General features: G+C 38.9%; 1 protein-coding gene and 2 long non-coding RNA genes across 3 annotated transcripts; 1 reads left to right on the top strand and 2 right to left on the bottom strand.

The window, feature by feature from the left end:
- Positions 1 to 5,139: 5,139 nt before the first annotated feature.
- On the bottom strand, positions 5,140 to 12,696 carry LOC147652637 (uncharacterized). The gene is made up of 3 exons (XM_086895154.1): positions 12,652 to 12,696; positions 9,063 to 10,289; positions 5,140 to 8,981 (listed from the first exon to the last, which is right to left on the bottom strand). Exons 1-2 carry the CDS (start codon positions 12,694 to 12,696, stop codon positions 9,294 to 9,296), a joined length of 1,041 nt encoding a protein of 346 aa, XP_086751280.1. The 3' UTR covers positions 5,140 to 8,981; positions 9,063 to 9,293.
- Positions 12,697 to 13,160: 464 nt separating this feature from the next.
- On the bottom strand, positions 13,161 to 15,924 carry LOC147652636 (uncharacterized). The gene is made up of 2 exons (XR_015288344.1): positions 15,838 to 15,924; positions 13,161 to 14,944 (listed from the first exon to the last, which is right to left on the bottom strand). It is a non-coding gene; the product is annotated as an uncharacterized LOC147652636 (long non-coding RNA).
- Positions 15,925 to 53,027: 37,103 nt separating this feature from the next.
- LOC147652635 (uncharacterized) lies at positions 53,028 to 68,185 on the top strand. Its single transcript, XR_015288345.1, has 3 exons — positions 53,028 to 55,176; positions 64,888 to 65,053; positions 66,238 to 68,185. It is a non-coding gene; the product is annotated as an uncharacterized LOC147652635 (long non-coding RNA).
- Positions 68,186 to 72,089: the final 3,904 nt, after the last annotated feature.

The raw sequence follows: 72,089 nt of genomic DNA, 5'->3' as shown, positions 1-72,089 counted from the left end.
ACCAATATGCTCAAAAGAAGCTTGGTTTGAATTCTTCTGAGGGGAAATGCTACTTCAAATTCTCCTGACTCTCCTGCTGCACCTCTTGCTTTTCTGCTTCCACAGCTGTGTTCCACCCACTGCCCGAGCTCTGCATTACTGAACAATGGTAATTCCCACCATCCCCCAAAAATCACCACCTTAGTCTTTCACATTTCTACCTATTTTCTGCTTTGGACACAGACTTGTCTTTTTTCCTTGTTTGCTTTCATAAAGGAGCTTTATTCAGTTGAAATTAAGAGAATCAGTGTGCCAAATATCTTGATTATGATTGCCAAAAATAAGCTTGCTGGAAGCCATTCCTTTCAATGCCATAGACCTTCCATTGTCCAAGTGGAATAAGGAACAGAGATCTCTTGTGGAACATGTCTCTGATTCATCCCCACTTAACTAACACTGCATAGTTGCTTCATATCCCAAATATCCTCTTAGCCATGACACTGTGCCTTGAATCATATTTCATCTTCTAATGATGCCTTTGAAACTAAAGTGTGTCTAAAAACCCCAATATTTTTCAAGATACACAATGTAGGAAATTTTATCATTGCTTGTAGAAACTTTTAACAAGAAAAGACAGCTGAGGAAAGGAAGACATACAAATTAAGCTTTTTCTTCTACATGAGGAGAAGGTCAATCCACCACACTAATTGGTGATGGTGCTATGGGGGGTTTTGGGTTAGGCAAAGAGATGCCCTGGCAGAGAAGAAATAGCTCTAGGAATGCTTAGCACCCTTCTGGGGTAGCATGGAGAAGCTAATAGCCAGCTTTCAAGGTAGTTGAGGTGCGGAAGGAACAAAACAACAACAAAAAGGAGCTTGTTTAAAAAGCAGCCTAAAATTGTGTTCTCTTCTGTATTTGTCCCCTTGGTCACAGACCCCATTTTATTTCTTCCTTATCTTAACAGATGAAGTAAAATTACTTTTTTAAACTAAAATGTTGTGATAAAGCAGGACCACCTAGAAGCACGGGTGCATACTTTTCCAAGGACATGCGCAATGCTCCTGTAAGAACTGAGTCCTGATTTTGCAGAGAAAAAAAATCTGCTGTCCAAGTTTGCAAGGAGCTGCTGGCAAGCATTGGAAAAATTATTTGCAAGTGAGGAACAATATTTTAGTGACTAAAATGTTTCCAGATTCCTCAAGAAGCTCTGTCTAGGATGAAACATTATGAAGCTTTCTTTCAACAGCTTCTTACCTAAAAAAAAGGGAAAATAAACAGTAAGGAGATCTTCCTTGTCCCCCTTCATCATGAATGTCACTCCTATGCACTAGTTGGAATCATAACTAATGTGCTAAGGCCAAGACTAGGGTCTTGTATTCTGGGAATCAATGTAGTCTGCAGAGAAGGAGAAATGTGTGGCAGGTGTGGAGACAAAGGGAGGCACTGCCCTACTACTCTTCTGAGAAACAGGCACAAGTTAACCAAATGTAAAGAAAATAACTATTTTCAGCAACCCTTCAAACCACCATATGAAGTAGAAAATGCAATCATGCTATCACAGAGCAAACAGCAGATGTGATCTCATTAAACCCTGATTTGATATTATGCAAATTTTCCTTTTGTACATTTCCATCCAGACTTCGTTAACACAAGTCTGTGTTAGCTCCCAGTGAGAGACACAAATAGGTGGCATTGAGAAGGACAATGTTTTCTGGTAGTAGTGGTAAGAATGACTCCATCAGAAGAGAGCAGCTCAAAGGCCACAGCAATCTCTAGCAACCAGTGTTTTTAATGAGTCCCTGTTCTAGCCCTTCAGATAGGATGGCCTTGACCCCTGACCCCTGACCCTGAGTTATTGGGAAATACCTAAAGGCCATAGATAGATTTGCAGAGAGAGGGCAAAGAAGCCTGTAGGTCCCTGTGTGCTCTCACACCCTGGTGCTCCAGCAGCTAGGCAGCTAGGCAGCTTTCAGGTCCAAACTCAAAGTACAATAATTAAACCTGTTGCTTTTCCAACCTCTAAACCTTGTTCAGGAACAATGTTTATTCTGTGTTGTACTGGCAATAATATAATCTGTTTTGCTATCACATAATAATGTAAAACCCAGGACATGGCACAGAATGGTAATACTGTCAGCAGTGTCAGATCAACAGTCAAAACTGCTTTTGCTCTGGCAATATGCCATGTATAACTTTGTATTTCACATGACTTTGCCATTTATGGTAGAGGCATTATTTCTTCTCATCTTTTAAGTTGTTTTTTTGTTCTCAAGTTTGATCACTAGCTTGAGATCTGTCAATTTGAGCACTTTTCATCAGCATTAGCAACAGCATGGAAAAACTAAACTTTGGGATAACACCATACTCAGCTTGTTATAACTAAGTTCATGCTATACAGAATCAGCTGGGTAAAATATATGAAAAACAACTAAATAAATCTGTGCATTTCAGCATCTTCAAGACATTCTTTGTGGAAATCTACATAGTAGGTTACTTAAAGGTCTTTCATAAGGACAGTGACATGGACAGCAGACTAGTTATTGTCTAGTGTGTAATATTCAGCCAAGGAGAGCCTTTTTAATGGTTGGAAAAATTTTATTGACTACAAAGGACATTAGAGTTGAGAGAGACAATGATCCTAAACCACAAGAAAAAATTAATATTGTTTCACTCTTATGAAGATGTATAACTGTTGTGAGAAGGATACATGGGTAAGCTCCCACAAAGTATTTGGATAAAACATTGGCATGAAATGCTGGCAATGTTATGTAAATATTGTGATGATTAAATGTCTAATTAATTATTATTATTATTTGCATTACATCCATATTTGAACACTCTAATTAAAGCACAGTTCTGCTGAGTTCAATGCTATACAAATATGTCAGGGGAAAAGCTCCATTTCCCTGGTGAATCTGCAATCCAAATAGCAAATGCAAAGCAGAGAGAGAGAGAAATTTAGAAAGTGACTTACCCAAGAGTATATAGTAGGCCACTGTCAGAACAATAGGAAGAAGAAATTCAAAACAAGCAGGAAGATCCACTAGAACACTGGGATGAGAAAAAGGAACTTGTGTCATTTTTTTTCAATTTCAATGGAAGAATAAAAAGAAACTTTTGTGAAATACTTTTGGCTAAATACAGAAAATTCAGTTTTGGAAATGTTGCCTCTGTGACTTGTGTTACCATTCACCATAGTGGATTAATCTTCCCAAGCTCAGTACAAGGTGGTTTCCTTTTCAACATAGTCATCACTGCCAGCCTTGGTAATGTATGCCCTACAAAAGTCATCCAGGTACTGAAGTCTAGCTCACAGAGAAAATAAACAGACAAACCACAATTTCCAGGTGGAAATTACTGGGTGTATAATTTTGGTAGTAAGCTATGGTTTTTGTTCAACCAAAGCTACAACCTTCTACTTATTTTGGAGTTTCATTCAACTCCAGTTTCAACAACTTTATTCACTTAAAAAGGCACCTCTTTCAAATCCCTCATGTGGGTTAGAAATCTCAATATTGTTAAGGAAAGCCTATATTATGAAAAGGGGGGAGAAAAGATAAATTAATCATTGTCTGCCTTATCTGATGTTGAAGAAATTTTTTAGGCAGAAATTTTCAACCAATCTTATAAAGAAGGTTCTCACTCTTTAATTCACAATTCAAATTTATATTTGCACCCAATTGCAGAATTCATGACCCAACCTCTGCAACTATATTTAGAGATATTTTAAATATAAAACAGAACACCCCAAGAGACAGCATTTTCTTCTTCCATTTCTTCCCCCCTCCTGATGAAACACACCTCAGAAGTCTTTTAAAAGAATGATCATGTAATAATTTGCAATCAATCCCAACACCAGTTTTACTGCAGCTACAGCTAAGCTATACCCAAGACCAGATCAAAGGATAAGAAAAAGGTAATTTTCTGTCACCTTTGTTATCCATTCTCATTTCTCGCACAGTAAAAAGCAATGAGCTAGTTCAGTTATCAGGACAATTTAGAGGAGCCTTTCTGAATTAGTTATCTGCAAGGAGCCTCAGACAGCTGTCCCACCAATGGCAGAGCTCCATGGTGAAGAAGCAGTAAGAAATCACCTCTTCCCACCACACGACACCACACACAGAGGGAAGCTGGGAAGAACAAGACCTATGCAAGGTCACCACATCCAGGATTGGAAATGGTATAAAATCCTGCATAAGGGGTCAAAGATACGCCTAAAACTTCCAAGAAGATCAGACTACTGTGTTAGAAACTCTGTAATAGGCTGTCTGCTATGACTTTTTATCCTCAGACCACTACAATGTTATCTTGAAAATAAACAGTAGGACTTTGCTATTTCTGCAGGAAAATGGATATCTGCTGGGATATCTGAGGTTCCTCCTTGCTGTCCCTGGCAATGGCACCTTCTCCTGCTTATTTGTGACCCCAGCTAGCCATCAAAGCTTCCTACAGCATCCCAGAAAGCAGAAGGGGACAACACCAGAAAGGTGAAGCATTTGCAAAAGAGCTCTGAAGAGCCCAGAAGTATTACAGATCACAGCACGCCACAGAGCTGTCCAAGCTCAGCAAATGACACACAGCTGATTGCCTCCACAGCCAGAAGGAGGACTCAAAGCTGAAGGAAGGCACAATTCAATTATCTTGGAAACATTTTGATGGTCCCATGCACTTTATGACTGTTGATGACACCAGAAACAGCGAAGCTGAATCTATGATAGCCTGTTTGAGATAAATACATTAGCTGTGGTCAGTGTGACAATCTGTCAGGGTAGGAGGAACTAAGCAAGCAGCAGCCAAGATACAGATCCCTTCCTGACTGGCTTCATCACATGCATACAACTGTGAAGAGATAAATATTGTAGCAGCTTTTCTGGTAAAGGGCGATTACCAATCCAGCAGCACCAACTGGCTAATGAGGAACTGAATTAACAGAGATGACAAGTGCTCAGTTCCCCCACATTGCCTGGATTATATTGGCCAGGGAAAGAGAGAAGCATATATCCAATTCATGAAGGTGTGCATTAGATCCACTTAATCTTGCTGCCTAATTTCCATCCCCTCAAACACCACAAGTCCCATGAGTTTTTTCACCTATAAGAGATGGAATTGGTTCTACTATAGGTATGATTTAAATAATTTAAACTTGAATAAAATATATTATCTAGTTCATTTTCTAATTTTAATGCTGAATGTTAACCAAAGGTAAATGAATCAAAAGTACTCCACAAAAAGCTAGATAGAGGAAATGGGAACTTTAAGTATGGTTTTAGGTAATTGATCTTCTTTATCACAATCTGGGATTTTGCAATCATTATTTCATCTTCTTTGTGCCTGAAGCTTTCCTTCTCCATGATGGTTTGATCCTTTTTCCAAGCCTCTTCAGCTGTAGAAAGCTTTGGTTTTCTTTCCAGTTCAGGTTCCCATCTGCCACTTCTAATCCTCATTTTCATTCTTGACAGTTAGTCATCTGATTTCTTTGATCCTTTGTAGCAAACCTTGAACTCTGTTTTTATTCAGATTAGAATCCAGCATTGAGAAGTAATGTTTTCTTGTAGCCTTGTAGCCTCTAGCTTGTTAAATCTTGTTTATTTTTTCCAAAATCTTCAATTGCTGCACTTGAATTTTCTGTGGTTTCAGGCCATATTTCTGATTTACATGCAGCATCTGTGACAAGTTATCAGCCTCTAACAATTGCAAGGGGTGAACATGCCTTCTCTTTCAGTTTCTAAATGCTGTTTAGGCAGTACAGCTGGCGTACAGCACTGGGAGAGCAGTAAGTTACCCAGATGCAACAGGCACTGCTTGGACTCTCACAGCCTTGCAGGTGTGTAGGACAATGAAATCTTTCCAGGTCTTACATTCACTGAGGTGAGGGAAGCACTCTGAGGATCTCCACTGTTGTACGGGAAGTTCCTGAAAACTCTTGAGAACTTAGGGTGCCCAGGCTGGCATCTCAGAGCATCACCACAGCATAAATGACTGCTCCATGTGTGTGCCAGAGTACAGCCTACTTCAGATGACTGACAACACAATTCATCCAGTTCATGCAGAAGAGCATGGTGCTTGGCTTTAGCATAGGTCACCTAGATGAAGATGCTGGCAGACAGGAAGATCCCTTCCTTGGTGCGCTCTAATGATAATGAATTCTTAGTAGGCAGAATGGTCATCTGAAGTATCACTCCAGTGTGATCCAACAAAATTTTCCTGGAGGTTCCTGTACACAAAGAGGAGGGAGGAAGATTTTTCAATTGAAACTAGTGGAAGCAATAAGTTGAATGGGGTAGCTGAGTTATGGTCTTAAGAGGTGAGCCAACTTCTATAAACATCAGTGTTAACTGCTAATTCCTTGTAGAGGACATTGTTGGACAAAGTGTTTAATCCTCTATTTGGATGCACCACTGTTCCTTAATTGGTTTATCAGTATGGCCAGTGCTGTTGGGATTAGAACAAAGGTTCTTCGAATAAATCACCTAGCAGTGTATTCTTCATCTCCATGCATGGGGCAAGAGAGGGCATGGAGTCCTTAGCTTCAGAGAAATACAATGCTCTTAGGCCTCCTGTTGAAGAATCCCATTAGGATTTTTGGAACCAAGTTTGTTTTCCACCAGACGCTTCCTCCTGGAGACTTCAATGTCATAGGAGTCTAGGAATTGTTCAGACATTATTAGTACAGCAGTCCTTACAAGTACATGAGATGGTTAGTGTTAAGGATGTTAAGCCAAAAATACCCAAACCTTTGCATTCTCAGACAGACATAAACATGCTGAACATTTATCTGGGGCCCGACTTTCCCTAAATAGGACAGACCATGCCTGTACATGAATCCCAAAGGTTCAGAATTTGGCACAGAAGACATCATGGATGCAAAACAGTATTGAACAGGGCTAGAAGATATAGACTTTGAAAAATATTAATTTCAAATAAGAAAGGGATAAAATCTCTTCACACCTTTGCAAAAAGGTTTACAGATTTTAAAGTTTGCAAAAAGGGTGAGCTGAGCAGTCACTGGGTTGCATTTGAAGAGTGCTAGAGAAGAGCCATTAATTCTGTGTTTTTTATAGTCATGCATGGAAGCATGAAAGTCAGAGTTTATATACATATTCTTGAAAGATCCTGCTATTCAGATTTCTGATTTCTCACACACATGTACCTCTGGGTCCACACTGATGAGTACTCAAGAAACACAGTATATTGTCAAAACAGAAATATAGACAGGCAGACAACATGAAACAATGCCAAGAAGGCATGAATATGCTGACTTAAAACACTGTTAACAAATTTTAAGGACTGACAAGCTACATAGCTCCCTTAAGCACAGCTAATCAAGAAATTAAAGGTCAAGGGATCACTGTAGAAGTCCTTTGGAACTGACTTTTTCTGTAGGAGGTTTAGTCATCTGTTTGTCCAGTAAGACCCATTATTTGTCCAATAAACACCAGTTCATGTTTTTTGTCCCATACATGTGGGAAAAACTGGTACTGATTCCTTGACCTCTTGCTCTGATGTTCTGACCAGCAATATAACTAAGCACTGATTCTTTACAGTTTTCATGATACACCTGAGACATTGCAGATACAAGCTGAGTGGGAAAGAGATGTTGTGTGAAGTTTTCTCAGTAATTACTCTAAGCAGAGATGATTGTTTGTCTTTTGGTCTTATCTGTCAGGCTTTAATTGCTTCCCTGGTTCCTTACAGCTGCAGACTTTTCTTTTCCTAAGCCTCTTTCTCTTCCAAATACATTTCTTGCATTTCTTACCTGTATAAAGCTACTGAGCCCTTTGTTGCCATGGTTTCCTTAAATGTTCCCATGTTTGTCCTCTCCCATTTTCCACAACATACAATTCAAAAAGTTTTGTCAGCCAGGCTCTTAATTACTGATATAAATCACCTAAGTTAATAAGACCCGTTAAAGAGACCTTTAACACTGTGATATTTTCAGTTTATGTTATTGATTTAGCCATTTGCTAAGACTTAACAGAAAACAATTTTCTGTTTCCTGAAGCTTTACTGCATTGTAATTCATAAACAGTGTGAAATAAGAAAGAATTATTCAAAAAGTAAAACCTACAAATATAAAAGCTAGGTTCACCCAATTCTTAAAATACAGTTTTTCAAACAACTTGCCTAACTATGGTTTTACAGGTCCCAATGCTATATTCACCTTCCCTGGGATCTTCATGCTGCTTAACAAAGAAGGTAAAGCATTTTGTCCAAGATGGTAATTTGTGCCCCAAAAATGCATCATTCATAAGGATAGTCAAAGATGAGACTAAATAAAAAATCTAGGGAGGACAAGTTCATGTTACTTTTCTTCCATCTGCTCACACTACATTCTAGTTTCAAGGCTGGTGGCTGCTGGACAAGCAGGAATAGCCACATTTGTTTGAGTTTCTCTGTCATTGGATTGCACAGATATTTGTGTGTACATACAAGCCAAATAGTTATTCATTCGTAAAAGAAACAAAACCAAAAATATAAAACACCCACAAAACACCAAACAACCTGTGATTTATTTGACTCACACCCAGAAGTTCCTTCTGACGTCTTGTAAAGAGAAAGCATATGAAGCACTAGCAATTCAATAGTAGCATTCTGGGCAGGAAATCTCACCAACAGATAATGATTTCTTTAACAGTGGCTACCAGAAATTTATATTCATTTATTTTCATGGAACTCGTTCAACAAGAAGTACCACATGAGCAATGGGACAGGGGGTGTGTGCAGAGATGCCGCCCGGTGAGCACACCTCACACACCCCCTGCTCCTACATTTCGCGTTGATGTACCACCAGCCACATCGGCAAGCATTCCGTACTTTCGGAACGAAGAGCCGAGCGCCCGGCGGCGGAGGCCGGACGAGTGCCTCTGCTGTAAGGGCCGCTGCGCAGAGCCCGGCGGCGCCGCGCCCGGAGCCGGAGGTGCAGAGCTCAGGAGCTGCTAAGGTCGCGTAGGAAGAACGGAGGGGCTTTACACCGCCAGCCCATCCTGCAGCGGCGGGAACTCCTGCTCCCTCCGGGGACACACCGCTCCCTCAGGGGGCACACCGCTCCCTCCGGGGACACACCGCTCCCTCAGGGGACACACCGCTCCCTCTGGGGACACACCGCTCCATCCAGGGACACACCGCTCCCTCCGGGGACACACCGCTCCCTCCGGGGACACACCGCTCCCTCAGGGGGAACACACCGCTCCCTCCGGGGACACACCGCTCCCTCAGGGGACACACCGCTCCCTCAGGGGGGACACACCGCTCTCTCAGGGGGGACACCGCTGCCTCCGGGGACACACCGCTCCCTCCGGGGACACACCGCTCCCTCAGGGGACACACCGCTCCCTCCGGGGACACACCGCTCCCTCCGGGGACACTCCGCTCCATCCAGGGACACACCGCTCCCTCAGGGGGGACACACCGCTCCCTCCGGGGACACACCGCTCCCTCCGGGGGGACACCGCTCCCTCCGGGGGGATACACCGCTCCCTCAGGGGGGACACACCGCTCCCTCCGGGGGGACACCGCTCCCTCAGGGGGGACACCGCTCCCTCAGGGGGGACACACCGCTCCCTCAGGGGGGACACCGCTCCCTCCGGGGACACCGCTCCCTCCGGGGGGATACACCGCTCCCTCAGGGGGGACACCGCTCCCTCAGGGGGCACACCGCTCCCTCTAGGGTGACACCGCTCCCTCCGGGGGGATACCGCTCCCTCAGGGGGGACACACCGCTCCCTCAGGGGGTACACACCGCTCCCTCCGGGGGGACACCGCTCCCCGCCCGGCCCCGCTCCCGATGCCTCGCCTGACTCCACCGTGTCCCTTGTGCAAGGGCGCCATCTGGCGGGAGCGGCGGGCGGCGCCGCCGGGGCGCCTCTCCCTGCGCCGCGGAATGCCCAGAGCCGGGCGGCCCACGGAAACTGGGAAGCCCTAGGGAGCCCCGGGCGGCCCACGGAAACTGGGGAGCCCCGGAGAGCGCCGGGCGGCCCACGGAAACTGGGGAGCCCCAGGGAGCCTCGGGCGGCCCACGGAAACTGGGAAGCCCTAGGGAGCCCCGGGCGGCCCACGGAAACTGGGGAGCCCCAGGGAGCCCCGGGCGGCCCACGGAAACTGGGGAGCCCCGGGGAGCGCCGGGCGGCCCACGGAAACTGGGGAGCCCCAGGGAGCCCCGGACGGCCCACGGAAACTGGGGAGCCCCGGGGAGCCCCGCTGCCCCGGCTCCGCCGGCAGCACGGCCTTTGAGGCGTCCGACACTTTGAGGGCCAAAAGCGCAGGAAAGGCGCTAAAGGGGACTCGGCAGAGCGTCGCTGGAAGTGCCAGGGCTAAGGCAGGAGAAAAGTCTGGTATTTAAATCATTGCTGTAATTTTTTCAGGGGAAGGTGTAATTTCGAAGGGATTTAGTCACAAGATATCAGTTTGTCATAATAGACCGGTCAGGGTGGCGCAGGGGAAGTTCCCGGAGCCGGCTGGTCTTCCCAAAAATAAAACACAGGGCACAAGAGGAGAGAGGCGAGCAGGGGCCAGTTTCTGAGAACGGGAATTCACAGCTTCCAAGTCTCGGCTACTGAAATAACTACTTCAGGGACAAATTTAAATGCACGTATAATCTCACGCTCATGAAAAACATTCAGGGAAAGATTCTAATCAAAGGTTGCCGCTAAAATGAAGTATCTGGGGGCCGACCGCCCCCTCATTTTCATCATAAGGATGCTGAATTCCTGCTCCTCCAGGAAATTTGTTTAAAAAGCTCCTCAAAGATTTTATGCCTGAATGTTCATGTTTCTCTGCTGCAAAAACATGATATTCTCTGTACCCAACAAACCACAGTTACGATGCTATTTTCTATACACATACTTTTCACCTCTTTTTTTTTCTCTACTTACTAGTTTTTCTCAAAAAGAAACAAAACCAACACAGTCTGCACGCACACACAAAAAGCCCAGAGCCCAAAAACCTACAAAAACTGACCATGTTTTTGGCAACTCAGAATCAGTAGTAATCTGGAGCTCTCTCCTTCAGAAACGCTGCCTCTGAATTTTAAAATTACTCATCTCAAGAGAAATTGGTATGCTGGCAGAAGAATAAATCTCAATAGGTGTATAAGAATCTGTATTCATCCAATCTCTCATTGAGGACCTTGCTTTGTAAGACAGCATTTCATAATATGTCAGGTTTAGCTTTTCTGCTTTTTTGTTGTTTAAACTGACAAGCAGTAAGCTACCTTTTCTTTTTATCCTCCATCACTAAAAAGTTAGCAATTTTCTACAACAATAAATGAAACATAGTAGAAAAAGTAAAAAACTTACAGTGAAAAATGCTTGGGAAAAAATCTTGAAAAATCATACTTACTCTTGTTTGTAATGTGTGAAATTATTACAAGTATGTTCACTATGAGTACTATTGATACATTACTCACAATTTAGCTAAATTCAATGAACCACATACTGTGCCCATCTCAGTAGGTGACTCATGCATTTTGTATTTCAAGTATCAAATGTTTGCCAAAAACAGTATTTTAAAAAGTAGGAAAATTGTTCAAAAGGGCTTGTGAATAGGCTGGGACTACCCACAGGCAGCTCTTACTTATGTTCTGACCACTTACGTAGGATTTCATGGCACTACTGTAGTATTCTGCTAGAAGTAGTGCTTAGCCACAGCAGCCCCACCTTATGCACTTCATGTCTTTTTCTCACATATATTGTACTTCCTTTAAATACACACACATTAGAATTTAATGTGATACTTTAAAGCAGTTGTGTTTTAGAGAGAAAAGCCTGCAGAGTAAACATTTTCCCTACAGAGTTACTGCTCCGTAATTTCATACACATTTCCTAATTTTCCTAGCACCATGCTTTGCCCTTCTTAATTTAAATGTAAAAAAGAAGAAAACAAATCAGCAATGTCAAAAGAATAATTTAGCTGATCCCTGAATAATGTAGAATACTATTTTAAATCAAATATTTCAGTGTAAAGCTCCAGAATCAGGTCCGCAGGAAGAAATAGGCTTCAGTCCTCCTGGTGTTGACACCTTTTCACAGTTTCAACACCTGCAGGGTGACAAAGGAGGCCACTACAAGTTGAAGACTCTGTAGGTTAGCTTAGATTTAGGCAGCTTTCCAAACCCATTTTTACAGACCTTGGAATGCATCTGGATCTAATTTTTAGCTTCAAGCAAGGGTTTCCTGATCCCAGAATACCATGTATTGCATCCAGGTATTATAAACTTCTCTGTGAAAGCAGAGAATCGTGTGTCTTCATGGTGTGTGATGAGGACATTTTTTTTTTTTTTCACTGGGGCCTGTGAATTGTACACATTTATAGAGGGTGTGACTTTCAGTGTCTATTTTCTGGATAAGTAAATATTTGGTGAAATATTTTTGAACGTTTGGTGACTCCTTTGAATTGGTATCAAACAGTGCAATTTCATTACTGATCATCTTCTTTCCCAGAATTCCTATGGCACTTTCCCTCATGAGCTGGCTCTTCATAGAGTCCCTTCTGATCCCTGGAAAAAGCCAGTACAGTGTCATCAAAAAGGTGATGAACCTAGGGTTCACAGAATCATAGAATGATTTCAGTTGGAAGGGAGGATTACCGAGTTCCAACACCCCTGCCGTGAGCAGGGACACCTTCCACTAAACCAGGTTGCCCAGGGCCACATCCAACCTGGCCTTGCACACTTACGGGGATGGGGCATTCACAGCTTCTCTGGGCAACCTGTGCCAGCATCTTATATCCAGTTCCCAATACCTAATCTAAACCTTCCCTCTTTTGGTTTAAAGCCATTACCCCCTTTCCAACCACTTGTGTCCTTGGAAAAAGTCTCTCTCCAGCTTTCTGGGAGGCTGCTATAAGGTCTCTGTGGAGCCTTCTCTACTCTGGCTGAACAACCCAAACTGTTTCAGCCTCTCTTCAGCACCTCTTGACAGTTGCTCAAGCCTTCTAACCATCTTTGTGGCCTCCTCCTCCTCCATGGGATAATGTTGACTAGGGATATATTAAATTGATGGAGTCACAACTTTCATATATATGCAGAAGTGGTAAAATTAAGCATAATATTGAACTCTGAACTTCAATTTAATAAATTAGAAACCTGATGTGAAGCATGTTTTATTCATCATTTTGTCAACCACTTCACATTTGTACCCTGCTTTTCTTGTAAAAACTGTCAAAAGAACACACATGGAAAAGTATTGTGGGAAAACATTTGATATATTTTAGATTCATTTAATGAAATGTAGCAACCAGACAGCAAGTAGGAAAAGCAACATCAGTATGCCCAGACAATTCTCTAAAGGCCTTTACCAACTGTTTTGTAAGAGGATCATTAGCGTCCTGCCTATGAAATTACCAAAATTGATTTCTTCATATTGACATGGGTGAAAGTAATGATACTTGAAGGAAATACTAAATTTTAAGCAGAGAAAGTATACATATTTTGCTGGTAATATAAACTTATCCAAGTGCTCTACATTGGGAGTGAATGCATACACAATATGGAAAATCTCAAACATACAGTTTGTATTTTTTAATACTTTAAGGCATTGCTTCACTTGGGAAATCATGTTAATTGTTAAATGATGACAGCTGTAATATTAACATTTTCAACAAGGGGCCAGATTATTGCTTTACTATCCATGCATCATGCTAGAAATGTTTTTTAACATCAGAGACTCAATATTTATCAAGAGAATTTGATTTAGTAATAACCAGTATAACAGTACTCCACAGTTTCCATTAGTTTGATTGAATGTTATATCTGTCTAAGCAAACCGAGCATTAGGCGCTTCAGTGAAAGTCACTTGTCATAGAGAAAAATATAATGCATGAATATTTCATTAGTAGATGAATACCCATCAAAACTTTACTTGAAATGCTTGAAAGCACCTACTGAATGCTTGCCAGTTATTTCATAAAACAGAGATGGTAGTAATACTGCTGTTGAAACAGGAAAAAATCTATTAGATCATTTAACATACTAAAACAATTATGGTATAATTATAAGGAACGTAATTATATGTTCTTGATGTCTTTAACAGTGCAAGCCTCACTAATTAACATTAGAAATTCAATCAAAACAAATTATGCTTTAAAATTTAAGGATGAACTTAAAGAGAAAGATCACATTTACCAAGTCAAACAAATACAACTTGAAATTCCACCTGATAGTAGGCAAACTCTTCATATGTATATTTGCAGTCTCCCTCCCTTTCCATCTGATAAATGTTACTTACTGTATTTGGAGATATATCAGTAGAGAGGGGTGGAGAGAGAGAGTGAGATAGGTATGTATACATACACTCTAATTACCATTATAGAAAGCTATAGTGTTAGCTTTGCTTGAGACAAAATCCAATAGAGATTGTTGTGGCCTTCAGTTTAAACTTTAAAGGAAGAGATTCATACCGTTCCTACTGTATTTGGGTGTTCTCTGCATATCCCTGCATGGTGTATAAACTTATCATAAAATTTTCATCTCCAACTCTGCCCTTGGTTTCTATTTTACTGTTGTCTGTTACTTTTCACCTCTCAGGACTGCAGGACTTTTTACAGAACAAAGAAACCACCAGTTTTTGGGGAAAATACTCAATTATTTTAAAAAGTTTAGGTATGTCATGTCATTAGAACAACAAAGAAGATCTGCCCAGACCATTTCCTGTATAAACTATTCTCTTTGAAAACATCTATTTTGCAGAACTGGAACTAGCCTAATTGCTTCAATCCTGTTGTCATTCTCTGTTTTTCTGAAAGGAATTTCTCTGAGGCTGGTTCCAGTCAAAATATACAGGTACTTTGTTTTGTTTCTTCATAAACAAAAATTGTCTTTCACATCAAATATGCATCTATGTCTCTATCTCAGTTACCACTGTGCTTCACAGGAAGGATACGCAGTTGCTTGTAGCCCCTGCATCCCTTCAGAGAAGGGACTTCCGTCCAACTGTCTTCCTTTCTCTCTGGATGTCACTGAAGCCCAGTTCTGTAAGCAGCACAACCAGTCAGAGTGTACAGAGCAGGAGTACTTGACAACTTCAAAATATCTAGAGTAATACTTAATGCAAAAGAAACAACTGTAATTTTTTTTGTTTAGTATTAGAGTGTTACATACAAAAACAAATTTCAAAATATCTGAATTTCTTATGGAGTGGAAATTCCCCATTTTTTGCTAGCTCTTGACTGCTCGTGGTAGTCTGATAAGTTTTTCTATTTGTTTAACAATATTATAAATCTAACAGAATACCTATGGAGTGTTTTCTTCTCACTGTGGAGATTAAAAGAGAAAGAGGTTCCGATAATAATAACCGATATTATTACCGAAAATAAAACCGAAAGGTTTATTGACATTGCATTAAACAGATGAATGTAAGAAACTTCACAAACGAAAGAAAAACAAAATTCTCCATAAAACATAGAGTATTGAAATACTATTCAATATATTTATATTATATTTGTTCTGGGACTGGACCCTAGCAAAAATACTTCAAATATGTTCCCCTTTCTTGCACTGAAAAGCTCCAGAATGTCATCATCATTCATAAGTACAGAAAAATGGAAGCCTCCAAGACTTGGTTTCTCTCTTAAAAAAAAAAAAAGTAGCATATAGAGTAAACACTCCACTTTCCATATTTTTGCTTTCCATTCATTTTCTCAAATTAACTGAAGCAGAACTATTATCGAATTAATATTTATCCATTTTCTGCTTCTCCTTTAAGTGGATACACACATTCTAAGGTTTGATCATGAATAATGCTGAACTCTGTGGGCACCAGCCAGTTCCCTAAATGTAGGAAGCCAGTGCTAATTGAGAGACCTGCAGATAGCCCAGTCAGTCATCCCAGCGCAGGAAGATGGGAGTGGAGGAGATGCATGCACCTTTTGGCACAGCCAGACCCCCAGCAGCTCATCCAGGTGACTCTTCAGTCAGCTGATCCTCACCTTGTCTCTGCAGGTCTGCCAAGTCTAGTCAAAGGTAGCAACAATTTGGTTAGCTTAACTCCATGTTCCTGGCTGGCCTGCCACTTTGGGGTGCAAACTCCAACACAATGTAAGACAGCAAAAATTCTAGAAGAGTTAATATGATTGTAGCTTATTTCAGTTTAATCCTCAAAAAACTCTTGGTATGAGGACTATGAGATTTCAAATCCTTATTGATCATTAGAAAAGCTGGTACTTTAGACCCAAGTATATTCCTAGAAACACTGGACTTTATCAGAGCACATCAGCCACAGCAGTGATCAGTGCCAGTGAAAATGTGCAAATTTTTCACAGAATAATTGCATTGGAGTATTTGAATTCTAAGAAGAAAATTCAGACAACTCCTTGCATAATTTGATTAATCAACACCTCCTCAGTGAATAAAGAGTCTCTCATGCTATTAGAGGTTGAATGGATTCAAGAGCTATGCTGGAGAATGACAGCAAAAATTGACTGAATAACACAGAAACAAACTTGTCAAGTCCCCCACATATAAGACTGCTTTCTGTTTCAGGTTCTGTTCCATTCTTCCACAGACCCAAAGATGATGGGATGTCTTCATCCTCCATATAAGCCCTTTAAATATAGCAGTGAAATGCTTTTCTTGTTATTTGACAAAATATCCCTGCTGTGTCTAGTCTGGTTTAACCCCTTCACCACACAATGTTTCTCAGCACAGCTGGAGTATGGAGAAACCCTGTACAGTTTTTCCCTGACCGTTTCTATACTACAACTACACTACATTTCCTTCTGTAAACTAGAGTTTTTGAAACAATTTTATTAAATTTTATTTTCATATGGTCAGCTGTGCAATACAGTAGGCTTCTGTTACTTGGTTTACTTTGCAAAGGTTTTTAGTAAGGTTTATAATAAAATATTTTCCAATGCCTACCATCATCTTTCCTCTTTTGAAGAATTACCAAAATACCTCTGTGGCCCTGGCATGCATTTTTCTGCTATTTGGAATGGCAGCACACTTAAAAATAAGTAAATAAATGGTGATAAAGAAAAAAATGTCTATTTCACTTTGAAACAAATTATTACAGCAGCTGATTGCAATTGGAGAGAAGATGTAGAAAGGCAAAATGCTAGTAGTATCAATTGGAGTGAATTAACTGGGGTACTCAGGCACAGTCTCAAGAAAAGGACTGACTGTCAGAAGGAGTTTTAGTGGTGTGAAAACTTGCATTGCATTTCTTCAGCACATGGAAGAGGAATCTACCTGGTTTTCCCAAAAGTACAAAAGCAATCAGGTATTTTATTTATGTTGCCTGCTAAGAGGGATGGGGAATTCTAGAATGAACAGGAATGAAAAAAAAATAAAAAAAATTAAAAAAACCAAAAAATTTTATTGTACACCACTACATTTTCAAGAAACATTTCTCATAAATTTTGTCTTAAAAAGTAATTTTCCAAAATACTTTTCGAAGAAAATATAGCCCTCATTGTTGATTTGCTTATTTGGCAAATAAAGAGAGAAGTAGTAGAAAAAACATTTTGGATGCTGCAGGGGACTCAGACTGAGTTTCTTGTGTTTTCTTCTCCAAACTTCATCTAGCTATTTCAGTCATTTAAAAGATATTTTTAAACAGAAATTCCAATACACGTACTAATATTTTTCATTTTTTCTCTTCTGCTCGCAACCTGTTGTGGCATTAGTTACAGTTGGTTCAGTAACTTCCCTTAATACCTTCAGCCTGTCTGTCACCAAGTTAAATATGTCAAGTTGTGACCAAATGCAGGGAGGGTTTTTATGGAAATGTGAGAGAGATTTCCAAATCTGCTGGTCTGAAAGAGCTTGACTTTGATTTTCAGACTTGAAAATGTTAGACTGTTTTTTTTCCCAGAGTTACCTGAGATGCACATGTACTGCACATTTCTTCAGTAGTTTGAATCCTCAATGAAATGGGTTTAGCAAACAGGAAATTAGTCTAGAAGGTGAATATCCTGGCCTTAATACCTAATACTCTGAGCCCATGTTAATTTTTATTTTCCTGCTGCAAATATAGCTGTACCTTTGTCTTAGATGCAAGAATTTCAACTTCTTATCAAAGTATTCCATCACAGCAGATTAATATTCTTTAACATATTTTATCCAGTGGTCAGAAAAAAAGAAAAAGAAACTTCCAGAATAAGCTTACTGCATTCATAAATTGTGTCACACTTGCTAAATAGATTTTAATCATTATCCATTCACAAAAATTAGCAATGTGATGCATAACAAGAACATAATTTGCTGTACTGGGACAGTGACAAAGCAGAGTATTTACTTACCCTTTATTGGCCATTATCAGAAAGGAAAAGGGGAGGCACACCAAACAAATTAAGACACCAAGGCATTCTGACCTAATGACCAGGACCTTGGAAAAGTGGTTGTTAAATATTCACAGCTGTTAATTTTTGCAGTTTCACTGTAAGATAACACCAATGAAATGGGGGCAAAGTCAATACTGGTGTGCTTAAATGAATGGCATGGAGACCTCGTAGCTATAATATTTTCATATGTATCCATTTATGAACTGTACCTTGTGGTGTATGGTATGTATCTGCAAAGAGATGCAGTAGTAATGAAAAGAGAAAGCAACATCTGTCCTTAGAACTTGCTTTCCAAGAGACAACCGTGAGAGCAGAAGGAATAGCAGAGAGATGGCTCAAGAGGCATTTTGCCATCTGAAAGAGTAAAAAGAGTGAGCTACAGGTAATATGAGAAGAGGTGCCATATTTGTCATCCTTCAAGGAGTGCTCAAAGAGGATGGGCTCAGTAGGGAAGTCCAGCCTCCATAAGGGGAAGTTTCCATCCTCAGCAGTTAAGGTGGGGAGCTGCACAGTGTTGTGCATTTACATCCAAGCAGGAAATCTGACATCACTCATTTGCCACACTGTGATGTAACAGGCTGTGATTCACATCTCCTTAGAGACGCTTTCCTGCCAAGTAATGTGGAACTGTGGTCCTCAAGGAATAACGGCAGGAAAACTGTGAGCAATGTGCTCCTAATGAAATCACTATGTTCTTCAAACCTTACTCTGAACCAAAATTTCTGCTACACCTGAATGTTCAACATTTATTTTCATAGTTACTTAAGCAAAAAAAAAGATTTCAAGATAAGGATTCCAGCTAAGTAATTTCTGACTTGCCACTCTGGAGGACATCCCAGTTCTCTTCAGTAATGCAAGCCTTGCCTATTTTATTACCCAAACCAAAATATACTACAATGCTAGTGCTCCATTTGCCTTGCTGTCCAGGTTCCAGATAGGATAGAGTTATTTTTCTTCCTAGTAGCTAGTAGTACAGTGCTGTGTTTTTTGGATTTAGTATGAAAATAATAGTGACAACACACTGTTTTGGCTGCTGCTAAGCAGTGTTTATGCTAAGTCGAGGATTTCTCAGCTTCCCACACCTCCACAACAGCGAGTCAGCTGGGGGGACACAAGAAACTGAGAGGAGACACAGCCAGGACAGCTGACTCAAAATGACCAGAGAGACATTCCATATCAAATGACATCATGAACCAAGGGGAAGGGTAGCCTGGAGCCAGGAGCTGGCTGGGCATCAGCCCTAGGAATCTTAGGAAATGCTGATCTTCTGAATTCATTGCTTCCTGAAGGCTGGCAGGAGGTGGTTTAAGCTGGTCCGTTCTACTGTGTGTTGCAACATGCAGATATCCAATTACCAATCCCCAACAAATGAAGCCGTAACCAGCAACATAATTAAATGTGCTAACAGAATTTCTGGATTTGTCCTGCAAATGTCAATGTACTGGTTCAATTACCTGATGGCAGCATCCTGATAAAAATTATATTTATTCATTAGTTCTATATCAAGTTAAAGCAAAGCAATTAAAATTCCCTTACACAGTCCACAGAACAAGTAGATTTAAAAACATTCACTGTATTGATTAGAAAATTAACAAATAATAAGTATTGTTGATTCTAGAAGTCTTTTTTTTACCCTTCAGAGAACAAGCCTTAATGTACTGGAGGTCACATTTTAGATCTAAAATATGGAGATAATGAGACTCATTTCTTTTTTACAGTGCTTTAAAATCTCCTGATGAAAAGTGCTATATAAGACCTTGATATTATTATGATTAATGCTCATAATCACCATCTTGTCAGTACTTTTTCCCCTTCTGACCTTGTAGTTTCCATGTAGTAAAAGGCACTTACCTCACTGCTTGATCAAGCTCTTAAGACAGCTCAGGCAGCAGGTTTATGCCTCCTTTCCAGGAGGTGGATTCAAGAATCTACCTAGGTGGCTTGATAAAAGGAATGGGATGCTCTAGGGAAAAAAAAAATAAAAAAAAAAATTTAAAATCATTGATTCTTATATATCCAAGGAAGTTTTTCTTCTCAACTCTCGGGCTTTTTTCTCCTTGGGTCACTGTCCCTTTAGGTAGCACATCCATGGAAATAATTCTGAGTGATTTTATTTGAGAGGGGATGCATTAAGGATAGCATTTTAGCAGTGAGGAGACCTCTTGTTCGGCAGCACTCATTCCACTGGAACAACTTCAGGCTTGTGGTCAAAAATTTGGGTTATCTCTGTGTTGGATTTTGCCTATCTGGCATAAACTGCTGAGTTTCAGCCTCATCAGATACAGGCTTTGGAACACTGTGAAGAGAAGTTAGAGTTTAAGGAACTGTGTTAATTACACTTTGATGCTTTTCTGCTTGTACTGGCACTGGTGTTTCTTGCAGGCTGCAATATAGCAGCCTGGCAGGCAGCAAGTTACTTCTACAAGAGCTGCATCCTTATGTGAGGTCTCAGCTCTACTGCCCCACCCTAAAGCAAAACACAAACTAACTGAATAAAATCCTGGTCTCAGCAGAGTTAATGACAAAACCTCCTCTAGCACTAACTAGACAGATGTTATCTATCCTCTGGCTGTGCAAAGTATTCTGGAAAGCTTCATTCACAGGTGGAACATTGTCTAGATTTTTTTAAAGATGCACACATTTCAAAAATACACACTGAACACAATTGTGAATCCAGAGCAAACCAAATTTTTTTAATAGATGTCTTTGAAGGTTCAACCACTGTACACTCTTTTCCCAAGAGAAAAGTCCCATTACCAGCCAGGGCTTATTGAGTTTATAATGAGCTTCACTCATATACTTTTCTGCAAAACTAAGAAAGGGTGGGATTTTTTATACTGAAGATGTTTGAATATGAGATAAGAGCAGATATAAAATGTCTCCTTATTTACTCACATATCTATAACTGAGCCAATCATAAATAAGGACGTTAAAGTATTCCTTTGAATGAAGGGCAACAAATTTCTTTCCTACTTGGTGGAATATTAAACTTAAATTAATTTTAACTACTTTAAAATATATATTTTTATTGAACTTATCAATATATGAGCCTATATCAATTATCAATGTCTATATTAAAATTGTCAATATAAATGTGGTGATGCTGGACAAATTACTTTGATTTAAAGCTTATATAAAGAGATATGATTTCATATCTTATTCAGCTGCCATATAACAATATTAATATATCTCTACACCAGTGTAGAATCCAAACTTACAGGAAACTAGGAAATGGATATCCTGAAACAAAGAGACCAGATAGGGACTTCTCTGTCATTGTAGATTAACTAAATATTGTTCCATGAACTTGCTTCTTTTCTTTTGCAATGTTTGTTTTTTTGTTTCTAGGTAGCATTTCTCCTTATGAAACAAATCAGAATGCATTAAGAAAACACTTAATGATATTGTAAATAGAATAGCTGAGCAAGAGTATCAAGTAAAGCTACTTGATAAAATAAAGTTCATTTATTTTACCTCTCTGTTAGCTCATGTCTTGCTGCTGTAAGTAGAACACATTTGCTTTCTAGGTAATGTGACTGACCTGGGAATGCCAGTTCCCTAAGCTCTGGCAAGGAGGAATTTGTTACATATTTAAAATGAGCAGAGGTCAGCATTTTCAGGCTAATCTAGCACTGCTGGAGCAGGCTCCCCACCCGCAAAACTGATGTACCTCTTGTGATGGTATATACATAACTCTGAGGCAAAACATTAGTTGATATATTTCCCTCTGGAAAATTGGAATTAATTTCCTAAATTAATGAAACTACATGATGATTTTGTCATTAACAAACACATGACCTACATTTTCCACAAAACAGTAGCCAACTACAAGCATTTTTTAAGAATACAAATATCTCAGGAAAAACTTACTGAAATAAAATCAGTGAAATTCTGTTTTAAGGAGGAAAACTCCCTAGACTTAACTGAAACTTAAACCAGGAAACATATATTTGGAATAAAGGTAGAAGTATTTATGTTTCTTGTCTCTAAAGCTCAAGACAAATTTCCAGAACTACAAACATTCAGATGCTTAATGAGGTCTAAAATAATTGTAGTTCCACATATTTATAGCTGTTTTGACCAGCAGGTAAGATAAAAAGCACATAAACAGAATACCCAGTGAGCAGATTTTCTCTTTTCATGACAATTTCCCAGTGCCAAGGTTCCTACAATAGTCAGAACATCTAAACATTATAAGGAATTAGTGGGAAGTCTGCTTTGATACTTTTCCTCTAAAATTACCTAGATACAGGCTGATTTCAAACAGGTTAGATATTCAACTGCAGGACAAGACCTGCTGTCTGGTTGGTTTTGTCTTAGCTTGCAAATAAAGGCAGCAGGTGGTTAGGGTCTCATATATCTGCATATTATCTTTGCAGCCATCCTTAATGCTGTTTGAACTTGGGTGTTACTGGAAGAAAGGTGAGGAAAGTGGAGAATTGAGTTTGATAATACAAATTTTATTTCTTAAGGAGAGCTATCCTAATTAAAAGAGGAACAAAAAAGGCCTCTAATTAGCAGTAATTGCTTAATTGTTACTCAGGAAAGAGGCAAAGAATTCATTAAAATAATATATGAATAAATATATTCTCATTCTTAAAAATGCCTCCCTAATAGTAAATGTTTAAATGTATGTGTAGGCCACTGTAGAGGAACTGTCAATAGTGCCATCAGACCTTGGTCTTTGGAAAATTTTGTCATCTAACAAGTTTAATAAGTCCCAAATTCACATTAAAATCTTACACTTTTCTTGACAGTCACAGGCAGGTGATCAACCCTTTTCCATGCCAGATCAGTCGCTCTCCACTCAAACTCAGATGTCTCTCCCAAATAACCTTGACTTATAATATTTTTACATTTCTTTGTGCATTTTTCTCATTGCTTTGCTGAATTAGTTGTGTTTATTTTTACCTCACTCTGCCAGCTGCACAGATACCACTAGCTGTGAGACAAAAACCTTCACAGCTGGAAACAGCCTAAAATAAGCACTGGGATGATGCCACAGATACACAGCATCAATTAGCAGCGGGAGCAGCTGTTGCAGCAAGCAAAGACCTTCCTGTGTTTGGTTTGCTCCCTTGTCATTTAGCATCAGATGACACCACTCCTCATCAGGATGCAGTCATTGCACGCGTGCTGCACAACAGTCGTTCCAGCACAGAGGGCCAGAATAAGTCTTTGGAGCCACTTATATGCAGCATAAGCTCTATTTTGAGACTGTAAGTAGTGCACAGGGAGTTTTTGCTGGCCCTAACACATCTGAGCATCCCTTATGGGGAGCAAAGCACAGTGAGAGCTTAGTCACTGAGGAGCTGCCCTATTTTTAGGTGGCCCAGATTTATGAGAGTTTTCTGTCATCTCAGTGACACTGTCCCAAGGACAGTACATGACACAGAGGCCTCAAAAGTCACTGATGATGCTACACAAAGCTGAGGGAGTGTTATTTGCATGTAGTCCTTTTTCAAACTGTAGCAAAGATGGTATCTCAGGCTTCTGCTACTTGTCCATGAATTCATGGGAGACAGCCAGAAAGAGGGCAGGGATGAGGGGATGAAAAGGAGGAAAAGACGGTGCAAGGGAGAGGAAGAGAGGAGAGTGAAAAGGATACATGAAACTCAGGTTGCCAATAATAGGCCAGATAATGAGCCTGTTTCAATAAATTAGTCTTGGTAAACCAAATACAATTACCCTCCCAGTACTGTATGTGTATGCAGGTTCGTATCCTAAATGATGTTCTACCAGGAATCCAAGACACTGTCACGCATCAATCTATAATAATCCTGCTGTGGATCATGAACAGAATCACTTGAAATTACTTGCCAGCAAGACTTTCTAAATGAGAAAACATATGTAGGTACTGTGTACAAAGCATTTGGAAGGAACCATGGCATGAAATTCAATTAAATAAGCTTGTCTAAGACAAATGGCAGCTTGGAAATACACAGAAATTTCAGCGCCATCTAGGAAGGGTGCTTTATGGGTGGGATTTTGGTGGACAGGTGACTCTCATTAATTCCCTCAAACTCCTCTTCTACCAATTCTTAACATATGCAAAATTAAGCATAAAAATTATTACAAGTTTCCAATGTGTCTTTCAGAAGTACAAGTAGAGTTTAATAGAAAATACGGAAATATTTGACCATATTTTTGTGTATACATTGAAATGGCATCATCACAAAACATAACACTTGTAAAATAAGTTCTTAATCATTGAATTGTTGCATTTAATTCTAAACATGGTCAGTTGTATGGAATCCAACCTCAAATTAATTGAGGTTTAATAGTTTTAAATAATTATTTAAGGGAAATTAGTAATGAAGAGTCAAGTCCCTCACAGTTGAATCACCAAGAAAATACGAAGTGAGGCATTTAATCTCAGCTCACAATGGGACAGTTCTTCAAGAGAACTAGTAATCTTTATATTACTCACACAAATAGTAAGAGGTTTAGGGGTTTTTTCCTTAGAAACTATTCCTCCAAGCTCCAGTAAATGCCAGTGCCAGACCAGGAGAAGTGCATTTTCCATGCCTAAGTGTTTTGTTCCTCCTGTATTTTAAAGCCTCTGTGAAAATTAATTACCTCACCATGCCTGTTTCACAGACCATAATTCATGTAACTTCAAAAATTCTCAACAAGATGACAAAGTCAAAAATGCCATAATTTCTTCTCTTAACTTGCTAAAAATGGTCCACAAAACTCAGCCATAATTTGCATCATACACATTGAAAAATGCTTAAACTTTCAAAATATCTATTAAAAAAAAATTGTAGATACTCAGAGCTGTGCTAATTTTTATACCTAGAGGTACCATGTCTTTGCTGAACCACCTTCATACTGAGACTGCCCAAAATTCTTGAACCTCTTTTCCTGCTGAGCCCAGGGTGTTGGGTCTGCCTCTCTCACCTTGTGGTGGTGGCAATGTCTTTTTCCCTCATCCTTTGACATCAATCCCAGCATTGGGCTGCTCAATGTACAGCAGCCAACCTCCTCTCATTTTAGAGGAAATAAGTGATGTGACCTCCTCAGATCAGGCTGGGGCTCCAGTGGGACAGCCTGTCCAGCGAATGCAAGAGGGTGTGTACGTCAAACACAAAGCCTCAGTGTATATGCAGTCCAAGTAATCCTGACAGGGCCCCTTGTCTCTAACATCTTTGCTGTCTGGAGTTGCAGCCTTTGAATACACTGCATGCAGCTTCTGAGGTGTACACCAATTTTAATACAAATTTACCCTTACACTTTGTGTTAGTACTGTTGGTGATGCCAACATAAGCATTTCTGTTCTAGTTATATTATGTAAGGACATTTCCTCCACTGTTTTAATCATCACATTTCAGCTGAGCTAAAGAGCAGGATTAAATGAAAGACTTTTTGCTCACTGGAGATTACTGGTGCAAATCCAACTGATTTAAAATAAAGACTACCTGGTAGAAGTTATTGTATACCTTGTAAAGAGGAAGGTTATGTGCAGGCATCCACACCACAAAATCTCTCCCCAGCTAGAATCTGTGGCAGTCTCAGGTGAAAATCAAATTACAGAAGAGCATCAGAGATGACATCAATCTTTTATCCACCTCAGGTAATCATGCTTGGGCCGTGGAACAGAAGTGCTGCAAACACCCCTGTCTGCACTGCACATGGACTGTGAACAAACTTAGGGCCTCTGTTCCTTGGGCTGTCAGTGCAGAGCCTTTCACAAACACTAAATTTACGTTAAAATGTTGTAAAGTTTTATTAGGGAAAAAACACCCTTTAAACAGTTGGTTCAGTTCTCTGCTGAAGGAAACCTTTCTCCTTGAACAGTCAAAAGCGCTCGGACCAAGACAAAAGTACGTTGGGAAAGTTTAGCAGAAACTGGCAGCAAGCTACACAGTAATTTCCCCATGCCAAATGTCACTAGCTCCTTACTTTGGTTATAAATCAGGTGTGCCCATGTATTTTCTACACTGAAAACAATGGTCACTGAGTTATGCCTGAGTTTGTGCTTTACTCTCCCATAGTCCAGACTAAGCCAAGACATTATATAGCACCATGTATTAAGTGAAACTGCTCTCAAGAGCTTATCAAATTAAACTAAATGATGGTACATTGCTCAGTGGGGTTCTTTTCTCTTTTTTTTCAGGAAAACAGTATGTGATTTTAACTATTATAGCTGAAAACAAAATTAAAATGCCATCACTTTCTCTTTTATTTTCCACATTTCTATTACCACATGGCAGGTAATGCAGCAGTAAAATGACATTAAAAAAATTTACAGAGATGCATAAGTGCATTTAGAACCTTGGCCCATTGGGCTTTTATGGCTAATTTCATATATAATCAGTGTCTAAAAATATATTAGTGCAAATAGATAGATGATGATGATGATGATGATGATAGATAGATAGATAGATAGATAGATAGATAGATAGATAGATAGATGGAGGTACTGAAGAGCCCAAGAGTCTAATTCTAACTCATTTATGCTGAAAAATCTGTACATGTTCTGTACAGATAGTATCAAAATAAAGTGAATTGCCCATACACCTTTTTTATAAAAGTAAAGTTTACTTTTTATAAAAGTAAAGCTTCCATGTGCTTTTACACACTAGGTACCTTTAAAAAGTTGCCTTCATGTATTAGATTCAAGAGGAGTATACAGGATCTTGATACTACTTTAAGAACTCAAATCAAAAATACAAAATTCAAATCCTCAAAACTTCTGTAAATTTCCACAAGAGAAGCTTCCTAGGAGACTGAGTTTCTGCACAAAGAATGAGCAGAAGTGCTCAGTTCCTGAAAGCACTGAGCTATTTGACATCTATCTCACATCTAAATGCAGTGACATTCCCGAACAGGTTTTCTACCACCTACCTCACTTTCAAGAGCTGACATGTCAGATATATCCCAAGGACATCTAACCTCAGATGAAGTGTGGCCATTCCCCATTCCAACCCTTCTTATCCCAGCCGGTAGTAGTAGTAGTATCACAAGGAAACCCTTGGGATCAGGATCAAATCCCCCTTAGACTTCCATATTTTTGTATTCCATGTGAGCATCTTAACCATCAAACTGCATCAAGCTGCCCTGTTCTGCAGAAACACATCAGAAACACGCTTCACCCTTCACTCACAATTATTGGTTTACAAGGTTATAGAGACACATGTTCCTCTTCTCCAAGATGACTTTGGACAGGGGACAGAGACAATTCAGTAACTGGCAAGGTGTGATACTCATTTGCCTGTCATGTCTCATGTCCCTAATGCTCCTTAATATTTCTTCCCACAGATAATTATTGTTGTTCTTCACCCTGCTCCCTAACTTTTTCATCCAGAGAATGTGGGATTTTTGATGTATATTCAGTGTGTGGCAAGACACTTGGAAGTTGGATGCTGCCTTGCGCATCCTTCTTGATCAGTCTCAGCTCAACTGTTTAAGGAACAAAAACTCAAGTTTTTGAGCCATTTATTTCATTTTTAGTTCACTCAATCTGGTTTATTACTTTGAATAAATAGAACTCACACATCTTTTAGAAGCTGAGGCCTCAACTGATTTTGAAGCTGTGGATTAAGGTTCTAAATTATTAAGAATCCATAGGAAATTTTATCAAATATTACTTCCCTCAGTAATTGCAAAATACTAAAATAGCTGGAGATAAAAATCCTTAGACCTCATTAAACATTGTAAGATCTCACTCTTGCCTCTACACTGAAAACTGTAAAATAGATTATGTAATGTAAGAACAAGCTATAATTGGATGAAGTGAGACTAAAAAATTGCAGGTTTATGTTCCCCCTAATATTAATTCTCTGCCAAAGCACTTCATTAAATCTCAGTTACAGGTCAGAGTAGCACCATGAAATAGTAGGATATGTTAAATAATTATGTACTAAGCATAGGTCTATATTGCCTCACTTCACTTCATGAAAAAGGTAAATGTGATTTTGTGAGGCAAAAATTCCATATCCACCAGACATTTATAGATCAGCAGAAGGAAATAGATTTGGCTGCAGGATCCCCTAGTGTTCTTTTGCCATAAAGTATTTTCTCAGGTTACCTATGAAATCAGTGAAGCAATGGTACAGCTGTTCCTAAAACATGCAGCTAGAAAAAATGAAGGGAAACATGTACCTTTGTTTCTTCTTAGATGGAAAAACATTTGATAATTCTTTTGTGTTTTCAGTGACTTGACTGAGAAAAGTCAGTTAGGAGTGTCAGGTAATAAGGAAGCAGGGAATATCTGGGTCTGGAAGGGCAACTAGGATGCTTGACTCTTCTCTAATGCATGGAAGAGTTAGTACTGAAGAAGGGCAGTCATACCACGCAGCAGTCTCCTTCAGTTTGCAGATCTGAGGTATTCAACCTGGGTCTGTGCTCTTGACAGAACAAAGGATCCCAGATCAATAACATTTTGGTTTCCACTCTGCCCAGTTGGTGTTGACTTTGTGTCCCTCTTACCCTTGCTAATACAGGGCATGTTCTACCACAGTAGCTAGAGCAAGAACTCATTATTTTTTAAGTGAATAGGCTGGTTGTTTTTGGGGTTTTTTTCCAATAAACAGTTTAAAAGTTGAAACTACACTAAAATCAAGAGTTTATTTATTATCTAGGTTTTTTTCTCTGATCTACTTTATTAAAATAAAATTGGTTGCATTATGTAGAGACTGTTTTATTCAGCTTTTCTGCTGCTGAACACTCAGACTGGATAATTGGCTACCTTATACATGCATAGTCGTAAATGAAGCTTAAAATGTGGTCCTTTACACTCAGCATAATTTGGAGGGAAAAGCATCCTAGACAGATGTCTACTCCATGGTTTATAAGAGTATGTGATACCATCCGCACTTTTCACAGCTAAACCCTTGAAAACTGGGAGATTGACAAAGGGACCCAAACGTGAAGAGCATTCATTAAAAGATGTAAATAGCCAAGATCCGTGCTGTTTTGTTTCAATCTTTTTTATCCTGTTGAAAACAGGAAAGCCTCCTGTCATGCAGGCTCAGGGATTTTCAGGGCCCGATAAAGGTTAGTGACATTTTCAATTCATGTTTGTTTTCATTCTTCTAATCATGAACCCTGTGTCAGCCTGAGAAACCAGCTGAGCTTAATCCATAACCTTTTACAAGTGAAACATTAACTCACAGCATGTTCTGTTGTCTTTTTAAAGCAATACAAAAGCAAAGGGAGGGAAAAAAGGAGCCACAACATACATGATAAAACATAGCAGCAACCAAATGTGAAGTTTACTTGAAAGCAGTTATAGTTGTGGACAATAACATATTTTTAGGTCATTAAATTCACCATGCTCAGATGTCATAACTGCTGGTTTTTTTCACAAGAGTATTCAGGACAGAAGAATAGAGGGGAAAATGTAGGAAGAGCCAAGTAAAGATTATCTAGAATTTTATTCTATGTTTTGATAAATATTCTGACACATTTCTATACCATCATTTTTCATTGGTATTAACTATGGAGAAAATATCCAACTAGTTTCTCCTCTTTCCTTCTGCAGATTAACCCATCCCACTAGTTTGCCCTGCAAGTTTCACCAGTTGAGTGGATAAGGCTTTAGGGGTTTATGGCAATACAGTGCTAGAACGTGAATTTTGTGCAAGAACAGACTACTGGCCACATACAGCAATTTTCCTGCCCCACCAAGCATGTGGAATGGCACACACTGAGCAAACCTGAAGAGAAGAACAGCTCTGGCTACAAAGCACACAGGGTCAAGGAAGGATAATTATTTCTCCAGCTTGTAAAAGCCATCATGGAGAAAACCTGACCTCCCTTGTCTCTGTTGGATAGCAAATACAATACACATGTATTAAGGAGGTTCTCAAGTTACAAACTTTTATTACTCAGAACAAGAAACCATGTTAATTCATAGAGAAAAATAAAGAAACAGCAGTTAGAAGCTAACTGAAAAAAGAGCAGTAAGACATAAATAAAAAGATATCTGACTTAAAAAAAACAAATAAGCTAAGATGAAAAGGGAGCCCTCAGGAAAAGTGACTCTTGAGTTTGAATTCATGTATGTGCCACAGATAGTTCCTGTGAAAAAGAAACCTGAACACTGGCTTTATAAGGTATTGCTGATATATCTGAGATTATAAAAAGATGCAAAATAAGGTAGATTTCACAGGATTTATTTTCCTTACCTGATCACCTGTGCTCAAAACATCTTTGGATTCTCTGTTTCTGTGTGATTGGATTTAAAGAATAGGCTGAAAAATTATAGTGAAGAGGGAAGAAGAGAAAGGGAGAAAAGAAATAACTAAAATGTAGGCGGAGAGATGTGTACACACACACATAATGCAGTAAAATCCTGGAAGGGCCATCTCCTTAGCAAACCAGTCTAAAACATTCAGACATAATTAAAGAAAGCTGTGAAGACAAAAAGTAGGATGTTACCCCACTGATGATGCATCAGGATGTGGATGATGTTTCCCCACCCAGGCTGCCTGACCATGACATTTTACCAGTACCTATGTGCCTGCTGGTACCACGGCATTCAGACTTCTTCATTTAGCTCAAGGCTAAGAAAACTAAAAATGTTGAAGCTGAGGCTCACAGAAACAGCAAGGTATTACATTACATGCTGCATGTTTCTCTCTTGGCATGGAGAGCAGAACCCATCACCTGCACGCAAATCAGCAGGGAAGTCAGTCACTGTATCTGCCAAATGTTTTTCCCTCTGGTTTGTCAGACAAAATTACTGGTTGGACTGGAGGCACACAGCCACAATCCAACCCTGTCTTTAGGAACATAGGGCAGAGGGAGACCAGAGTACCAAGTCCTGCTTAATTACCTGACCTGCTCCTGGGGCAACATAACTAATTATTGAGGACATAGTGTAGCATTACCATCAAATCCAGAATAAGTAAAAAGAGACTTGGGAGGATTAAAAAGGCTTTTATGGCTGGGGAAGTACATATGAAAGAAAGCCTATTTACAGATGAGGGGAATGAAATTAATTGCAACTCAAAAAATAGGCAAGATAATGGTCTTGCTAAATGAAAAATAGAAGGAAAGAAATGAACTGAAAGGTCCACTAAAAACAACCACAGGTAATCACATGTAAGATTCTACAATTTAAATATTTACTTGTAAATTTTAAATTTGCAATTTAAATTTTCAATTTAAATTTACAATTTAATTATTTATACAATTTAAATATTTCATTCATCCTCATGTATTATGAGAATTAGCTAACAAATTTATTCACTCACTGATTATTATAACTTCAGAAAGTACATCTACATAATCAAGCATGGCCTGTGATGATGTTGTAGCAGTTTCCAGAGGCTTCTCTAGTTTGACTTATATCTTTGTGATCTCACCAATCCATCCATCATCTATCTGATCTTCGTGTTGACTAGCCTTCCCTGTTATTACTCCATTACCGCTTCCCTAATTTATTTTCTGAGTGTTTTTCAGTTCATACAAAGTTTAAGTAAGATTGTCAGCTGGTTTTTGAGAGTCCCTTGTTCTTTGACTGTATTTCTACTACTAAAGAGCATTTATCTTTAGGACTGACATCAGTGTTGTCTTTTTCAACATATTCAGGATGATTCATGTCCCTGGTTAGTTGCCCACTCTCACCTCCAGAACTGACTGTATTGCATCTGCCACTGCAGTACAGATCATGCTGTTAACGTAACAGTTAAGAACAGTTAAGACAGCCACACCACTGGAAACTCCTGGTCCTTCCATCTTTCAAAATTCTTTCACAGGAGGTTAAAAATAAACTTAATTTAAATGGTATTTTTTAATGCCCAGTCCAATGGAATCATTCCTTCTCATTTGCTCTTCACATTGTAGTTTGATAGTGATGATAGAGGCCTTTGGTGCGTTCAGTGGCATGTTGTTGAATCTGCCAGCATCCCCTAAACTTTGGAGATAAGAGGTGTCAAGTGTTTTCTGAATGATAAATAAAATACGCTCTTAGTAGGTGACTGTGTTTTTTTCAGTTATGTGGTTTCAGCACTGTGGATGGTTTAGGTGCCTTCTGACACAAGTTTTCTGTACCATGGCGATATTCTCAGTATTTGCTTCCTGTGATCATATAATACAAGGAGATGAATTTTTCTTGAAAGGGATATCAGTAAGATGGCTCAGCTGTAACACTCTTACATCCACATTCTTTGTCATGGATAAAAAATTCCCTTCATCCAGTCACAAGTGGCCAATTTAAGCATTCATACACAGTTGCAGATTTTCGCAAGATCAGCATGAAAGCTGTCAGCCGAAGTTTGCAGTTTTGCTGGGACATTGTCTCTCTACAATGCTTTCCTGGGCTGCATTTTCATATAAACACTCATCACAAGTAGTAGTAGTACCTTGGTAGTATCTATGAGCTGTGTGGCCCTGACTTTCTTCTGTGTTTCTGTTGTCTGAGACTGTGAGTAGCTCTACAGGTTGGCAAAGTGAATGCTGCATAAGTGAAGCTATTACCTGTGTGAAGTCTGGCCACACAGACCTTTTCATCATTACTTCTCTCTGCTTCTGAGCTTACATGCATTTGCTCTCTCTTGTTTTGCCAGCCTTGGAGTTTATCTTCCCACTTGCTTCAAACTCTTGAATGATAGCATGGTCCAAAGGCATTAGAGCAGAAAGTGAACTTTACAGACAGTATTTCAATGTATCACAAAGTTTTCACTTTTGAACCATTCACAATGCTCACACTCAGTCTGGACATTACGTTTTTTCACTTTTTCAACTTCAGAAAGTCACTACCTATCAAATATTCCATTTCTGGCCCTGGTTGGTTTTTTTTATTTTATCAGATTATGCTTCTAAGGTGTTAACTGAGGAGAGATTGGCACTGATCAGGTTACCAGGATCATTACAATAAATTAAATGCCTTTCTGCCTTATTGCATAAACCCAGATAAATGTTCTCTAATAATTTTGAGAATTTCTATTGTAAATAATCCCAAGTCCTGTTACAGGAGTAACTGATGGATTTACTTGTCTTTTGATAGGCTTCTCTTTTTCCCAAGAATTAGATCATAGAATCAGAAAGAATGAGGAGGTGAAATAGCAATAAAGAGCAAAGCAGAAATTTCAGAGGCTCGAAGCCCAGAAGTGGGTAATATTAGGCTTCTAGTTACATTTGAACTCCTAAATATCAGGGCTGAAAGCCTGATGGTGCCAGTGTTTTCCCTCAGCCACAATGGGAGCTGCTGTATTCTCAGCATCTCTCTGAAAACCTAACCCTCATCATTCAGGGTTCATTCAAAGTTTGTGAACAGCTTTGGAACAGATTTGGAAGCCTTTCCTGAGAGTAAGGGGAAGGAATGGGAGTAAGCAAGGGGAGAAAAAGCAGTGTTTGAGCACTATGAGATTGTTAATGATCACACAATACAGATGTTCTGTTGCAGTAGTTTCCAAAGGAAAAAACAAAAAGCCCAGCACCTGGAGTGCCCACTCACCCCCCACATCACCTGCTCTCACCCACAGCTGTGCTGAAGCTAGCAGTAGTCTTTAATGTCATATTGCTACTCTTCTCTGGAGGTTCACTGCCTCAACCTCCCAGAGGGCTTCCTCCATTTGCCAGATGCAAATTGCAATAATTAAAACAAAATCCCCACTACCACTGCCCTGAATACAGAACCACATGTTTCAGGGAGAACTTGAAGCAAACTGAGCCCAAAGTCATGAGGCTCTCTCCCTAGTTAGCAGGAGGTGGGGGTTGAAGCCGATGGGTATCCTTGATCTTTAGCATACCATTTATTTCATTACATCTAATTTGGTTGATATTATCAACATTATTACACTGATAGTTGTTTCAACTCAGACTAATTTAATTGATAGAATTCTGTGTCCTTGCTATTATATGAGACAATTAGCTCTCATTAGTTCACATTTCACTCATTTTCCACTGACTGATTGCACTACATACTGATACTTGCTATCAATATGTAATGCAATCAGTCAGAGGAAATGTTGGTATAGTATCTCTAAAAACTATCACACTTAACATTCTGATTGTCTTCAAAGTACCAATATTTTCCTATAACTTAATGGTTTCATAATGCAATGTTTTGTATTAATAACAATCTTTTTAAGGTCACACAGTTAATCACATACTGATTAAACAGTAGTTAACTAATGAGGGTGACAACTTATTAATAAATTGCAGATGATACATTTCCGTTATTCAGTGTAACCTTTAAAGAGCAGAGCTAAGACTGAGTGTTGATTTAAAGATTTCTGCTTCTCTTTTCATATATCTTCCTGAGGTTTCTTTTCTTTAATTCTAAGCATTTTTGTATGCTATTGTCACAGTCCTGCTCTAACCATATGGACACCTCTTGCAAAGCAAGAACATGCAGATGATTCTTGGATACAAGGGTGAAGAGGTTACTTGAATTGTACTACTGTTAATTTGTCCTTTAAGCACCTACAGCAGGGAGTCTATAATGGTAAGGACTGAAGAACAGAGGTCTATCAGATTGTTACAGCAGAAATGCTGAAGATTCAAAGGAAAGAAAAGGGTAAAAGATACAGGCAACTTAACATAATTCACTGAGCTTTCACTGAAGTCCATCTGAAAATGCACTAATAATTTACTCCAAAAATTATATATCTAAATTTCACTTCTTAAGAATTTGTATACCAGTGGTATGTATCACTGGTGTGAGTTTGTAGCTGTTTTTATAAATATAAACTTCCAGTCCTTACATTTCTATGAAGTATAAAATCCCTCAATATGCCATTAAAGCATAGATCATTCTGTGAAACATAATAGTCCAACATTCTTCAATATGTAATTTGTAAATCTCATCTATTCAAAAGCAAACACATTTAATCAGCACTACAGTGCATCTGAAACAAACTCTTAATCTTGAAAAGTTAGCAACATAAAAAAGCATAAAATAAATGGTTTGCTGTTGGGGACTTTAAAAATTCCCTACAAACATATTTTAAAGAGTAAATCCAAATTAGTCTTGCAATGCTAAATTTGATGCGAAATAATGGCAGAGGACATTTAAATACCATACTTACTATAATAATCTGTGTTTGAATCATGGCTTCCATGAACTGGGCTAAGCCTTTAGTCAGAAACTAATTGCTACAAACATTAATTTTCAAGTCCCTTTTGTTTCCTATTGTAGACACCTCTGGATGCAAAAGGTACCCAATTAGCAGAATTCATGGTTCTGATTGTGCATTGTGGAACTAGTATAAACACTGCTGATTACTATTCCACTGTAATGGTTGATTTTTATTTATTTTTTTTTTCTGATTGCTTAATAAGGCCATCTATTCTGCATCAGACACTGGCAGAGCTGCTGGTGAAATCAGTTAGGTCACTTTTTCTGGTCATAGTAGCAGGAGGAGCCTTGTGATGGTAAGAGATGACTAAAGGCATAATTACAGACTATTTAACCACATCTGTTTCCCCACTTAACATTGTCTGCTCAAGTTAGTTGTAGTTAAATAAATAAAAAGGAAAATAATGGTGAAGACACTAAAAATTACTATTACATGGGTAAAACTCTAGGGTTTGTTATAATTACAGAAAACAGAGTTTACCATGATTTTTAAAAGGCACTAATTTATATTAGAGAGTTTCCATACACATACAGTCTGGCTGGTTGATGCTGCTTTTACAGCCTATGTTATTTAAATACTTATTTGTACAGAAGAATTACTTGAAGCTAGAAAAAAATCAAGATGACTATTCTTTCTTGAATTTTGTTGCATGTTTTCGTTCAGTGTAATTACATGAAAAGACTCTTAGTGATTTTATGTTTAAGAACAAATACCCAGAACACCACCAGTTCCTGTCAATGACAATGGGAAGAGCAGAGAGGTTTGGGTACCTCCATATGTTTCTCCAATCATACAGAGGTACAGTTTTCACCCTTTTATTTATAAAGGTAGATCACTTGTTGTCATTTCTGAATATATTGCTGCTTCATGATGAAAAACAATACATAAATAAGTTCTGTCAAAGTCCAGCTTGCACATATAGCCAAACCATCTTGAGCAGCAACATGTCTAGCTAACATCAGGATGTGTTCTGTAAGTTACCTGCACTCTTTTGCTCTGTGTAGATAAATTACATAATGTAATCAAAATATCCACTGTAACACTATAGCATTGACAGAACAAGGGAGATAGCTTGGCTGGTTGTTGTAAAACTGAGATATTGAAATAACAGAGCAAATACTGAGCTTCTTCACGCCAGTTGCTACCAACAGGCAGATTTTTAGCTACCACCAGTGCAAAACCCGCTGAAAACAGTGAAGTTTCGTCAAAATAAGGAAGGTGTCCTTACATTCTCAGACTAGGAGTCCTAGCACAAGATCATCACATGCTTTAAAATACACTGAAGGCAATAGAATTAGACAATCTCTGTCAGGGAGGATTATGGCCCTATTTCCTTTATTTGGGTGGGTTTTGGTGGTTTTTGTTTGAATGGTTGATTGGTTGGTTGGTTTGGTTTTTAGGTTTGGTTTAGTTTTGATGTTCATGGTTTTTTTTGACAGGCCATTGGAATTAACATGAGGTATAGAAGGAAAAGTAGGTTGTCTTCCTTAGGTTTCCAAATACTCAGTTGCTCTGGGACCTGGTTTTGCTGGATACAGTGGAGGGGAATGATGAAACTCTGCATCCTGTTATACACTAGCACTACATTTGTAACCATGAGACCAAAAAGAGTTAGGAATCAAATACTTTAAAAGCAAAAATGCAGTAGTAGGAAAGAGGAAGTAAATAAGTAGTAAATTAGAATCCTAATTTCTCAAGTGCACCAGAAAAGGATGTCCTGTCAGAGCTGAATACTCCAGGATCAGATGAAAGAGAGGGTATAAGAAGCAATGGCACTGGGGTGCTCTGCTGCCAAGGAGCCATCACCACACATCACATGCAGTGCAGGCTGAACCTGCTGATTCTATTAAATCTGTAGAGGCTGCTGTTAATACAGGGTATTCCTATTGTGCAAAATTATCTCTACTTGGAGATACTTGCTTGGAAACAAGTAGTTATGACAATGCACATCCCTACTGTGCATGCACAGTTGTACACATGCACTCACCCATGCATATACATGACATAAGATCAGAAGTATGATTGTGGAGATTGAGAGATTCACTATTCTGCACCCTGTAGAAGCATCAGTACTTCAATTAAATTGCCTTTTCCTGGGATTAGGCTTCTCATTCTCATCAGATTCTCACTTAAGGAAATACATTCAACTCTAACCTTATTCTTCACGTATTTCCACCATCCGAATAAAGAAAATGAGAGCACTGTTCCTGTTTTCAGAACAGACCAAATCCATTATTTTGTTTTCTTATAATACAGAATTGCCCTTCTAGCATGCCTTACTCTTGGCTCTCTCCTCTACATGCTGTACAACTGCAAGCAGCTAAGACATTTCTCCTGTACCGTTCACTCCCTCTCTGTTAAAATCCAAAGACTTGCTTTTGAATTGAAGGCCACATAACAGCTTCACTCCTTCTTCTGCACTAGCCAGTCAGGCCTTTTAAAACAATTCTTGCAAAAGAGTGGATTCATTCTTTAACCATTTCTAGTGAGCTGTAGCTATACAGGTTTCCACAGCACCATTTACCCACCAGTAATTTTGGACATTGAAGTTCTCAGTGTCACAACATCCATTCTGAGAAAAAAAAAAAAAAGAAAAAAAAAAAGCATTAAGAAAGAGACATGGATATGCTACAAATAACTATAAGCTACCTGCACTATCACTGAATTACTTAACAACTTTCAGGATAGCCTGAAGTGCCTTGTGTGGTGCCTTGTGTGAACAGCCAATGCACTCAAACCCCACCCATCATATGTCATTACTATTAAGAAATGGTCAGTCTGTTTGCTCCAGTTCCTAAATTTCAGGCACCTATCATCATCATTTACCTCTGTTCCTCTTTTTCAGCAGACCTTTGCTGACCTTCATCTCACAAATCAGTTTTGGGGACAGTGCAACTTCTCCATCCATAATACAGCAACTCTACAACATTCTCCTAAGCATGGGCACTACAGAGACAGGCAGCATCACACTCACAGAGATGGCAGCCCAAGGGGTGAGCACGCAATCTCTGCCAGGAGAGAGAGAGAGCTACAGCCATGAAGGGCTCATATATTCTGTGTATATGTTCAAATTTCATGACAAAGTCACCATCAAATGGTTCTGCAGCTCACATCTCCCATTATCAGCAGGTTCAGGATGAATCCACTGCTCATGCAGTGGTAATGTGGTGTAATTTAATCAGTATTAAACACAGTAGGCAATCTGTATCAGGGCACTATTTAAAATACAATTTTATTTGCCATTTTCCCTAGGTAGGTAGGCTGAGAATGGCCAGGAGCACCAATAGGTATCTGAGACGGCCCAGCTCTGCCAGCTTCGTGACTTCCTGCCCATAATAATGTGAGTTGTTGGCAGGCAATAGACCTGTGGGTGACAGTAGACAATAGATTTGAGATACATAATCACTTCTCTAGCTGCAGTTTTTTCTAATACATTTATGTCAGGGAAATTAGGGCTAAACGAGTCTTTTCCAAATTTACAGAAACAGAGGTATAATCACTTTGGTCCAAACTCCAATTTTCTGCTGCAATGATCAAGAAATTTTCAGTGAATTGACCTGGTTTTTTTTGCAGACAAAACAGCTCAGCAGCTTTGCATGTGTTATTATTTATTTCCCATTAAAATATTCTAAACCCATTCTCATAGATTTGTTAATCCTTCACACTCACATTATTTTTATTTCATTAAAATAATTTTTAAAATTACTATTATCATCTTAATTTTTTTTCAATAAATGCTTGCCTAATTTGCTAAAATAGTAGAAAGGGCAGGAAATTGTGACATCAACTATTTTGTACTAATAAATATGAAGAGCGTTTCTGGCTATTACCAGATACTATTACAGGTGAGTTTTATAATATACAAAGCAGTATTGGTTGGTTGGGCTTGGGGGAAGGAGAAATGCTGTCAGTTTTTTTGAACTGCACTAATAAGTAACAAATTTATCTGGCCTTTACTACCTTCAGTTTTCAGCAGAGCTTACTCAGACGGTGAATGTGTTCATAGCTGAGTCAAAAATATCTCAATTCTTTGGAGATGTGCTTTTAATATGAGTACTGGGTTTTGGAAACGAATTTATCACTTTTTGAAGTGTTTGATGTTAAACCACCTGTCTACTGCAAAGACAAAAATAACTGCTTCCCATTCACAGAGTCTTTCTTCAGCATCTGTATCTGTAATATAAAATAAGGGAATGTATTCTGACTTATTCCCTACTCAGCAACACCCATGAATACTAAAATTATCAGTTTCCACCCCCATTTAAAAAATCAGATTTTATTTCCTCTAATACTATTCCCACATCATCTGTCCCTGGTATTACTGTAGACGTTGGTCTCTGAGCCTTATCTCTCCTTTTCATTATTCCTTGCAGCATCCTCTGTTTTATGGTACCCTGTACCTGCAGGCAGTGCTGACAAAATTAGCAGATCGTTTTACTCTGCAGAATCCAAAATGTTTTTCTGGGTATAATGTGCCCAGAAGACATTTTTGTTCCTTGATCTTGGAAATTTTATATTAATTGTTGAAGCACAGTTATGGTACCTAATCATTTTTGTACATGGTTTTTGCTTGTGTTTCATTTTTTGGCAAAGTTATTCAGTTAAAATCATAAAATCATAAATAATTTCTCTGTTTTATGATACTTATCTGATCATTCCACGATGAAAATTTTACTTGGCATTGTAAATGAAATTTACATTCCTCCTAGTGATCTTTTACCACTCTGCTGTAGAATTGTATTCAGTTAGTTTTGATTGTGTTTCTTCCAGAGACCTGATGACATCATTGTAGCCTCACATGTTTATAGATACCTACCTTATCCATTGGTCTTCCTTTTCCTGTTCTGAGCTGAACAATACGGTCGTTTTTGAAGTTTTGCATGGCACTAATATATGAAAAATAGCTTAAGCCCCTACTGTATTCCCCATTACAGTGGTTTTTTTTACTCCTTGACTTGACTGACAAAGGTTTACCTTTTCATAAAAGTACATTTTTTTTATAGTAAAGACATTCTGGTTTTGGGTGGAGGAGGCAGAGAAGATCCTCCAAAGCTATAGCATGTTTTCCCATGCATCAGTAACTTATATTAGCTTATAACCTTAAAGAGGATGGTTTTTACAGAAAAGTATTAAAATGGCCATACAATATCAGTATAGGCTTACTCTGGTCTTCTCTCTTACAGCATGTTGGATGTTTGTCATTTTCTTGTGAAGATTTAAGGATTTTACAGTGGCTAAACAAGGTTTCTTTCACACCCATGTGATGAGAAGCAAGAATATAGGGTGCTACCTTTGCTGCTGTTTAATGTTGTGCTGTTCAGTTTGTTTTGTGCTGATTCAGGTGTCTCTAGAATGGGAGTCACTTCTGATGTTATACCCAGTCCTCAAGCTGAAGTCTTCATGTCTCTTCCAGATAGTCTGGTCTCTCTCTGGCCTCTCTCTCTCTCTGAAAGTAGCACTTCCATAAATACAGAATAATACCTCACCTTTACTCAGAGATTCTCACCTACCCAGTAATTCAAACTCAACCATAATGTACAAGCATTAAAGATGATTATACATAATTAATAAAGGCACAGAAATATCTCATGTGATTCCCACTGATACTAAATCCCTTTAAACATTTTAAGACTGAATGCTCAGAAAAAAATTTAGATACATAACAACAAAATATTTTAAAATATATATATGTTTTGGCTTCATATATTGGCTAAATAAATTTTAAGAAACATATGTGAAAATTATTAAACAACAGACAAGGAGTGAATAACATTTTAAAATTAAAGGATGAATTATTATTAATTTAAGTCTCAGTTTCAGACTATATATTTTACAAAAGATGAGTTTGGATACAGTGTTTTATTTCCTGTGTAGTTTTTTGTTTCTTGTGTTATTTAAGTCTATTTGGATCTACCCACTATGCCAAGCAGTGTTACCAAGCAATCAAAATCTGGAAGCATACAAGTGTCACTGAGGACAAAACATATAGATCCTGTATTTTGAAAAGCATGTTACCCTTTTGTGTCAAAAATATTATCCAGCAACTTTGTTCCAACTGGATGTCTACCAAAAAAATAAGACAAGTTGAAAATCAGTGGAGTTAAACCCCTTGGAGAGATGTAATACTGCGAGTATAATTGAAATGTTAATAATTATGCTCATGCTGATAATTACCAAGAATAGTTTGTATAGTAGTTACAGAGCTCACCTTTCACCTCTGGGTCTTGGATTTGATTTTGACCTGAGACTGCATGAAAAGAGTTCAATTATCTCCATCTGCCTTTTAGTGGAAGGATTTTCCACACCATTCATACTTCAAAAGTAAACAAAAATAAAAATTGATGGACAGAAAGAAACATTTTATGCCCTCAATCAGCTAATTAGTATGAAGTTTTGGGCCTTATTTTTAATAAAATTTGACAGGAAGTATAAAACAGACCATTTGGAAAAGACACAATTACTGAAAAAGAGCAAACTGAAAAAAATCTCAAATCTCTACTCCTTCCTCTAGCATTCCTTTTAGTATTTTGAGTACAGTGTACAAAAATTACCATAGTGTCATAATGTAAAGATAAAACATTCATTGTTGTGCAACAGCCTCATAGCTACTTATTCAACCTTATCAAAGGTTGACACAACCTTATCAAATGACACAAACACTTTAGAACATCACTTATCCTATTCAGTCTAATGCGTAATGAGAAAAGGAAATAACTTGCAGTTTATATACAGAAGTTCAAAAAAAATACATTAAACAGACTCAGTATTTTGATGCTGGGTTTTAATTAGCCCAATTGCCTCCATCTACCTGCCACATATAGCAGGAAAAAATTGCTGCACATAAAGCAGGAGAAGATTCCTATTATGTAGGGATCTAAGTACATGCATCTGTTACGTTGAAGGTTTCTGAGAATTTATAAAGTTCTGCTCACTTTGCAGGGCATCTCTTTTACACCATGATAATAAGAGCTGGGCAGTACCTGAAGCCCTGATGAAAAGTTATGAGGCAATATGCCATTGGGAATTTAAGAAATGGTGAAGCTTGTTTCGTTGTGGAAAATGAAATCTCAGAGAGTCCTGCAGCGATAGGCAAAAATTAAAAAATAAAGATCAAAATTTAACAGCAGTCATTGTTTATGAGGTACTGACTAATTTCCATCAGGTACATACCATTTACTATGGTAAACATTGATTTAATCTGTGAGATGTGCAAGTCTGAAAAAAACCCAGAAACACCAAAATCCACCATGTTTCCATAATAGGCAATGTTACATTCCTTAACTATATCTCAAAGATAATCCAAGGGGGATTTTATTCCATTCCTATCTGAAAGCAATACCATCATTATCTGTGTTCTTTCTTAATTGTTCTAGATGTCGGGATAAAATAGGAAATTAAACAAAACCTAAGCATCACAAAGAGTGTATTTTAGAAAATTTAGATTCCAGTACTTTAATACTAGACAGGAAAATAAATACAGTTAAAGCCTGGAAATGAACAGGAATTCTCCCATGAATTTCAGTAGCATTGAAGAGAAATTTGAAATAAATGGGGTTGATATCAAGAACATGAGAGTACTCAGCTCAGCTTGGAATTGAAATATGCAGAAAGTGTTTCAGTCACTGATAGTAAAACATCCCCATGGCTCCATTCCTATCCCCCCTTCCCTGTTTTGTAGTTATAAGTGTTTTGATTTTAAGTCAAAGGCTAAATACTGTGTTTATATATGCCTTCAGCATGTATCTTTCAGCAGTGTATGGAGATGTAAGTGGAACAGAAGGTACTGGGGGTAATGCAGTCAAGCATAAGGCCAAATTTTTTTTAAGTCAAGTTTCACTAACTCTGTTATTAAGATCAGATGAAGGCAGACAGATACAGACAAAACTCTTGCCTTCTGTAGAATATGTAGTGCAGTTTTACGGAATATGCAGTTTCCTCCTTTTTTAAAATTTTTTCTTAGGTTATGAATTGCTTTATATTTCTCAGAAGTCCCCCGGTAGAAATCAAATATGTATCTTACAATTATGACACCTGTTGCTTTTATTCTGAGCACCTCACTTGTTTGATTCCTCCAATGTGGTAGAGCCAATTAAAGTCACTTTCTCTAATAAAAGTGCTTTGTGATTCTCTATGTCTCTCAATGCTAAAACAAGGTGACCTAAGTGGACAAGTTAGCTCCAAGAGGTTATTTTGATTCATGTAGGTTATAAAAGACCTCTGAGATCACAGCGTCCAACTGTTAACTCAGCACTGCCAGTCCACCACTGAGCCTTGTCCTCAAGTGGCACATCACACCTTTTAAACACCTTTGGGAGCGGTAACTCACTTCTCTGGCAGCCCCAAAAATTCTTCCTAGTATTTTTTTCCTCCCACAGTGCAATTTGAGGGCATATCCTGTACTCCTGTTGCTTATTGCTTGGGACAAGAGACTGACACCCATCTGGCTGCAGCCTCCTTTCAGGCAGTGGTAGAGAATGATAAAGTCAGACCTGAGCCTCCTTTTCTCCAGACTAAACACCTTGAGCTCCCTCAGCCACGCCTCATCAGATTTGTGCTCCAGAGCCATCACCAGCTCCATTGCCCTTCTCTGGACACATTCCAGCCCCTCAATGTCTTTCTTGCAGTGAGGGGCTCAGAACTGGACACAGGACACAGGACACAGGACTTGTCCTGTACAGTACAGTACCAGTGTCCAGCACAGAGGGACAATCCCTGCCCTGGTCCTGCTGGCTACACTGATACAGGCCAGGTGCCACCGGCCTTCTTGGCCACCTGGGCACAACTGGCTCATGTCCAGCTGCTATCAACCAGCACCCCCAGATCCTTTTCCCCTTTGCATCCACTCTTCCCCCAGTCTGTAGCGCTGGCTGTTGAGACCCAAGAGTAGGGCCCAACAATTTGCCTTATTGAACCTCATACAATTGGCCCTGGCCCATGGATCCAGCCTGTCCAAATCTGTCTGCAGACTCCTACCTTCCCACCCTCCAGCAGATCAACACCTCCATCCAGCTCAGTGTCATCTGCAGACTGACTAAGGGTGCACTTGACACCCTCATCCAGATGAAGATACTAAAAAGGATTGAACACAAGACTGAGCCCTACTGGAACAGCAGTAGCAATCGTGAGCCAAGTGGGTTTAACTCCATTTGGCACCACTGTTGGCATCACTCATTCAGACAATTCTATACCCAGCAAACACTGCACCTGTCCAAGCCATGAGCAGACAGCTTCTCCAGGAGAATGCTGTGGGTAATAGTGTTAAATTATTTGCTGAAGTCCAAGTAAAAATATCTTTCCTTCATCTACTACACTTGTCACTTTGACATAAAGCATTCGTTTATTAACAGAACGGTCATTTATTTAACAACACTAAATTTGGTTTCACACTGCTAGCAGGAAACTTTATGTGTGAGCCATACTTCCATTTGGTAAAAATATGAATTGCTCACCATTTACCATTAAGTGCTACAATTATAACACATGAAAACACTAAGTACCTTACTGAAAATGGAGAATTGTGAATTATCCTAGTTTTTCTTTGTAAGTATCAGGTTTGTTCATTAATCCAGTGAAATTTGAAGGCCTTCCTGAGAAGAAAAATACCAAACAAGCCTTGCATTTACTGCTGTGAAATAAACACTGTAGCTCCTGTATAAAAAATGCAATCATATTGGCAGTAAAATTGCTAATTAATGGACATAATAATCTGTCTGGTAATAAAAGCACCTAATAGAAAGGAGAAGGACAAGATAATGCTGTGGCTGTGGGAGATGAAAGATGGGAGGAATGAAAGCATATGGAAAGCATCCTGCCCCAAGTCTCACCATGAAAGGACCAGAGTCAGAGAAGAGAGGTTGAAAGGCCTTGCTATGCCCATTTAACTTATCTGAAAGATGTGCACAGGCACAGCAATGCAGGATTGTGCAATGTGTGACAATCTGCCCATGCCCTGGTGCATTCTCTGGCTGCATTTCACATGTGGCATTGCCAGTCACATTTTTTAAAAATTGTAAATCTACATCAATGAGAGTTTCACAGAAAAAGTTACCTAGCAATTAAAATGTAGTTTGAAAACCTTGAAGTGATAAAATGCATAAATCTGCAGGGAATGCCTGAGACACAGGAAGGAATAGGGCAGGGAAGAAGAACCCCCTCAGTTAAACATAATCAAAGGCTTTGATATTAAATGTACAGCTGCTATATTGCACCCACAGAGATTCAAAACATTTAATACAAGGTTTCCTCTCCTTGGGCTTTAAAATGGGAAAAATACTAAACCCCAAGTGAAACTGTGAAAATTGAAAATCCATTAAAGATATTCTCACAGTAGGGCACAAGAGGCCTTCTATTTAGTGGCTTACAGATAACGGGTTTGCAAAGCACATAGTTAACAAGTAAATGGCAGGTGAAGGAACTTAAAATAGTGATTTCAAATCTGTATTTCTTCAGCTTTGCCCTATTTAAGAGAAGTTTATTGAAAAATGTTTAGATACCAAAGGATTCTGGCCTTGAAACTCCTTTCACACCTGTTTACATGGTTATCTCATACACCCATGAAGCATTTCAAAAATATAAACATTTCCACTTCTTCATGTATATCTTGACTTATTTGTGTCCCTGAATCCTCTAATTTCTAAAGAAGAAAGATATGGTGCTAGTAGTCATTACATATGTACTCTGTATTGTGTTTTTCTCCACTATTAAATGTCCTTCTTGTTGACATCATAAGCATTTCAGTACACGTGAGGATATAAGAAAACACAGCATTTCAAGAGCAGATGCATTAACACCATGTGTCTTGCAAACGCTGCTGCTATTTGTTTGTACATTTACAATGTTTCACCAATACCAGCCTGTGCTTCAATTTGCAATTTTACATTCATTTTTCTTATCTCTAAAATTCCACCCATTTCTAAACGTAACTTCTAAAGAGCTAGTCCCCAGTTTTTATGCACCCTATTTCTTTTCTTTCCTGTGCCATATATATGGCCTTACACTTACTGCTATTTAATCTTTTGTCAGATGCAATTTTTCAGTCATGCAACTTCTAAGCTTTTTTCCTTTTTTCTTCTTTTTTTTTTTTTTCTGATTTTGTACAATGAATGTTCTAATCCTTGCCCATATCTTTTTTATATATATATTTTTTTTATCTATATTTTCTTTGGAATTATCTCACTGTTGTAGACCAGCATATGTCCTCACATGTGCAGCCAGCTCCACTGTGAAAGCTATTGCCTGCTGTGTGCTTTCACTAGTTTGTCAAAGGCCCCCAGAACAGTCACTTGCTCTGAGACCTGGCATCACGCAAAATAGTGGTCCAGGTCATCTTTATGCTCAGCTCCTTTCCTTCCACTTTGTCCAGCTCATTTTGACATGTCCAGGCTCTAACAGCTGCTTTTCCTATTGGAAAATGTAAAACACTGTGAAGAGGGAGTGGGTGGGCAAATACTCCAATGGAAGAAAACCAACTCTGTACTCCTTCATAGGTTGCTCTCCTTTGATAATATCACAGGTCTAAAGAAGTACTTTCACACCTGCTATCAGTAGGACTTCTGTAAGATACTCCTCTCTACTCTCTCTTCATTCTCCTTTAAGGCACAGATTTTACACGGTATTTTCCATAGGCACGAGTCGGTGACTAAAACCACTTCAGGCATGGTTTATCACAGAGGCTGTCAGTGATGCCCTCAGCCAGCAGCCCAGCACCACAGCCCAGGCAGTGCTCGGCCAGGACACACAGCAGGCCGGCCAGAGGCTCCCTGCCCAGCACGGTGCGGATCCCCAGCCCTACTCAGCTCCTCTTGGGCTCGGCTGCCCCCGTGCACTGCCCAGCTACAGCTTCAGATGGGCAGATTCCACTTAGCACTGAGCTAGCTACACCACCAGCAAGTTGGCTATGACAGTCTTAACTGAAGTGAAAATACCTTTAAGTTTATATTAACCTTTCTTTCTTCTTATCCCTACTGGGTTTTTTGTTCTCTGTGGAATGACACAAACTTCCCACAAATTTTTTCTTAAAACAAATGCAGATTTATTCTACTTGATCAGCATTTTCCTTGTGTATAGATTATGATTCACATTAGAATTTAATTGAAATATTTTATGACATTAAGAGTACTGGATGGCAAAAGGAAAAGAAATCTACCTTGACCTGTCCCTAATCACTCCTGGCAGACCCTGTTCCAGTTCATCTGACATTCTGGCGTCTCTAACTGATTTCTTTTGGCAAATCGTTGACCGAGTTTTTTAGACACCTGGGATTTTCACTGTGGTTTCGGTTTTTTTTTGTAAATAAGTATGCATGCTCTACACTACGACATGTTAGCTTGGTTAAAAAGCTTTTTCTCCATTTTTCCACAAATACTGTTCTGTTGCAAATGAAGTCGTAGGGCATTGGTTTTCTGCATGTCTTTGTAAATTGACTCTGCTTTTTGTTGTTGATGTTGTTGTGTGCCCTCCCTCTTCCCTCTGTCTTCTTCATATTTCTATGGCTAGAAGACAAAACTGAGCTGGTTATTGAGACAGTATCATTTATTTGTGTTCTTTAAGCAGGCTGTAGCAGAGCCAGAAGATAATGGGCACCTCATTTATTCAGGCTTTGAATGATCATATTTAATTCCCAGTGACAGCTGTCTTCACCATATTAGCATTGCAAATCAGCACTGTTTTGTAATGGCCTTCTATTGAACATGATTCAATTATGTGTGGTCCGTAGCGAGGCAGGATACGGTCTTAGTATCTATAGCAATATTTCTGCAAGCTGCTGCTCTTTACACTGCTCACATTTAAGCTGTCTGTTTATCACAATGCTTTCCTTGAACTACACTGAACTCTCTTCATTTTGCAGCGAAATAAAGAAGAATGAATATAATTTGTAAAAGCAGTTATCTGGTCAGCTATATTAGATACCCTATCTTTACACATGCCTGGAATCAGGAAACACTTGTTAAAATAATCGTTATTATACTTAAAACATTTATATTACAAAAGTCATTAAACCAGATTTAAATTATTATACGGTATTAGATGGTACTACATACTAAATCTCAATGCTGGCTTGAAGAAAAATTGTAATAACATATCAAACAGGTAAATTTTGTGTTACTGTCATAGTTTTCCAAGAAAAGGGCAGCGAGGTTTAACTTTTATAGAAGACATTAAAAGTCATAAAATTAAAAAAAACACAGTTCCAAAAGGTTTCAGAAGTCCTATTTAATTTATTCTGGAATGCCTAAATCCTGTACCACATATATTCTTCTTTTCCTGCATCGTGAGCTGATGTGTGCATATGACATTTTAGACTATGCTGTTGAAGGTCTGGATTTCAAGACCACAGCTTAGAAGATGTGTGTGTGTATGTGTGTGTGTGTGTTTGTAATAACATAAATACCTTTATAAATTCTGATTCCAGCTGTAAGATAAGTTCTCCTATTGTGTTAGCAGCCACAAAAAGAAAAGCTTCCTCTGCACGAATTCATCAAATACATGCTTCAGTAAGTACAAGGCAAAGCACAAACCTTACTCATTTTTTCAGGTTTTCCATTCCTATGTTCTCTACATTTAGGTTTTTTCTTGCAGAAATCTCATTATACACAGTACAACTGTCTGCAGCCCCAGGGCTCTCTTAGCATCCTTCATCTTAGTGACAAAGTGCACCTATAGCAGAAATACAGAAATACATCATTTATTCCACAAAGCAGAGTGCTGGGCCATCACTCTAAAGTATTTGGTAGAACAAGGTGGAAGATTTTTTAATGATATACTGACCTTGAACTGTTTAAAGATACTTTCTAGGTAATTGCAACAGAAGAGTTGACATTCCCAGTTTGAGGTAAATCCAGCCAAAGAAGCCCCAGGTGGGGGTGGAAGGTCACAGAAAACCACACTAACCATACTACTTCCTCCAGTGACACTGCATTGGATTCCACTGTGCATATATCACATTTATCCCAAAAAAAAGAGGGTTTTTTCTTTTTTTTAAGTCTTCATTCAAAACTTTCCCCTTTCTCCTCCAACAGATTCTATTGCCTTTTTTGCAAAGATTTGATACATGTTAATTTCTTGATTGCATTCCTAACTTCATTTTTGAGATTTTATTACATTTTTGAAACCAAAGAGCTTATGTGAGAAGAATGACTGCTACATCACTCACATAGGGGGTTCACTGCATTTCTTTAAAGTAAAATCCATTTGTTGTTCATGACTGGGTTTTTTTAAGTATATCAAATTTTATACTCATCTACCTGGGAAACAAATCGGAGTTCATCGAAGTAGTTTCATTTATTTTTACCATGCCTACTGCATAAAAAAAACCATATGTATGAACAAGAAAATACTTGTACATGCTTTGTACAAAAATGTACCATTTTTGGTACATTCATGAAGCCTCTGGAAGAGCCTAACAAGAGTCAACATTAACATTAACAGTGTCTCAGGCCCCAGTCCTAATAGATGTTTAGGGATATAGTGCCCATAAATTACATGTAATGTCAAAGTCTGCTCTGACATCCAGAAAAAAAAAGTGTCTCCATTTATATTACATTGCTTGAGCCTTTCAACTGGCTAGAAACTGTTTACAAAGGGGATTAAATAATATGGTTAATGAATAATGGAATAAACCAGTCTCTAACATAAATTTTTAGAACTCCTCACAGACAATCAGATATTTTTAAAAATTAGGAGGAAGTTCAGTTATTTTCATACATTTTTCTCTTTTTTATTTTGCAATATTACCTTGAAAGACTTAAATTAAAACTCTTTTTCATAACACAGACTAACAACAGGGATAAAACTTTGTTTAAGGATGAATAATGGAAAAAAATGAAAGAGCAAAGGAAAGCAAAAGTACACATTACAATCTCTACAGAGAAGAAGACAAAGAGTTTATAAAACAAAGAGAATGAAGAACAAGATCTTATCTGTGCTCTTCAATTCTTTCTGAAGAGAGAAATAGTAAATGGTAAAATAGGTATTCCCCCATTTTGGAAAAACAGGAATTTGCAAATTTTGATAAAATGGGTATTTCCCTTGTGCTTAGCAAACAATTCAACTATGTCAGGCACGAAGAAAACTTGTATATATCTGTCCTTGATTTTACTGGGATAGAGTTAATTTTCTTTCCAGTAGCTCTGTTTTAGATTCAGTATGAGAATAATGTTGGTAACACACTGATATTTTAGATGTTAAATGGTGCTTGCTCCAAGACGCGGTCTTTCGGTGTCTCATGCAACACCAGCGAGGAGGTACAAAAAGCTGGGAGGGAGCCTGGCCAGGACATCTGACCAAAGGGATGTTTGAATAATATATAGAATGTCATTCCCAATGTAGAAACTGGGGGGAGTTGGCCATGGGGGGAACTGAGCACTGCTTGAGGGCAGGCTGTACATCTGTCAGTGGATGGTGAGCAATTCTATTGTGTACCACTTGCTGTTCTTGGGGTTTATTACCCTTGCTCTTTTTTTATGTCTCTTTTCCTCTCCTGTCTCCTTCTCATAATTATTATTATTATTATTCTTGTTCTTGTTCTTGTTATTACAACTATATTTTACTTTGTTTCAGTTACTAAACTGCTCTTATCTCACCCCACAGCTTTTACCTGCTCGTGATTCTCCCATCCATCCCACTTGGGAAGGGCATGGAGTCAGCAAGCAGCTGCAGGGTACTTAGTTGCTGGTAAAATACAACAATATCAAAATGTGTCCCTTTCTTATCATGGTCTTTCATCCCAGAAAAATTGTGCTGTGACTAAAAAGGAAAAGCCAGGGGAAAGCCTACACTGTGGGAAGTCCTGGTGAGGCTCCTGGCAGAGCATAATGCCCTGCTGCACCAGTCTGTCACACGGTATGACCCTTCTAGATTATTCTCCGGTGCCCATTTTTGGATATTGACCTTTGCACAAAATAGTTTTCACTGTTTCACTGCCTAGGGAAATGTGGTTTCTCTTACCACAGTATCTTCCTCTCATCTAATTTGACACACAGACACACATAATCACAATTAACCCAAATTTGAAACTTACAAATGATTGCAGTCCTACAGGTTTCCTGAAGACCAGCAGTTAGCAATAAAGTCTAAAAGGCAGCAATGCATGTCTGCCCCAGAGGAGTACAAATAGCCAGTTCCATGTGTGCCACCCACTGCTTGCTTTAGGGCACCAGGGAGGACTTAGAGGGAGGTGGAAAAGGGGCTGCAAGAGTGGACACTAAGTAGACCCTAATCCATAGGCAGCCAGGCTCCATTGATTTTATCACTCAGGAAAACTTTTTTTACTCTGAAATAAGTAAGCTCTTTTTACATGAAAACTACACAAACAAAACATCACCTCCTGAGTGTGTATTGCTGTTATGTAAGAGTGGTCATGCTTACAGTCAATTACCACAGAAAACCAGAGAGTTTCTATATTGCTGTATGTAATGGATACTAATGACAACTTCCTCCACCTGTCATGTAATTTGGTGTAATTAATGTAATTTGTTCTGGTAATTGTAAGAAGGTCAGGATCAGAGTTCATGAAATACGAATCACTTCCACATATTCAATATTTATCATCCTGTGCTACCCACACATGCCATTATTATACAAATAACTTAATTGAGAAACAATAAAGGCTTCTATAAAATAAAATAAACCTTTCTTACTTTCATAGAAATAAAGAAATTAAAAGTAAATCCCTTAACATCTTATTGTTCAGCCAGAGGTACATGTTCTGTAGCATTCATATAGCATAGGTCACCACTCCAAAATCTTCTAGAAGTGCCAGCCTTCCAAAATCATTACTTATCAACTGCATTACAGTAACACTTTGTTTATGCCACTTGCCCCTGCCTCAGACAACTTATTTTGCAAAGTACACAGGAAATTAATGCAGGCATCAATGGTGGAGATAAAGCAGCCGGCATTGCTCAGCTTGATCTCAGGAGACTGTGCTCATGTTCTCATGTATTAGTCTTAGTTAAGAAGAATATTAAGCAGGGATTTGGAGGATAATGGAGTAGATTGGGTCTGCTTATAGGGATATTCCCGCTTCCCAGCCTAAGGGCAGGTATAGGAATAGTACAGGGAAAAAAACAAATGTATCTGCCTGGAACTTCAACAAGTAGGTGGAGAAGGCTGGGTTTCATTAGGTTTTCTGAATCTTACCACGGATTTTCTGGCCTTCCTTCTTCATCTACATTTTTGATAGTCTTCAGATTTGTTTTTTGATTTGAAAACGTGCTTTTTGGTCTATTTCCTGTCTGGTTGCATGTAGTAGTGCTGTGTTTTCTCGAAGCAGTTGTTGTTTGTGATGAATAGGAACTACTGGAATAATCTGTAGTGATGCTAATTCACATTCACTTGTAGTGCTGCTGCCTAGATACGTAGTAATTGTTCCAGAGCCAACTGGAGCTTGGTGTTCACCCTCAGTCTTGAGGATAAGGTCCTGAGTATGCTGCAAACCGTTGTGAAAAGCCTCGAGAATTAATCAACAGCCTAAGTTTAGTGAAGCAAGGGGGGATGGATTTTGCAAAGCAAGTGAATTAACAGTAATAGAAACACAGGAAGGGAGACCTTTGCAGCAATATGAAGAATTGTCAGAGGAACAAAATTACAACAAAAGACAAAAAGTATGCCATAGTAATGAAGTAATAAGATAATGCCAACTTCTGCTACAAGAAAAGACAGGAAAGATTTGAAATATTGCATCAAGAATCATCAAGACAGCCTGAATGAGAAAAATAACCCACATAGCAAACCCATGCTATGTGCCTCACTGACAAGTCTAGCAGTATTCATACTCAGAAAATGAAATTGTAGGCTGGAATTAGAATCAAAGGTTAGCAGCTGTCTCTGAATTGAATATGAGTCCACAACTCTCTTGGAGGTGATAGAAGAAAGTTGGTCTAAGATTTCAATTTGGACAAAAAAAGTCAAGATGGCATAGAGAGACAGGCTTGTGAGGCCCTTTCTGAAAGGCTGTCAAATTCATATTTTCACGGGCAGATATGTAGTGATACAGTTCAGCCAGATCATCAGCCAAGGTATGAAACAGGACTGGCCCCAGCCCTGAGCCCTGGGGAGCCCCACTGCTGACCAGCTGCCAACTGGATGTAGCTCCTGTCACCACCACTCTCTGGGCCCGGCCATCCAGCCAGTTTTCCACCCAGGGGAGAGCATACCTGCCCAAGCCATGGGCTACCAGCTTCCACAGGAGAATGCTGTGGGAGGCAGTGTCAAAAGCTTTGCTGGAGTATAGACAATATCCACAGCCTTTCCCTCATCCACCAGGCAGTCAATTGACAATAAAGGAGGTCATGCTGACTGGTCCCCTGCTTGTCCTGTAGGTGCCTGTGATGCACTCAAGGTAATCTACTCCATAACCTTCCCTGGTACAGAGGTCAGGCTAACAGGCCTGTATCCTCCTTCCAGCTCTTCTTGTAAATACGCATCACTATGGCTAACTTCCAGTTGTCTGACACCTCCCTGGCTAGCCAGAATTGATGGTAAATGATGGAAAGGGTCTTGGTGAACAATTTCAGCAGGTTTCTTGGTGAACAATTTTTAGGTGGATCCCAGCTGACCATGCAGACAGCGCAGAATATAGTAAAACCTGAGAATAATTTGGGAAAGCACAATGTGTCCATTTGGAAAAGATTCTGCAGTTACTCCATCTACAGTCTTTTGCAAGTCAGTTCCTTCACCAAATATCCTACCCAAATAAATCAATGTCTTTGTTGTTAATGGTTCTGTAGTTTTTTAGGAAACCAAAAGCAATAATTTCTCAACATTTTCTTAATATGATTTAATGAAGGCTATTGCAATGAATCATAAGCACTTTAAAAGGCATAACTTATCAATGGTAGTTGCTGACAAAAATGGAGTCTATATGGATAAGGAGGAAATAAATGCCTAGATTTTAAATTTTAAAAAATGTGTTTGATTATTTAGATAAACAATTTATAGGGATTTTCTTTGCCAAAATATAGTACTATTTAGGGTGAGTATTATATATATTTTTAATTAGTTTCTAAAAGCAGAATTCCAGTAGACAATAGCAGTCCACATGTCAGTGCACAATTGCTGATGTAAGAACAGGAAAGCTACTGCTAATTGTTCCCTAAGCTACACTGTTAATAAATTGTTTAAATACTAATATGGAGAAGTGGTGGCCAGTAAATCTGAGGCATACTCCAGTACTTCCTGTTCTCTTAAATGATAACTGGTATTAATAAAACCTCTAAAATCTACATACTCTCTAAATAAATATACATTTAGTTTGAATTTAATTGCTCTTCATCCAGACTTTAATTATCTGTTTCCTGGATAAAAACTGTGAGCAAAAGCATGTAAAAGATTATATAATTCTCTCTTAAAAAAAGAGAAAAAATCCAGTTTCTCCTAGGTTCTTATTCTTCTCTATGGTATGTTTTTTCTGGAATGCAGTTTCATTTGCTCTTACATTCATTTTCTCTCATATAGATTATCTTGATACATGGTAATTAGCATTTATCACTTTTTAAAAGGCCTTTAAGAATAATACAGACAGAACAAAGAGCAGCTATTCTGAGAGCAAATTCTCTGACTTCTCTGTGGACCAAGAAGTCAGATTAGCAAATTGCCATTACGAAAGGTCTCCAATATTTTCTCAATTTGGTTCAAATTAGCAGCTGCCAACTAAAGCAAGAAGAATGAAGCTGAGGAGTTAAATGAGACAAAACACTCCAAATGCTCATGAAATTCAAAAGCCAATCAAATAACCTGTTTAACATATTCCAATACAGTTAACTAAATAAGGTGTTTTTAATATAAAATAACAGTGCTCTGACTTTCTAGGACTTGCCTGTTGTCTGTCTCCTGAGCACCCCAACCACCCAGGGCTCAGCAGAAGCACTGGAGATAAAACTGAGAGGTGAGTGCTCTGAAAGCAAAGCCTTTAGGTCTGCAGCTAAAGAAAACTCTGTATTAACTCAGAGTCCAACAGAACATATGATACACAGTCAATTATTTTAGTCACTCCAAGACTTTTAGAGAGATAACCTGTTTTGATTTTAAAATGCCAAAAAATACAGACTGCACCACCTAACCTTTGCTGTTAAAAATGGTCACTTCAAAGTTACTGCCAATGACTCAGTGTTTTTTTTTTCTGCAAGCTCTCTTTCTACACAGTCTCCCATCAGATATCCCAACTCCAGCTGAACACTCTAGAACAGCATTTTTTCATCTGATCTTAAAAACTATTGCAAAAACCCTTGTCCACAAACACCTGAATTTGCAATTGATAACTGCACAGTTATACACACCCATGCAGGAAAGCAAGCAAAAATGATTGTTTTATTGTACAATTTTTTTTTAACAAAAAGCAAACCACTCTGGAATAAATAAATTATCTTCAGTTTATTGAAGGCTGAAAATATGGAAACGAAATAATTTCAAACTTAATGACAGTCTACCGGTCTCCAGCTTGGTGAAGTTCTAACAGTGTGCACTACCACCAGAAACCAACAGTTGGTTGAGGAACACTCCTGATTTTATCTTCAACATCCTCTTGTACCACAGTGCCTTCATAGTGGAGATGGACAGGGAGGGTTGCAATGGGTGATATGCTGTGGTATCCAAGACATTCATTCTTTAAATACATCATGGCACACAAAGTTCAAACCATATACATCACATTTTCCACTGATTAGTCACAGTATTTTAGGGTTATTAAAGTCATACATATACATCTCAAAACCTATATACCTGCCCTTTTTCTTCTCTTCATTAGGAAAAATCAGTGTAGTTCTGAGCTTAAAGAGCAAATGAGTTAAAAATCAGCAGTGCCTTCATCATGAATATTTGTCCTTATCAGAATGGAGGCTCCTGTAACAATTACTATGTATCTAGGCAGCAGCACTACAAGTGAATTTGAATTAGCATCACTAGATTATTCCAATAGTTCTTATTCACCACAAACAACAACAGCTTCAGGAAAATGTATCACTGCTACATGTGACCAGACAGGATATATCAGAAAGCATGTTTTCAAACCAAGAAAAAAATATCAAAAATGCAGATGAAGAAGTAAGGCCAGAAAACCTGTGCTCAAATTTAGAAGATCTAATAGAACATTTTAATATTTGACAATTGCACCACAAAATCTCTTGCTTGTACAACACAAAAGGCTACCATCAGAAAATCCATTCAGACAGTTACCTTGCCAGAAGGTACTTGTGGTTAAAAAAAACACAAACACCATTCCCTGTCACATTCTCTTGCACTGTTACTGCTCCACTACCCTATAGAACAGTCATGCAATTAATAGAGTATAATGCATGTTAAAATGTGTCCCATACACGAAAAGGTATGGGAAAACATAATCAGTATTAACATGAAGAATATTCTTCACTGTAGGAAACTCCACTGTTTTAATCCTAGAAAATAAAAATAATTATGCCTGGTCTCCCCATTCTTCCTCCAGTTATTAATTCTCACCAATAAAATTGCATGCAAGCAGCACTAGATCCCACTTTTATGTTAAATTGTAGACACACAAATAAACACACAAAGAAAAAATGCATTCGTTTCGGGTGGATACTTTAGAACAAAATTCTATCCATTTTGCTTGAAACTTGAAAAACCTTAATTCTGACAGCAGAAACTGTACTGCTAAAAGAAAGAGAGCACATCCTTAAAGTAATACCATCTGAATACTGTTGAATATTGTTACAAGAATTGACAACTATTTTCCAGTATTTTGTTCCTAGGTAAGAGAGGAGCTATTGTTTATACCTCACTTATATCAGACTCACTTCCGTGGCCCAACATTTCTGACTTTGTGACTGCACAAACCAAGAAACAGCCTCATTTCTGAAGCCCATTGCAAACTTGCAGGGATAAGTGACTAAGACAAGTTCCTATTTTACCATTCTCAAATATTTTGAGAAAATATTTTATCCCCTCTTTTTTTTTTTTTTGTAAAAATAATTTTGAAATTGTATGATCAACTTCAAATACAAAATAATTTTCAAGTATGGCCAAGGTTTATGACCTGCATTTTAACAGCATGAAGAAACAAAGCCTGTGGGTCTTGGGTATTTTGTTTAAAATTGCAGAGTAACAGCAGGAATTGAATCCTGCTCTTTCTTTTTACCCAAAACTTTCTCTTCACTAGCCCACAGAAAACAAACCTACACAGATACTATCTCACAGACTGCACATGAGGAATGTTTTCATTTTGAGTATTCTTACTCCAGCATAAATGCAGGTCCCATTTTTATTCTGCTTTCATCAAACTGTCATTCCAGGAGTTCCAGAAGTGAGTTCAGCACAGTTCTGAAAATAACTAGTTGATTCCATCAGCTGCAAACACACATCAGACATAATCAGAAAGCAATTGGCAGTGACCATGATGCATCAGACATGGCAGGGAGGATGAAAAAAATGTGGAAAGTTCAAGACAGTAATTTTGAAGTCCAATCCTCACTGATACCTGCATTGAATTTGCATCTCAATTTTTGACACAAATTCCTCAAAGCACCTAAATGTGGGCACTGAAGCATATGCAATGACACCTGAGCCCTGCTCAGGGAGAAAATGTTCTCAGAGTATGTCCAAGTCTGAAAGGTCAGGATGTTTATGCAGCTCTCAGGACTGTACTTCTCTTACACCGCAGGGTTACCCTGACAGGACCATTCAGCCCATTGCCATTGTGCAATATATCCAACACCACCAATATCCACCTCCACGTGGTACTTCCAGCCAAACCAGCTTGACACAGCAGACATGTTACTCTTGCAGCTGGAACCTGTCCAGATGCACACACATGATCACATGAAGTCAGTGCCCTGTCTAATGCTGCCAGACCTCTTACCCTGGAAACAAATGTCAGTACAAGTCTCAGCTCCATTAGGAAGCTGCCTGAGTGGTGGGACACCCATTCAAATATGCTCTGTCATTCTTCAGCTTTTGGAAGAGAATATTCCAGAAAATACAACAGTAGCTGTTTATAAATTTGAAATTGCTAGGAGAACACTTGGTCCTTGAAAGTTTAACTCAGCATCAAGTTGATAGCAATTTTAACAGCTAACCTTTCCATTTGCTCTCATTCCTCCCATGGCACAAGCTCTAAAGGCTTCATTCTTCCTCAAATATTCAGGGCTTTTTTATTTTTCCCACAATATTCTCAATCAGCAGAGCAAATCCCAACTGTATCTTTCCCAGCTTTGCAGTCAGGAGAATTTCATTTTCTCTCCTCAGAAAAATCCCTGAGGATTTTTCCCTCACTCTCAGTGTCAACTCTGCTAACAGAGTAATCTTGGTAGCTAACAGAAAACTCTGCTTTATAGACCTTCCATGTGCCAATTCCAAAGCTTCAGTTTTGCTCATGTTGGGCCTTGACACAGAAAGGGTCGTTGTCACATTAGCTTGGAAGGTCTGTGAAGACACCAACATTCTCCAACCAGGCTGTTTTCTGTTCCCACAGAAGTCACACATTTAGTGGGAGCAGCCCTGGAAATTAATGGAAGTCTCCACATTCCTACAGTAATAAAGAACAAAAAACACCTGGGTTACTGTTCTTCTGGTACTATTTTGTAAACATAAAGATTCTGAGAATACTTAGCTTTAGAATAAAATTAATAAAGAATTATTAATACTTAATAATACTTATTCATTCCTTCCTAATTTTGCTTCACTAAAGCAAAATTAGAGAAACAACAGACAAACTGAAATAGCATCTCTTGCTAGATTGTGGAGATATATTTCTCCCATTTTTCCTTAAGCCATGCAATACTTACTGAGTCTCGAGCTGTATATTCTATATTTATTCCTTTTTCTTAGTAACACTGAAAATATTTGTATACCATTACACACATGATAAATGTCTTAAAAGGATCATTTAATAGAAGGTTTTGGCTGGATTATTATTGACATATTATTGGTTTGGAAGTGCTCAGTTATATGGCATTTAATCATGTCGCCCAAAAGAAACCAGGTTAGCTTTTATATTGACAATAGGCTAGGATAAAGGATAGCAGAATCAGAGCTTACATACTTAGTATTGAATAAACCATATTTTCTAGGCTGCTTTACATAAAAACAGATATGCTAGATCAAACTAAAAACCAAAAGATTTTTCTCAGCTAGTGGCCCGCACCTGATGTTAAGAAAAAAAAGAACATATGAAAGAGGGAAAGTAGAACAGTAGTTGCCAGCTACTTCTGTTTCAAATCTTTCACCTCTTGTTTAATAGCTCTTTACAGTCTTTCCTTTACAAAATTGTTTAATCATTCTTTTAACTTATTTGTAATTTTGGCATCCAATGAAAATGAATCTCAACATGTAATATTCTTATGCAGGAAAGGGCTTTCTTTTGTTTGTTTTAAACCTGCTGCCTAATAGTTTCCTTGGGTACCCCACAGTGAGTAATCATTCCCTATTCAGTTTCTTCATGTCATTCATAATTTGCTATTCCTCCCTCACACCCACATTTTGTTGTCTCTTTTCCAAGCTGAGGAGTACTGCTGCACAGTTATATGTCTCACAGAAGTTGTACCATACCTCTTGCCCTCCCCCTCTGTTCTTCTCTCTGCCCTTCCTAGGTCTATTTGCCTCTACACTTCCACAAACCATTTACTATGTTTCCATCTCATCAATATACACATAACAAAGCTTTCTGATGCCTTCTTTTTTTAATTGCTATTCTTTCTCAGTGCTTCCTAGTATCCATTTTTTCTTTTGATGGTGGTGGCTGAGATTTGGGCTGATATCTTAAAGGAATTAATCAGAAGAGTTTTGAGATCTTTGCTAATTTAGAGTCCACCACTGTGAGCTTCATCATTAAAACTGTTTTTCCCTCAGGAGGTTTACTTCGCATTAATTTAGTCTTTTCTCACGCAATCCACTCAACACTAATTCCTTACACAACTCTTTACAATAAGATTTGGCTATCTTGAATAATTTCATATCTGCCAAAAATCGTTTCATTATTTACACCCTTTGCTAGATCAATTAAGAATATATTGAGTGGCATACAGCTCCATTCATTCATCTACAAAATCTTTTGGAAAACAATAACCTATCCTACGCTTTGTTGTTTGTTTTTTTTCACCTGTTTTTTAACCCATTGCTAATTCAGGAAGAATATCCCATTTGTGGAAAGATGGCAGGCAGCAAAATCAGAGAAAACTGAGAAGCTATATTCACATCCAAAAAGGAATTACAACTGTATGGAAATTATAGGGGAAAATATAAGTGCTACTCCCTGGATGGAAAACGGCTGGCATACTCCAGGATGATTCCTGATACAACTGTAAGCTAAGGGGGAGGGAATGGAGGGTGGAGCAGAGCAGAGACACCATGGGCCACACTCTGTTGAAATCCTTGCAGGGAGGGGAACCTGATGGCACTTTGCAGCTAAAAAACAGCACAGCACCTGTCAGCCAAGGGAGATGGGAGATGTCCTGCTGCTGAGCCAATAGCTGTGGCAAAATCCCTCTCTTAGATTCATTGGCTCTCTCCCCTGGCTCATTAGAGCCCGACTGTAATGTTAACACAAAGCTCCACCCCAAAATTACCCACTCCCAAGGTACAGCCTCCCATCACTGGGTATGTGCTCTATATTGTTTTGACTGTATCTTTAACAGCAAAGCAAGAGAATCTTACACCAATCAGTAACAAAGGTATTTATGACTCAAGTCACTCAAGCTCCACCTAAACATAAATTGTATGAAAGCAAGTTGAGAATGGGGGAAAAGTTAGGGAAGTCTCCACTGTAACTGCAGGGATATGTCAATAGGCTGAACCTGTCTTCTCCCTCATAGGAGCCCCCTATTAGGTAACAATCATACTCTATGCATGTGGAATACTTTTACTGGGGATTAGAGCTTGTCTGTGTATTGCTTTAAATATCTGTTTTCAGTCATCAACTATCCCTGAACCTTAACCTGTCACAATTTTATATCAACAAAGAGTGTTATTCCACAAACTGTTGGTGTGAATCCTTTACAGTGCTGGCTGTTGCCAGCAGGGGGTAACACATGCAAATAGAGAGGAAAACCCACTGAGGGGTCAAAAAGTGGGGCCAGCTGAGGGGTCACCCCTAAGCCATTGGCAAATTTCCTTGGGCCGCTCCCCGATCCTCCGACTCTGGTCCCAGCCTGGCTGTGACCCAAGGGCAGGACTCAGCATTTCATCTTATTGAAGCTAACACAATTGGCCTCAGGCCATGGATCCAGCCTGTCCTGATGCCTCCAGAGCCTTCCTGCCCTCCAGCCTATTAACACTCCCAGCCAACCGAGTGTTGAGCTGAGGGTGCATTCGATCCCCTCATCCAGATCATCAGCCAAGGTATGAAACAGGACTGGCCCCAGCCCTGAGCTCTGGGGAGCCCCACTGCTGACCAGCTGCCAACTGGATGTAGCTCCTGTCACCACCACTCTCTGGTTTTCACCAGACAGTTTTCCACCCAACAACAGGACAGAGCACCTGTCCAAGCTTCCCCAGGAGAATGCTGTGGGACGCAGTAGTAAAGGTTTTGCTGGAGTCCAGGTGGACAACATCCACAGCCTTTCCCTCATCTAGTAGGTGGATCAGCTGATTATAAACGGTCAGGCCGATCAATCAGGACCTGCCTTTTCTAAATCCATCTGGCTGGGTCTGATCCCCTGCTTGTCTTGTACTTGTGATTTGCTCAAGGCAATCTGCTCCATAACCTTCTCTGGCACCAAGGTCAGGCTGACAGGTCCACGGTTCCCCAGATCTTCCCTCCTACCCTTCTTGCAGATAAGCATCACATTGCCTAACTTCCAGCCATCTAGGACCTCCCCAGTTAACGAGGTTCACTCAGACCACAATGAAATCGATTCAGGGATACAAATAGTGCTTGATAATTTTTTCTCAATGGCTTTTGTTACCCAGACTGGTTTTGGGGTTTTGTTCCAGCTCAGTGAACTCCCTTGAAATAAGATCAGAATGAAGATTTCCTTGTTTAACCCAGAGACAAATTCACTAAGGCCACCCCAGCACAGTGAGGAATAGCAAGTGTGTGGGAAAAGAGGTTCATATAAATAAACATGTATTGAATGGTCTAAAACCACTGTGCCACAAAACAAATATTGAACACAATTCAAGGGTGAATAGAGGTGACTAAAGACTATATTTGGACCTCTTACTTTCTTCAGTGAGTATGAAACTAGCAACAATTTCCAGGATTGCCTGAAACTTAAATGATAGGAGGTGAAGAATGTCAGCACCATTGCCAAGAGGAATTTTCCATCTTGTAACTACATGGATTGCCACCAAAGCCCTCTTCTATGTACTTCACACTAGAAAAGCAATATTTTTCCTTTCAAATACACTTAAAATACAATAAAATATTGCATACAACCACCTTATGCAAGAATGTAGAGAAATCAGATTTAGTCAATCTAAGATATAGACAAACATCCACAAATCTATGGACACAACATTAAAAATAACTTCAACTACATGTAAATGTGTTTTTGCAACAAACTTTTGTTAATAGAAAACAAATAAGGTCTTTATTTTCTTTACCCTCTTCAAAATTAACACAATTTTTTCTCCGTTTCTCTACACCTAGCTCTGTTGATTTTTTCCCTGAGATATTTAGATTACTTTTTCTCTTCTTCCACATCCCTGTACTTTATTTTATTTGTCTATCTGACTTTCTTCCTCTTTTTAGCCTCTTCTGGTTTATTTTGTTGTGTTCAAACAACAGTGGTACCTGGAACACAGCCTCTGTCCAAGCCAACCTCAGCTAATTTATACACATTTCTTTCATAAGAGTGTACCCAGGGAATAAAGGCCCTTTTCCCTGACACCTCCATTTCCAGGTACAGTCTTGTCATAGAGCCATCTCAAAATAGTAAGAATAGAAAACTTAATGGCTTAGGGATCTTTACACTTATTTGCATTCATAGAAAACAACCAGTATCTTGCTGTGCTGTCTTCTCTGGTTTTGCATTTGTTTTGTTCAATATTAAGTTTTTATAGAAATATAAGCTGGTTGTCTCTTTCCTCCAAGTGATGCTTCTTATCTCCTCTTCCCATTTCTGCCATGCTGGACCACTCATCTGTAACAGAGCTACTTCCCACACAGCGATCAGGAGAATGTGCAGCCATGAAGGAAGAATGGAAACCACATTTGTCTTGCAAACCCTATTTTGCAATTTCACCACTGAACTGTTCGTGGTTCTATGGAATTCATTTTTAAAAGTGGCCTGTGATGGATATTAATCCATGTTAACATCAGTGAAATGCCTAAAAACAGTCCTCAGAGAACTTCACACAAATACAGACACGGGTTCCAGTTGAGACGAATCAATCATTTGCACATTTTTACTTGCCAACATCATGAGGTTTTCAAGGACAGCACTCCACCCTAGTACTCTTGCTCTAATTAACTCACAGTGTAATCAATGGGATGTGTAGCTGTAAAGCTCTGAAGAGATTTTGTCTGTCTATAAAACATTAGAATCAAAGTTTTTGTTGTTGAATATACATCTATTCACTGAAGCTAACAGGTGTTTGCTCCACTTTCTGCAATTTAAATGTTTAACCTTCAATTCTGTTAAAATCTATTGATGAGAAGAGGAGGTTCTTTTAACAGAGTTCTAGCAAAGCATTCATGAAGCCTTCTCAAGCATACTCTGCCAATTATTTCTCCATGAGGTTCTTGCAAAAAATGAAAAAATCTGCCTTAGCTTGTGACAAGTTCTGCATTCCAGACGTACCTGAGCTTGAGAAAACCTGCATTTTTCTACATTTAGGCAAAAGTGCTTCTCTTAGCCAAAACCCCACAAATTCATTAATCAAGAAACATATCACAATGTAGTCTTTTTAGAAGGTAAAATCAGAAGAATACCACAGTTGTCAGTTTATCTAATTTTTAGCATTTTTTTAAAAGATCAAATGAAATTGCTGTAAGTGAGAGATTTCTTCTTCAGAAATGTTTTAATTAGTAACAAAAAAACCCATTAATTCTATTGGGAATCACTTAATTTTTTACACTTACTAATAAATCAAGCCATCCAATGCATCTTTAAAGATAGAATAATTGGCCCAATCATATATTAATAGATTTGTAAATGTCGTAACAAGATTGGTTGTTAGCCACTTGGGCAATAAAGTGGTGAATAAACTCCTTGAACCGAGTTCTTCTTTATTTTGCCTATATCTTGGTTGAAGTGATGGATTGCCACTGATTCGCTTTTTGAATTTTCTTTGTGGCCAGGCAGATTTTCTTTAAATTCTTCTCTGCACATTTATCCAGCATTTTTAGGTTGAAATTTCCTTGCCATTAAGGGTTAGGGCAATGCTATGCACTGCATGGCTTTTATTACTTGTTATGTATACACCCATAAATAAATGCAGTCTAGCACCAAAAAGAAAATTACATCATGCTTCCCACAGAGGCTTTAATTCTGGATTTATTTTGAGTTTCATGTTTAAAACAAAAATTATGAGGCCTTGAAAGCAGAAGCTACCCATGTAATGTGGCAACATGATTTCCAATACCCTAATAAAATGTTCTTGAAAAATCTTTTGTTACTTTCTTGTGTTATTTATTATCTGTATGCACATTGATTTAGATGGCTGTGTGTTTATTCTATCCCACCAGACAAGAAAGCAGTGATGTGCCTCGGAGGAGGCAGGAGGAAAGTTACCCTGGTCAAGAGTGCCAGAACACACAGAGTCCTGGAGCCAGAGGAGGAAGCAGCTGCTCCCCACCATCATGTGAAGAGAGGTTCAGTGATAAATGACTGAGCATGACAGACAAGACATAGGTAAACCAGACCACATCTTACAAAGGCTTTCAACAGCAAGCTACTAAAAGCTACGAGAGGAATGCATGAGCTAAGAAGCACTGTTGGAACATGTATTAGAGCTGGCTCACTCCGTAGCAGTGAGAAATGGTTTGATGAATGTTAATCATTTTTCCCATAAAGAGAGTTACAAAAGCAAATTGTGCAGTAACTGCTCATATGAAATTAGCAGGATCTGCTAGTACACTTCAATGTTTACAGGTAGTTTGTCTTGTCTTTTCATAGTGTTAAAGTACGTAGACATAGGATCAGAGCCATGATCATTCTCAGTGCACAGAGACCTTGTGTTGACTGACAGGCCACAAAAAAGGAGACAGCAGCTGAAAAATATCTGTCTCTTTTGTAACAAGTTACAAAACAGGCATGGGCAACTTAAGCTGTAGTTAAAGTAGAAAATAGAAAAAATCAACACAAAAACATTCTCATTATCTCCAGAGAAAAAAAAATAAACTAACAGATCATTTTTAAGGTGCATTAGACAGACAACTGCTCAAAACAAAACTAAACCTCAACACCATAATCTAAGCAGGCTAATTTTGACATTTGTAGCAAGAAAGTCCCTTTGGGCTGTTGAAAATCAAAGTTCTAACATGGCTTGGTGGGATTAGATAATTCCAGGTTTGCTCAAAGTGACAAAGAGAACATGAAATAGTTGCCCTTTGTCTGAATATACCCAATCACCAGAAGGGCTGGAGAAAGGAATCATTATGAAATTGCACTAGACAGAGTATTTAAATACCCTTAACAGCTGACATGGGATCATGTTGGTAACTGTTTGTGACAGTGGCACTGCACAGTTTTGCTGATCAGAATAATAGCATGCTAACAACTGCAGATTTTAATCTCCCCCCTGCTCCTCCAAGTCCTGTCAGTGATATTTTGTTTTTCCCTCGTCTCCCAAGGTAATACTGTCACATTACAAAATTGTCAGAGTTGGATGGAAGGTGCCTCTTTTCATTTAGAAAAGCATCAATAATGTAGGTGAAGGCTTTCTGTGATAAATGGTGAGATTTTTCTTTGGGAAAACACACCTTTTACAAGTTTTGTGATTAAAGGAAATGTCCTGAATGTCCAAATGGAAACAAATTTATTGGCTGCATATTTCCAGAAATATTAAATGCAGATATATCCTTTTTCCATTCCAGTTTGTGTTATAGCAGGTCTCTTGCAAGAAATCAGAATTCTGCAGGAACACAGAGAACTGAGTTTTGCTTCTGTGTCTAGGGCTGTGAAAGAGCCACAAGTTTTGCCAAGGCAAGGCTTTCAATGCAACATGTGACACACCACAGAACCACCAAGCAGAACAAAGAGGATTTGCAGAATGGAAACAACCAGCAGCTCTGCAGCAGCAGAGATGCAAAGGGGAACTTATCTCAACATCTCCCTGCAAAAGCTCTCTTTTTTGCAAGCCCAAGGACCGTTAACGCCATATTTAAATGCTGTAAAATTGTTTAAAGCATTTCTCAGGATCCTCTGGGATTATATTTCATCTGCTTGCTTTATATCACAGCACAGAAAAGTAACTGGATTGGAATGGAGGAAGAAAAACAAAACAAAAAAACATCTAGTTGCATTTTCTAATGGTGAGGAGTAATGCTATTCTATATCTTTCTTCTTACTTGTATTGCTCAGTGAAAAGATGCAATTATAAGCAAAGTGTATCCCCAAAGCAAACTGGACTTATGCGCTGCAGGACGTGAGTTTCCCAGCTTTGCAGCCAAGATGTGGGACTGACAGGTGAGGGGGTTTTAACACTACTGGATCACATTGCTCCCTCCATCACTATTACAGTCACTCAGTGAAAATTAGCCAGCATAACCAACAGTCATCTCTCACCATGGTATCATTTCAAATAGAAAAAGTCCTGGTGCAGATGTACACTGCAAATTATTCCAAAGAGTAAATAAAACAAGATTATCATTCTTTTTCTAAAGAAAGGGTATTTTTTAACAAGAATCTTTTAGTAAACAAGACCATAGCCAGGAAACAGTCTTGTTGTTCTTTTTGGATTTAATCTGAATTGAAATGCAGTAACAAATAAATAATAAGCATTTCCAAAAGAAACCCTTTCAAACCATACAGCTGTCCTTATACCTTACAGTTAATTCTTTAATAATTTCCATGAAGAATACTAAGGGCCAGAAAGTGGAGTAGGGCACAGAGGAAAATGAGATTGAGCTTCACTTTCATTATAATCTCTTTCCAGCTAAAGGAAAATACAAATTTGTTGAGGCTGGAAATCTTTCCTTTTCTGAAGTACAATTTCCATTTCAATTTTTTTTAAAAACCTCAAGTATGCACCAGAAAATGGTGGTGTTTTTCCAACATTATATTTTCATTATGCTAATTCAGATAGAAAGCAAACACTGTTCTTCAAGTCAGATAGATATTTAAGATGTTTATTTTTTTATGTAAATTTTAAGAAATTGCATGCTGTCAGCTTCATGTTTTCTACTCCTTTCTCTAAGCTGATAAATGCAAAAAGTGTACATGGTGACATTCCCAGTATATAAATTCATACTTTCAACATAGGCATGTCCTTTCCTAACATTTTTTTTTTTTGGTTTGCATTTAACAAAATAACCACAGGTATTAGAAGGGTTGAAACAACCTTTTCTATTTTGTTGTCTTTGGAACCCCATCTTTTATTCATGACTTTTCTCTTAGTGCTGGAAGGGAGGCTGTGTTGCTATAGCAATGCCCTGCATATCCTTGTGGATAGCTTACAGTTTCACTTTTTTTAAGCAACAAAGAGCCATTGATACTACATGTTGCCAAAGGTTACAAAAGTTGAATTCTAAAATGGAAATATTTCTTCTATAAGGCTGCATAGGATATATGCCATGCAAATTCAAGTCTTCAAGTAAACATACAGCCCTTTTGTGAATACAGATGAACCCAGGATAATATTGTTTGGCTTCAATATAATATTTGGAAGAAACGTGTTTAAAATGTACTTGTTATCTACTCTTTTCAAGATATAAATGTACCAAAATGTATGACCTACTATTACACCTTTCTGACCTGCAGTAGAAATAAAATCTTTCTACATTTTAACAGATCTGGAAAATAAAACACAATTTCATCTTCCAATTATGATTTAATAGTAAATACACTTCCAATGTCAGGGAACAGTCACCTTATAAAAGCTTCCCTGCCCACAATGTATATTAAATATAGTCGAGTGTCCTTCAATACTTCTTCAAGTATGGGGGTTTTTCCTACCCTAACTGATTTCTCTTCTGTCAGATTTGACTCCCACAGATAGATGTTTACATAGTACAAATTCAATAACAGTTCAACAAGTTAAATCAAATAAAGAGTTAGATGGAAAGAATTAGGGTTACAGTCATAAGAAGGAAATTTGTACTCATGATTCAGCAAGCAGCAGCAATTTACTGACAACATATCAAAGAGGGTAACATGGGTAAAACATCACCCATTACTACTTCAAAGCAGTAAATTAGAGAGGAAATCCAAACTTTTCCACCCTCAAATACCTTCTGAGCTGGTTTTACAGCAGGTATTTACTGCCTCACTCCCACTGTGCTGATGGAGGACCGAAACCATTACAGGAGCTGTTTCAATTGAGTGATTCAGTTTTCTGTGTAATCGTTCTAATGTCGCTGCCTGGCAGCCACGAGGGCCAGGTTCAATTCCCAAACCACTGAAACACTTAACAAGCCAGACTCACTCCCTTTCCACAGATACCTGGCACAGGAAGGGCACCTCTGGACAGACAGTGCCACTGCCACTGCCACTGCCGCCCTTCCTGAGCCCTGCAGCCTTCCTCACAGGGGCTCTCTGCTGGGGTCAGGCAGCAGTGAGTTCAAGAAAACAGCTATCCTGTCACCCAAAACATCTATTTTATTTTCCAAATCTCACCAGATTTAGAAATGCACGAACAGCTGCTACAACTACTGCAGGGTAGACCACAACACAGGAAGCAGAGGAATATTCATTAGATATTATCCTGAGCATCCCAAACTATTTGGGTTCTGGACAAACCTCTGCTATCAAGCATGGGGTTGAGATATGAGTGTGGGATATGCAGCATGAAACAAACTTTGTTTAAAGGAGAAAAAAATTGAAAAAAGGAAAGTAAAAACATGTAAGGTTCACAAGAACCGATACTACTGCCCCAACAGAGCCTCCAGCAATTTTCCTGACCCTGTCCTCCTCCAGGTACCCCTGATCCCATGTTCCTTCTGAGAGCCTGGTCTGCTGGACCTGGTTCTGCTGCTGAGGATCTGCTGTGCTGCTCTGCCAAGCCTGTGCACATCAGTCCTGTGCAGCACAGTGGGACAGTGACATGGTAAATCCACTCAAGGACTTTGTCCCAGAGGAACTTGGGCAGCTTTTTTCTCTCCTCCACAAACCCTGAACTGCAGAATTGGATTATGGTGGCCCCTTTGTCCCAAGAAAAAACAGACTGCTTGAGATTTTCCCAGCTTGAACAGTTCTGCTCTTCCTGGCCTTACAGTTTTATTTTGCAGCTTGGAAAAACCCCTTTGGAAGTTTAAGAAGCTGCCAATAGGGACAGGTTTTACCAGCCTATGCCAGCATTGCTTTCCAAAAGAGAGTCCCAGAGGGACAGGAAAGCTCTGACCTCAGATTCCCAGAGGAGCACTGATCTTTGTCCTTCTTTACACCCATAGTCAGGCATATGAGGAAATGTTACCTTGCACTGATGAAAGACTAGAGTTCCACAACATCAGCTCATGTTCTCCTGACTGCCACAGAACATTTTTTTAATAAGTGTGTTAACCTTCTTTTTCTTAAGTGATGACAGTACCACAAAGATTGCTAGAAGTTCCTTGCTGTGTGTGAGCCTGCTCCCCCACCAGAAATGGTCCACAGAAGAGTCTTTAAGCCATGGATTACTTATCCCATAGAAACCAGGAGAGTTAGGAGATCAGACCCTCTTGCACTCCCCCCAGACAGTTCCATGCTGCTGTCCTCATGGCCATGCAGCACCAGTGAGTGAGGCAGAGACTGCCAGCATGGGGATGCAGGAGCCAGAATCCAAGCTGTCTGTGAAACCCATTAGTTTCATTTGATATCACATCCTTTTTCTGAAACATTTTTTCTTGCTGAGGGGGAAATGATGTGTGTGCTGGTGATGGGGCAGGAATGCTGTACCCAGACATGCTGCACATACATTGTTGTTGAGGTAGGGCCAAGGACAGTCAAAATAAAATTCACCTTGTGCCTCCTCCCATAAGCTCATCTCAAATATGTGGTGGAGGCCACATTTTGTGTGTGTGTTGGTTGTGACTTACTGGTCACAACGTTGATTTTGAATTCAGGCACAGGTTTGTCTCTGATGCGAAGACACTCAAACCTCTCCACTGAACTGGGAAGCAGCAGTTCTTTTTAGACCTTGTAAATTGGTTTAGCACAGCTTTCCTAGAGCCCCGGGTTCTGGGCACCCTGGGCTTACTTTTACCAACAATTTCCTCTGTCAGATGCCCCTCTCAGAAATACTGTTGGGTACCAGGTTTTCCAGAAGGATCCATTGCTTTGGCTTCTCCCCAGGAGGCATATCATCCCAGCACAGATGGCAAAGAAATTCCTGCTTAAAATAAAATTCTCAGTCTGATACAAGGTGTGCAATACTAAATGCAGCTAATAGACTCTACACATCAGCTCCCCCAAAATATAATATGCAGCTTTTATTATTTGCACCTCCAAAACCCAGGCCAAGCTGTGACCATGAGCCACAGCTCAGCTGGAACCCAAACTAGTCAGGCTCACCAAGTGTCCATTTGGAAATAAACCTGCAACTACCACACTAACACATCTGAATCTTTTATGCTCCCTCTCTGGGGCTCTCCCTACTGGCAGGCTGCCTGTTAAAACCAGCCTTTGTGGGTTACACAAAGCAGCAATATGAGGTGATTGGGAAATTTTGTCTTGTGGGTTTGTTTGCAAAAATAATTGCCTTTACCAGCTGTTTAGTATTCATAAGGATTTTAGTTTTCTGAACTGTGGAATTTAGTGTTTGAAAAGTTGCTAGTTCCATAACAAATTCATTTGTTGTCTTCCTGCTTTAACCAAAATTACAACTTCTGGGTTAGCCTGCTTGCTCCAGTTTCCACTGTGACAGAACCTGGCATTAAAATCTTTTCCATTACAGACACCTCTACACACCCCTCCCAAATTACATGCAATACCAAATGCTGCCTGGCCCTCTTCTCAAACCCTCCCTAGTCTTGTTTTCATGTTTTCCTCACATTGCTCGTCCAACCTTTGACCCTTTAACATCCTTCTTCTCTGACACATTCTACAAATGTCTTCTTTACCATGTGTCTGCTGTCAGCATTCTGAGTCCCACCTCAACATGCTCCTAAAGATGAAGTCTTGGCTTATAACCATAGAACATATATGTAAAAAGTACTCCTGGACAGCAGCAGTTCCATACTCAAGACTGGTGCTGAGCAACAAAGAGCTGTCACAGTCTAGACTTAGAAAAGTCTTGTATGTAATTGTGTTTGTCTTCACTTCTTTGCTGTAGGGTTTCATGTTGTGAGTTATACATAAACCAACCTGCTCTGGGCCTCCACGAAAGAGATCAGAGCCCATTGACAGATAAAAACTCCAGGAAGATGGAGCTGAAGTTAAGATGCTTGATGCAATGACTTGGGGTAAAATCAGGATGGAGTTGTAGCCATTCTAAAAATCAGATTTATAAACCTCTTAAAATCAGGGTAAATCACACTTGAAATAAATCCAAATATGTGAACGTGTCTAGAGCATTGTTATAAGCAGTTTGTTTCATGTTGAAGGGCCTTACACACCGGGCTGAAGTAACACAAGCTAATAATCATGAGATTCTGATTTGGAAACTATGGTTGTTGAGGCCATGTGAAGAGACCTGCAGCTATTCCATGGAGTGATATTGAAGATTAGAGTTTTAGCAGAGCTTTTAGAGAATTTGTTCTTAAAAGTATAATAGTAAATGCTATGGCAGACCATGAGAAAATGAAAAATGTCC

This window comes from Cyanistes caeruleus, chromosome 6, assembly GCF_971803275.1.
Source record: "Cyanistes caeruleus chromosome 6, bCyaCae1.hap1.1, whole genome shotgun sequence".
NCBI classification, from domain to species: domain Eukaryota; kingdom Metazoa; phylum Chordata; class Aves; order Passeriformes; family Paridae; genus Cyanistes; species Cyanistes caeruleus.
This window is presented reverse-complemented; position numbering and strand designations above follow the sequence as displayed.

Coding starts and splice junctions, on each gene's coding strand:
- LOC147652637 (XM_086895154.1), bottom strand. CDS start 12,696: ATGCTGGCACAGGTTGCCCAGAGAAGCTGTGAATGCCCCATCCCC. Junction 10,290..12,651: donor GCTGTGAATGCCCCATCCCC/GTAAGTGTGCAA, acceptor CTCCTGCCTTAG/CCCTGGCACTTCCAGCGACG.